The sequence below is a fragment of the Armigeres subalbatus genome, unplaced genomic scaffold (genome assembly GCF_024139115.2).
Source record: "Armigeres subalbatus isolate Guangzhou_Male unplaced genomic scaffold, GZ_Asu_2 Contig86, whole genome shotgun sequence".
Lineage (NCBI taxonomy): Eukaryota > Metazoa > Arthropoda > Insecta > Diptera > Culicidae > Armigeres > Armigeres subalbatus.
In genome coordinates, this window is record NW_026943656.1 from 66465 (window position 1) to 138553 (window position 72089).

The following is a 72089-nucleotide window of genomic DNA, read 5'->3' on the forward strand; positions in this document are numbered from 1 at the left end:
GGAACCCAGCGGGACATCGCAGCAGAGGCAGACCCAGAGGCTCATGGCGGCGAAGCCTCAATAAAGAAATAAAAGAAGTCGACCGAAATCTAACCTGGCAACAGGTTAAAGCGATAGCCGGGCATCGCTCAGGATGGAGATCTTTCAAGTCGGCCCTTTGCACCACCGGAGGTGTACAGGATCCATAAGTAAGTAAAATCGCTAGAACTGGAAATAGGCTTTCATACCGTTTTCCATCTTCTTTCCCTATACCTACAACTTGATTAGTTCTAGCAGGTAGCTGTAAGAATTCGAAATGAGTCAAAAAGCTCGGCATCCAATTAGAATATACACCACCCGTTCGTTACTATCACATTGGCAGCCCGTTAACCAAGTCGAACCTATGCCATAAAACCTAACCCCAGATTCCAATAAAATTCCGCAGGAACTGGTGGCGAGTGCAGAGGTGTTCTCGGCTTGCAGTGGGCGAGTGACTGCATCATCAATTCCTTCCCATCCCCAATGACCGTGAGGACGTGGCCAGCGCCGTTATCGGCCATCCAAAATACTAGAGCTCTCGGACTGTGCACAATGAGGTTGGAGAGCAAATCCCATGCTTCCATCCAATGGTTCCCTGTGCAATTGCGATTGTTCTGGTCGATCAAGGAGTTGCAACTACGAAATGCACGGTCATAATACTCATACTCAATGTACAGTAACATGATGACCCGCCTGTTGTCGCATCCAATCAGATCCCCTTTTTTGGGAAACTTCATTAAGATGCCTTGCCTCCAGTCGACCGGAAAAGCCGTGGTATCTCAGATATTTCAGAATGGTTGATACAGAATTTGCGCGGATGGCATGCGGACGATCTTCGTAATTCGTGCTTCGGATGGATTTGAAGCTGACGCGGGTAATGCGTCACACTCTTGGCCGCACATGACAATGTTTTGATGGTTGGTCGGGCGTCAAAACTTGAAGAAATGTTTTGAGCCAACGTTTTAGCTGAACAGTTGAATCAGTGAGAGACTGACATGTCGCGTCTTTCCAAGGATCTGTCCTTACTTTCTCACACATCCTGAAGTATCGTGGAAGAGGCGATTATCATTAGTCGTTCCGGTTTGTTCCCCGTCATCGGCTGGGTAATCCACCCGCACTCGCCTGTCCAATCGGTAGCATCGTAGGACTTATTCCTGTATTCAGTTGCCGGGACCAGTATTTCGTAGTTCTGGTTCTTACGCAGTATGTGGAGATGGACAAGGAGCCGAAGATAGGGACGGAGCCTCCTAGACGGCCGGAATAAACATCGCTTCTAATTGGCAAGACCCCACTATGCATTGATCAGATATAACGGCGAGAGGAGAGGCTTGGGCGATGAAGCAACACAGCCCGGCTGAAAGATCCAGTTTTGAATAGATCGTTCATTGAAATTGAAGATCTTGGAACAGTCGACGGTCATCAAGAATGCTTTTATCGAAACCAGCGAGAACAATTGCACACTCAGCGAAAAAAGTGGGTTACTGATGCAACCCGACGGAAGATTGGGGTGCGCGGAGTAGCAAAGGCTGCGATGAAGAACAAAAGCAGTAAAATACGAATCCCGTCAACGGTATGTATCTCTGTAAAGGGGAGTCAGACGCTTCTGCAGCGACACAGGCAGGCATAGGTGGACTAACTGGCCGATGAGGCCGCAATAACCGGAGAATATCACCTCCTCTGTGATGTCTCGCAACATCAGGGTGTAGTGGACATGTCAGTTACTCACCGACTTTGATAGATGAAATGTTGGTTCGAGTACTTAGAACAGCTTCTTCAAGTTAAAGTCAGTATTATTCAAGAAGCAGCGATCCGAAGCGCGAAGTTCCAGAGGGCCCCCGAGGTCGATCAGCTGTAGGTGGAGGTACTCAGGGCTGACGTATCTCTTTATGCACCATTCATTGACTACGGAAGGGTTTTCTGTTGTCTGAATCACGAGGATTTGTTCGGCGTCCTGGGATTCAAAGGATTTTTGGTCTCATAGAAGTGCGATACAAGTCTTCTACGCATGAAGTTTACATAGCGGAGCTTTGTTTAGAAGTAAATACGTAGTTATAAATCACCTGAGTTTTGTTCAAAAGCAACCGGGTGTTTACTTATACTGAAATAATGATATAAGCCCGCAGTACACTGTTTGTCATATTGATAAATACACTTTACAATTTATCCGGACTACTATCAGACTGATTAGAAATCGACATGGATTTCAGGCTCACTCATTTTGTCAAATTGTGTACTGAAGGCGAATATGAAGTAAAAGAAAAAGTATCCATAAAAAGAATAACTTTCGGCCAAATGTCTCTTTGACTAAATGTCCTTTCGACAACATGGCATTCAACAAAACGTCATTCGATTAAATATTATTTGATAAAGTGTCCCAAAGCCGTAAGCCATTGTAGAGTTGTGTTATTGCTTAAGCACAAATGTTGAACTTGAGTCGCAATATCTGGATCATGTATTTTAATTTTCGTCAAAGGAATGACTTCACGCAATTATCATTTTTGATCATAAAACTCCACCGAACATGTCTTTGATTCTATCCCCCGGTACTGTATCGGATAAAATTGCCCCATATCTGTGATTACTTTCTCGTATTTCACGCACTGTCTACGGGGAACCGCTTCCTTCCGGCTGCTGCTGGTAAAGGATTGCCGATCTATTAACAGATTGTTTTCCAATGTTCACCCTCGCACTTGAATGGTGAATTCTCGTTCCACGGTCTCGACAAATACAGAACCTCAGAACCGAGCCGGAGCGAATATACGTCGAATGTCGTCAGTTGGGAGGAGAAAAGGCTTCGACGCCGTTCACGTTTGGGCTGTCTCACCGTCGATTACTGTGAATTATTAATGTGACGTGGAATCGTACATGTAGAAGCTAACTGCCGTCGTCTGCGTAGTACAGATACACATGTGGGTCGGGCCGAGGAGATCAAAGGGAATCGGCGAGTTAGACGTTGCGATAGAGAGCCGGCCTCCGACGACGCCTACGGGGATTACCGTCGTCGCTGCCGGTTCGTTTTTCAAGTCGGAATCAATTTGCTAGATTCGTTTTTCGAATTGGATGCGAACTGTGCGCGGAAGGGGTGTGAAAAACTTAAAACTGCCGGAGGATGGGCTTTGAAATTGATTGAATGAGACAGTTGTCAAAGGGTTATTGTGCGAGAAAACGTGAGCAGCTTAATGGGATGGAATTTGCATTACAAATGATTTGTTTATCCCTGCTGGGTGATGATTATGTCTGTATTTTTGTAATCATTGCCATATGATATGTAGATAAATAGTAGAAGATTAGTGCTGTGGTAAAACACAGTACGTTGAATCGATCTTTCAATACATCCAAATAAACTGACATTGTTACAATTGGAAACAAATTGCAATAATTTTCACGGAATGGGACACTCGTAAACATCTATCTCTGAAAATGCTGAAAAGTTTTAATGGAATCGATAATCAAACAATTTTTCTTTAGACTATCAGAGAACTGTATTTCCTTCTTAAAAGTTCCCATTCCAAACACTAATGCTGCACCCTTTGACTGCAAAACTTCTATCACTATTTCTATACTACCAACGGGACAACCAACTCGCGCCATTCCACATCTACCAGCATCAACGACTCTTGGGCGACTTGGAGCGCAAAATTTCAATTTTCAACAAGTTGGCTGCTTTGGTGGGGCCGGTTCCTCCGAATTCCGGCACCATCGTCGTCGTCGTTGTCGCCGCCGCCAACCATCGACAGCTAGCGTCGACATCTACAAAAGAATTCTCCTCCGACTCCACTGACTAGCGTTCCGAGCCACTCGTGGCATTCGAGTGGGTGGCTGGCGGCCGTAGTCTGGTGCGGATTCCACCCCGAAGAGAAGCAACAGGAGAATTTGTTTTGTGTTGCCAAACGAAGCTGTGTATGTGTCCCATACGCGAAAAACCGGAAATCTAGTTTCATCGTTTCGGGCGAACCTTCAACTCTCACACCCTCTTCACCGGGAGCAGCATTGGTAGAAAAAAATCCAGGTGAGATGGGTAAATTGGACTCCGGAGAAAGAGGATGGGAACCGAGGACTCAGAAAGAAGTAAGAATAATTTGAATTTTTCACTCGTCTCGACGACGGCGAGAACCTGGAAGTGAAATTCCCATTTTTCCTAATGTCACACCGGATCTGGATCTAGTGCCAGGCGATGACGGTGGAATCGAGTGTCGGAGCTCGTGGGAATGTGTGATGGGGTTTTCGGGGGAAAGTTCAAGGTGGGGGTGGTAAATAGCAACCGTGCCCTGCGGGAATCTGCGGCGGATGCTTGCCGAGGAGGAGCCATGCGGTTCCGTTTAGAGAAAAAGAGCGCAACAGCTGTTGCCACTAGCTATGTGCCGACTCTGCGGAGCGATGAGGATGATGGCAACGATGGCAACTTGTGTGGCACATACGCACGCACGTCGTCGGTATGGGTTTGGTTTGGTTGAGTTTCGCAAATCGTTATACTGAAGGGTTGGAGTGGCACTTCAAGCAACGAGTCGTTTATGCATGCAGAATGCTGGAATTTTTAAAGTGGAAAAGTTTCAACAATTTATGGAATCGATTTAAATGGCAAAGAATTCTCGATATGGGAAGTTTCCAGCAGGGATGAGTGCGTGTTTGTTTGCTTCAGCACTTTGGAATTCTGGTTGCTCAAATGTTATTTTGCTAAAGTATGCAAACCACTTAGTGGAATAAATTTGTTGAGCAATCGACAGATGCATGAGGGAAAATTGAATTAAATTGATATCATAGAAAATGGTTAATAACATTTTGTCAAAAATAACGTAAAATTTCCAATAGGTACTTTGTTCCATTGCATTTTGCTCGGGTGTCTCACGACTTCGATGAAGCTTCTCTTAAAGAAACTTAAAGATTTAGATAAAAATTCAGATTATCTTGAGAGTCTCAAAAGAGAAGAATATCCGCAGATGTCGTTCGAATCTCATTCTTGAACTAAGTATTCGACATGGGTTGAATGTCAACACATTTTTGAAGAAGATGTAGAGGCTATGATAACATTTTTTTGTATCAGGAGGTTTCCAAAGCCACTGTTTGCGCCCCATGCCAAGATATTACTGAATTTTAATTGCCCTTACTGAAATCAATCAATTGCTATCACATAAGGAAAAGCTACAAATTTGAGTGAAGGCAGACCATTCTTATGCATGTTTCACTTCGTCTCAAAAAGATATATGTCAGAAATTTGACGCCACATTGGTGTCCCCCTTTTTAAATCCATGTACATATTTTATTGAGACATTTTCAAAGTTTCTTTCGAGCGTCTCACTTTATGGAAAATATAATTGGAAATATCTCTGCGCGTCATCATTCATTCCGAAATTTCTTCCATGAAGAAGTATCCCATCTGGTAGCAAATAAAACATTCATTAAGCGTGTTATCCTTTAATATTCGATAATTCAACCGGCATTGACTGTCCCATTTTAAACCAAATGCAAAACCACGAGGCCATTCCGGAAAACAAAAATGCTTCCAAAAGATGAGACGTAGCAAATTTATATTCATTGGAACCGTTCGTACAACTTCATCCCAATAACTTCTGCAGCAGATTGCTGTAAATCTTGAACCAATCGCCACAGCACCTTGAACAGTTTCGGAATCACTTGTTTTCGTCGTAAATAATACCGTCGATGCAGTAAAAAAATCCCCAGAAAACAAGCCGCCTCTCAAACATCCATTCATTCGATCCATTTGGCAGTCGGCCTCGGCCAAAATGTCCGCATGATTTCGCTTTTTTTCTTCATTTCATCTGCTCGCCTCAATGTATGCAACCGTGCTCAATTTCTCGTTATTGTCACCAATTTTTCAAACCATTCAAGCACATAAACAGACAGAAGCGATGCTCGGGAAAATAAATCCGGAGTCTTTTTTTCTCCTCGATGCCATAAACCGTGTTTGTGCGTTTGGGTGGCAAAGGGAACGTGCGACGAAGGGGGACGCAAAGAGCCGTGACATGCAGCCAGACAGCCACACAAACTGCGGCAAAATCCTTGTTAATCAAAATACAATTCAATAAAATTGAACCGGAGCCAAAAAACGAGCCACGTTGCACTACGGCGGAGAGTACCTTCGGTAAGCCGATCGGTTGGCGTGTTAGCCGATGAGGACGTCCTACCACGGAAAGCGGCTGGAGCAAAATTTGCTGCCACGTTTATCCGATCCGATCTCCGCCGCCTTCCACCGTCACCGGCCGGCCAACCTGAATCAATTTAGGGGAGAAGAAATTTGGCTGAAATATGAAGTGGAACACGGAACTGCTGCTGCTGCATCAACAAACATATTAAAAGCAAACAAACGGGCTCTGCAACAGCAGCATCCGTCTTGCTGGCTTCGTCCTTCCGGGGCGTCCCATTATAAGGTGTCTTCATCGGTTCGGGAGCTGTTCCGAATTCGGCGCGGAAGCTGTCCAGCACAGTTTTTGGCACAATCCGATGGTTTGTTTATAAACCATTAAAAATGAATCACATTTTTAATGGGACAATGATTGACGTTTCTGGTGTTTGTATAGGTGTGTATGAAAGTTTGCAAAGTATTAGTAGAAAATTAAAATTATTTATGGTTATGGTTATTTTGATTAACTTGATTAAAGAACTACTTCCTGAAGTAAAATAGTTTATGATGACTTCGTTCATCATTTGGCGGAGTGTCTTCCGTTGAAAATCTGAATGTCTCACCATTGACAAAAACCGTCTACTCGTATTCAATTTCTTTCGACGGGTGTCCCACTTATGATGAAATGTTCTTGAGAGTTTTCTTGCTGTGCCGTGTATTATAAATAATCCACCAAATCCAATCATACTCAGGTTGGCTCTGATAAAATTCTCATACACAGGATGAAAAACAATCGCTCGTACAACACATGTCCCACATTGACTTCGAGCGTCTCAACATTTCCCGCAATATTTCCTTCCACACCTTTGAAACCGGAACGCTCGGCATTCCTGCGTGGGTGACTGACTGTTTTTCTTGCAGGCCAGGATTTCGCCCGTAGTCAGCGTAAATTACCATTCATTAGCAATCAACAGCGCCAAACAGTGCGGTGGCGGCGGCGGTGGTAGTGGGACGGGAAGAGCAATAGCAACAGCTTACCACCGTCACCAGGTTTTCTGGGAATACCCAGCGGCGGAATTGTTGGTCGATCGAATCCGAAATAATAGAGCGAAAAGAGTGAGAGGAAAAAAAAATGGATACCGACCGAGCTCCAGTAATGGTGGTGGGTGAGTGAAAACGAACCGGCTGCGGTTGAATTAGTGGGAATTATGCCTTGGTGGCGTCGTTCGTTTACTTGGGGTTGATTTTTTTTTCTCGGTCTGTTGGGCCAAAATCCGGGATTGAAAGGTGGGCTCAAACTTGTTGCGGGGTGAACGAGCTTTTACACCATTTGGATTGTATTTTTTCCCTCTCTTTTTCGTTAATATGATTGCCAAGTAATTACGATTCTAATTAGATCTTTCTCATATTCTTTTCAGGTAAGAACCCGGCTTGATTGAACAAAGTCGTAAGTACTTTATAGAAATGTGATTCTTTTTCGGGTTTATCGGATGCAGATATTTGTCTGTCACAGTATTTTTTTTCCTGTTTCTGAATACTAAGATGCCAAGGGCTGCCAAGGCTGAAAGCTGCTTTAAGAGTTAATGAATATTTCTAAGCTACCATCTTCTTGATAGTCTAACTACTTATCTCAGCTAATTCAGCACGAAGTCACCTTGTTGTCATTTGAGGAAAATCGTCCTACCACAATCATCCAACAAATCCAAACCAAACCTCCCAATATTCACAATTTCCATATTTATCCTCCATTAAAAACTCCATCGATTCAGCAAGAACGGTTAAACAACCAAACGAACATCGAACGACCGCTCGGCAGACGACATCCCGCTGCTGTTTTGTTCAAATATGTGCAACCAAAGCAACCCCAACCGAGGAGGGACAACAACAATGACCGGAGGGCTTGGTACGTAGGTAGCGAGCTTCCAAGCCTGAAGCTCGTTGTCTTTTCCGAATTACGGAAAGGTGGTCCGTTCTCTGCATGCTGTGCTGCTGCTGCTGCAATTATTTCTGTGATCACTTTCAGCGCACTGGCCAGAAATTACACCGCAAGCACGTCCGGAAGCCCTTTCGACCGGAGACATCGGGTTGAACGGTCGTTTGGTCGGCGGAGAGCGGGAAGCTACTTGTTGTTCGTCCTTCGGTCCATCGGAATGAACATGAAAGAGTTTTTCTCGGTTAAGTGCAACTTTTTTGCGTTGTTTTCACGTTAGTCGTCGGCGGCGGCTGGCAGCAGAAGTTGTACAACTGCAGGACCCCCAGCCGAGCGAGCGCGCGCGCACCAGGATTGATGTGTCACGGTGGTAAAAATCGTGTTCACCAGACCGTAGCTAAAGGCGATCCCGGAATGTGGAGCAAGCGTTCCGAGGCCCGCCGGTGGGCGGACGAACAACGGTCGAACCCTCTGCATGTTTTATTTTAGTCGAATACACAGCTTTTTTGTCGCGTTTTTGTCTCCGACAACAACGCAACGGTGCGCGCGCGGTAGTGTCGCCGGACATGGATGGGCACCACCACGATGATGAAACCACAATTGCCTTTTTGAAGTGGGTCTTTTGCGCTCGATTCCCGACCGTGGTGCCGGTACTGACTGTGCAATGTTTGGCGCGCGCAAATGGACGCAATGGATGCAACGAGGCGAAGTTGTTCATGGCTTTGGTCGGCGAATATGTGTGTGACAATAGTAGTTTTTCATTCGATTGGAAGCATTGAATGCGGGAAAATATGGCGAGGAAATTGACCGCAAGCGAAACCGATTTGGAAGGGAAGATTAAATCGAACGGAGCGGGAACTGTTGAATTTTAGCTTCCCGGGATAAGGAGAGCAGATATTGTAACAAACGTACGACGAAGAGTTCGAAGAAGCTGGATTGTAAATACTTTAAAGTAGGGCATACTTCCCAATTATAAAGTTCAGATGACTATGAAGATCAAGACCAGTCCAGTTTCGAAAAATATCCAACTTTGGTCTGTTCAGTATTTGTATCGTGTAATTCTTTTAATATATTGATCTCCCTATTGCATATTGGCCTTCTTTTATGAATTGACGACGATTTTAAAGTTTGGAGAACATAAGTTTTAAAAGTCTAATCAACGCAATTCAAGTAGATAGCTAAAAACCGCAATAAATACCCAAACCTCTATGCATGAATGAAGCTTACTTTCAGAGACGAGTGTTTTGTGTAACAATTTAAAATTTTCCATAAAAAATATCTTGAAAAAAAATTCTAATAAAAGTGCGATAAAATTCACTTTTTGAAGGATTTCTAATGGAAATTTATGGAAAAATGCTAAGAATATGAAAATGAACATAAGGAACGTTAGCGGTATTGAATAATTGATCTTCTTGTTACTTCTTGTATTAAATTGCTTTTTGTAACTCCCAAAAGGATTCGTAGACATTCATACTATTGTAAATGTTATTGACCGAATAATAATGAATGTGAAAATGCAGGCGTCTCGCTTCTCACTCCTTATTTCTGACTTCTAACTGTAAATTTCGACCGAACTACTTTTGGCCAAACGACCATTCCCTTATTTACTACTGAAGAGCCATTAGAAAAGCGGGGAAGGGTCGTTTGGCCGAAACCTATCCGTCCAAATGACCTATTAGGCTTCCGGGCCTCTTGAAAGAGGGCTTCCGCTCCTCTAGGAAGGAGGCTTCCGATGCTCTTGAAAAGAGGCTTTCAAGCCTTGGAAAGGACTCCAGGAGACACTCCTAATGTCGTATTCGGCCAAATATCGTGTTTGGCCAAATGTCCTATTCGGCAAAATGTCCTTCTCGGTCAAATGTCCTATCGGCCAAATATCCAAATCAGCCAAATGGATTACTAGTCCAAATGACTTTCGGCCTAATGGTCTGTTCGAATAAACAACTTTCGCCTAGTTGCCTTCGCACGAACGGTATTCGGTCAAGCGACCCTTCTCCATTTGGCCGAATAGGTCATTTGAGCCGAATTGGTCATTTGAAAAGAGTGAAATGAGGTATGAAAAGTGAAACGTCTCACTTCTCACTATTTATTTTCCATTTCTCACTGTAAAAAGTGAGAAGCGCGAAGTGAATTTCGGCCAAACGGCCCTTCCCCACGGATGTTTACCGGATGTCTACCAATTTTAGATAATCGAAAAAATGAGTTTCTGGAGAGAAACCGTCAGATAAATCATTTGGAGGGGGTTTCATTGGCTGGAAACAACTGGAAGTGGTCAATTTCCCACTTCACCCAGTATTGACCCATTTTCTGCTCTACTTCAAAGCAATACAAGCTTGACGCTACATTTAAAAACTAATTCTGGGTGTGTACAGCCGGGATATGCATGACAAATAACACAGGCCATTTACATGTTGTGAAAATTATTAAACAAACCGTTTTGCCCCAATTGTCTCCAATAAAAATTATTATGTATTCATAAAGTCGTAAATATAAATCCTGTATTTTCTGCGCCAATTGACCTTGAATGTAATAAATATCGAAAATGTTCACCAACCTTCCGTCGCGCAGAAGCTTTGAATTTCTACTTCGCTTAAACAGGTAACAATAACATTTTTCTCCTGAAATTATTATAACTCGAGAATATCGAGTGTTTTATCGTCACGCTGGAATTCCTTATTTACATTACCTTATCGAGCAACATAATATTGACTTTGACAAATTAATCATTTAATTTAAAAATAACTCAACGAAAATCTCAAATTTCTTGCAGCTATACTACTTGAATTTTTTTTTCCATTTTCATGAGAGTTCTTCAATTTATTTATTTTTAGGAATTTTTATTCAGGATAATTTCAAAATTGTACATTGTGTGGTGTTGCTTTTTACGTGTTTTTATGCCACTATTCTAACGCGAGTTTGGGGATCAATGCAGGTTTTCACAAGGTTTTCATTTGCGGTACGTATCCCCGCGTAAAACAGACTTCAGTGTATTGTGATTAACTTTGAAGAAGAAATCTGAAGCTTTTGCCTAACGTTGTAAATTATTGAATGTTCTTGATGTTTGCTACATAAAGATCAATTGGGCAAAATGGGTCAGGACTTATTTGCTTGAAAGAGTACTGATTGAACATAGTTGGTTTTGATTCGAATTGTGCTAGCTGAATTGAACAATTGTGCTAGCACAATTGAACATTTCAACAATGTTTGTTCTCTCATATGGCCCTCTGCTAATCTTCAGTTTCTATTCATTTCACACTTGCCGCTCGCTTGCGGTGTCAATCGAATCTGTATCTTCATTACTTTCATCTACTCCCTTTCGCTTTGAGTAGTATAATTATCACCGAAAAAAGCCAATAAATTAATTTCGATAAGTTAAAACTTACCTAGATAAGCGTTATCTTTTGATAGAAACGAGATAGAGCAAAAATGTCTGCTTCAAAGTTATTTGTTTTGACATTTTGGACTTATGCTCCATAGATACCTATGCTCCAAAACCTTTGTAGATGGCGCTGTACGTTATTTCCTTGAAAACAGCTTCTTATTTTTTTTCGCGTAGCAAAAGTTTTTTGAGGTATGCTTTCAAAGGAGAATAATAATAACGCTGATCGTGAGGAGTAACCAAGATTTTTAAAAGCTTTATTAGTGGATTTATTAAAATTAAATAAAAAACACTGTTTATAAAAGTATGAATAACTTACGAATCGGTATATCACGGCAGCTGAAATTTTGTCTGATCATAATTCAAACTTTTATCTTTGATATCGGGAAGAAAAAAAAAAAGAGGAGACATCTGGAGCTTTTTGTCTGCGATTGTTCCAAATTTGGTATTAATATGCATTGAAAATCAACATATTACATTACAGAAATTCCGAATGAAACGTATGTACGATATCTCCTAATTCCTGCAATATATGGTAGAATCGTATCTTTCCGAAAATTATTAGACTTGCTTTTTTGTTCCGGCACTAGGGTGACTAATTTCGGATAGGGTGATTTAAAAAATCAGTGTTTCCAAAAATCAGTTATTTAGCCTAACTATCGAAATACTGGTCCGATTTTCAATCTATAGTCATGAAATTTAATCTCCTAACTTCACATATTGCCCGAATAAGCCATTCTGGAGATAGTATTTTCACCAAATAAAGTTATTGATTCGCCATACAAACAACTTGGTGGGCATCCATGCGTCTCCATATTCGTGTGATATATCGGGACTGATTTGCGATTTGGGCGTAACTTATTTTGTAAACAAACATTGCTGCATGAATTCCGGCAAGCGTTTTCATCCTAAACTAATTCCCTTATCTGGTAGAGGAAAGCTTAATCTATCGGATCCATACCGTGGTTTCCTCATGAAATGCTTGTTTTAGCAGGAATTCGCCTTCCAATGATTGTTTACAAAATAAGTTACGCCCAAATCGCAAAGCGGTCCCGATATGAATTGTGTACCGGTGTTTGTTATCAAAGACTGAAAAAAATGTATCTCTCAAAAAATGTATTTTCAAAACGTGCTTCAAAACGGATTGCTCAATATTTCTTTTTTTTTACAAAACAATGTGTAAAATTGAAAAAAATTGATTTGATTTCGAAAAATGCTAAAAGAAATGATTTTTCAAATTCATTGATGTTTAAGATCACTTTTCTAGTAACGGAACAAAAATACAAGTCTACCCAATATTGCAGAATTCGGAGATATCGTACATACGTTTCATTCGGAATTTCTGTAATATGTTGATTTTCAATGCATATTTATACCAAATTTGGAAAAATCACAGACAAAAAGCTCCACATGTCTCCACTTTTTTTCTTCCCGATATCAAACATATAAGTTTCAACTATGTTCAGACAAAATTTCAGCTGCCGCCATCTGCCCATTCGTAAGTTATTCATATTTTTTTAAACAGTGTTTTCTGACTTAATTTCAAAAAATCCACTACTATTTTTTTTAAATCCTTGGTAACATCACAAGCAGCTTTATTATCATTCTCCTTTGGAAGCATACTTCATAAAACTTTTAATAGAGGTTTAACGCGATAATTTCTCGTCGTCGATAGTTTCGTTTTATCAACGCAGCAAATTGTGAAAGTTTGGTAATGATTTAATGGTTCGGTGTGATAAAGGATGCTACATCTCGCAGTAACAATTACGATTGTAAATTTTGAACCAGTTGAATGAAAACGATAAAAAGAGATCGATATATGCTTTTTATTGATTTACTAGCAGACCCGACGAACCAACATTCGTCTAAAATTGATTTATTCTCTAATTAGTTTTCAAATTATGCAGAAATTTCTGTTTCATTTCTATGGGAGCCCCCTTTTCCAAAGGGGGGAGGGGTCTTGAACAATCTTAAGAACCTTGAGAAACTGCATATATTCATTTTACACTATTTCGAGAAAACAACAAAAAAACTGTTTTTGAACAAATTAGCACTAAATCTTTCGATTTCTTCGATAAAGATCAACAGTTTTTGGCAAAACTCAACGCCCTGGGTCACTTTCATTGCAAAACCAGATATTCTTCTTTATGCACTCTGCTTTCAAGTTGCTGGGATGCAGGAGAGAAAGTATCAAATAAGACTCCCATGCAGTACTCATAGCGGACTTAATTTTCCTAATGTCTGAAAGGATTTTTCTAACAGCGTGTGGTAACAACGCTCATTGTTAGGTTACCAAGTGATTTGCTTCGCTCAGTTGTCTCCCATGGGGAAGGATCGTTTGACCGAAACCCATTCGACCGAAAGCCATTTGGCTGAATGCCACTAGGTCGAACAAACCATTAGCCATCTGGCCGAAAGTTATTTGACCGGAAGGGTCATCCGGCCGAATAGGTCATTTGGCCGAAAAGCTCATCCGGCCGAATAGGTCATTTGGCCGAAAGGCTCATCCGGCCGAATACGTCATATGGCCGAATAGGTCATATCGCCGAAAAGGTCATTAGGCCGAATACGACATTCGGCCGAATACGACCTTTGCTCGAATAGGACGTTTGCTCGTACACACTTAAAATAAATCGCCGAATTCGGTAAATTTTTACCGAAATCTCAACAGCAGAACTGTTCGGTAAATAATTTTACTGATTTTCGGTGATTTTGACAGTTGAGCAATGGAAAAAATTACAAAAAATTTGTAAAAAAATTTACCGAACAGTTCTGCTGTTGAGATTTCGGTAAAATTTACCGAATACTGTAAAATGAGCTAAGTGTGTATAAAACATTTGGCACAATAGATCAGGTGAAAAGTGATAAATGAGGAGTGAGAAGTGAGACTTCTCACTCTTCATTTATCACTTCTCACTGTAAAAAAGAGGAGTGCGAAGTGAGTAGTGAGACGTCTCACTACTCACTTTGCGCTTTTCACTTTTTACAGTGAGAAGTGATAAATGAGTCTCTCTTCTTACTCCTAATTTCTCACTTTTCAAATGACTTATTCAATCAAATGTCTAATTTGAATATACTATCCGCCAAACGACCCTTTCGGTCAACTGATCCAATAGCCAAATGACTTTCGGCCTAATGGTCTGTTCGGCCAAATGGTATATTCGGCCAAACAACTTTCGACCTAGTGGTCTTCGGCCAAATAGCATTCCACCGAACGGTATTCGGCAAAACGGCACTTCCCCGTCTCCCAATGGTGAGCGATGAGGAACTTTAAACTTTGAATCAACGAACGCCAAATTTCAACGATCTAGAAAGCTTCATCGTTTAGGCCACAGTAGAGCATCAAGTTGGCGTGAACTTAGTTGATTTTTACTCATAATCTGTTTTTTTTTTCAATGCCTGGTTCAAACATAAAAGCGGCTAGGCATACTGTGCAGTGTTATTAAAAAACTTTGCGAAAATTGTAGGGTAAAGTTTAATAGTATAGAAACTAAAATTCTCTTATTGTCATTACATCCTCACACTGGGACAGAGCCGCCTCGCAGCTTAGTGTTCATTGGAGACAAGAGCCGAGGCTGGTTGAGAGGTAGGGAAAGGTTTTGTGATAGGACACGTAAAATTGCTTAACCCATCGGTCATAATGCATGTGTCTCATGTTTACTGGCAGCTCACTTCAAGAGTAATTTGCTTCATAACACATCTCTATGCAAATAAAAGAAGATGCCCATATAATTTGCATCCCATTTAAATATAATGGTTCAGAAAACATAACATATTCTTAATGAACTTAGTTTTGGACTATGCTTTATCATTACCCGCAGATCTTGACCACTGATTCTTATAAATCCGTGGCCATTAATCGATGCGCACAAGTTTTTCATAGCACAACATGACCTACGGAATCCGATCCTACCGATTTTATCAAATACGGAAGAACTATGGTTAATTTTTCTGGTGCCGTAGCCCGAACCAGCCGAAATGATTTTGAAGCGAGGGAAAAAATGCAAATGTAAATTTTGAAACTTCTGCATATGAGATCGGCATACTACTATCTACGAAGTTTTTCTGTAAGAATTTTCTGAGAATTTCTGTAAAGATTATCGGGTGTATTACTCGAAGAAAATTCAGAGATATCTTGGATTTGTCCAAAAGGAATGGGGAACAACTCCTACAGAAATGAGACTGCAAGAAGATGATTTCATGCAAGAAATGAGGAGCTTGATACTTGATTATTAGAAAAACATTTTAAAACTTCTGAAGGATTTTATATTTGTAACGTTCAATTGCATAATTGAGTTGTAACCTTAACTGGCGACATCACCAGCAAACGGACTGATAGTGCCATCTAAATGTGAAGGAGATTGTGACGCTCGCGTGACGTTTCTCAGCAAAGCTCCGTGACCTGCTCATTCGGCGAATAGTTACAAATTTGAGTGTTGGGAAAATTCATCCCAAACCTCCCATTACACGGGTTGCTTGGTATGGGTAAACGGTAGAAAGGAATCAAGAGTTCTATTGTTAGAAATATCGCGCGATAGGCCACAAAAGAGGTCCATTTTATATCAGTGGAGATCGTTGTTGCATGAGGTAGTGCGTTTCAAGTGCAAGTTAGAAGACGCCAAGTAAATTATAATCAATATTAGCAAAAAGGTTTCAAAACCCATTGTTAAAGTCGCTGTGATAAAAAGAAACTGAAACAGGAAAGCCAGGGAGCAAGATCTGGCTTAATTCAGAAGGGCTTAAGAAAATTGTTCTGCTTTTATCCACAGTATAAATCACGCGAAGAAAGTGGTGGAATCAAGTAGACCTGCGTCAACGTGGGTCTTTGGTTCGGGTTGGACAACAATACGGGAGCTACTCCTAGCTCGGAAAATTGAATTGCGCCCCTCGGAAAATCATTACGCTATTTCTGTAGATCTCCATGAGCGGGGACATCTTTACCCCGGTAAAATAGCGAGAACTTCCACTCGACTACGCTCCGTTATCAGCGTAACGGTAAGAGGCCGCGGGTCACACGAACCGTGTACTGTCACACTCAACTAGTCGTCGCGACGCCCGAAAATACGACAAGACTGTTAGCTCCTCAAAGTGAAAGACGCCACAAGAGTGCCATCGTATGTGAGTCCACCGTCGTTAGACCAGTCGTACCGCTGTATTCGTTAACATCGCCAGCTAACTCTCGGCGTCGTCGTTCACGAAGGTAGTAGCCTGACGACACCATCTAAAGGCTCCCCCAGACCTAAGCGATTTCACCGCCGCGACGGCGGCAGCTAGTCGCTGCGATTCTATCGTTGGGTCGCTGCAGGCCATGTTATATTGACGCTTCCATACCAACGGCGACAGAATCGCTGTCGCCAAGCGATAGAATCGCGTCGCAACTGTCGCGTCGCGTGTGTTTGGGGGAACCTTAACGTGACAAAGGTCGCAATACAAGCTTTCGTCGTCGAGTCACCGTCAAGCCGCTAGTAGAAAGTTTGTCGCCACGTTGTCTCGAGTGTCCGAGCGCCTCAACACTAGATCCATTGCTACATTGCCGATCGTGCTACACCACGGGATCGAGCTACGTTAAGGTCAGATCCACCCGTTATTATCTAAACCTAGAATAAGTAAAACTAATGTTAAAATAAGTAGCTTTAATGACATAAGATCGTCCCGGGACTTCGGCCAGAAAATTGCAATATAGTCTGTACAAAATGAAGTGGCCGGCATTATTTTCTTGTAATTACGATCTTTTTTGATTGAAATATGGTTTCTAGTTTTAACCTATTTGAATATTTTGAATTCGGAATTTTTGATTTTTTTGGTGCCGATAACCTGGGATTTCTTCTAGACTCCTGTTTGTGGACACCGCTGAATGAGCGTGAGCGTTTGAGCGAATTAAAACCCGCCCGTAGAAAAGAGTCTTGAGCTGGCAATCTTCCTTGCGGCCACAGCCTTCCTTAACGGAAGTGGCGCTTAAGCTGTGCGCTGATACTAAAGCCGACGTAAACCGTTACAGAATAATAATCCAGATAAAAAAACTCTTGCGAGCTGAACAGAATAGATACGTTTGCGTACGTTTTGACAGTTTTTCCATGGGAAAAACTTTATTTTTTTTACGAAATTCTCTTGGAAATAATTGAAAATAATCTGAAGATTCGGGAGGAGCTTACAATACAAATAAATAAATTTTAACAGAAACCTTGACAATTTGGATAATGCAAACCGGAGAAACTCTGTAGTTAATCATGCCTAGAACTTCTGCTTGAATACTAGATTTGTTACTAAAGGAGTTCTGTGATTTTCAGACGTAGTTCTGTATGGCAATCTTGAAACAACTCCTGCTTAATACGTATAGCGATGTCGATGTAGAGCGACTCATCATGGAATTTCTAGACGACTTTTGGATGGAATTTCTGGATGGTTTTTCAAAATGACCTGCTCAAAGCTAAAGATAATCACCCTGAGTGATGCAAAAGGCAGATTTGAAAATCTCCAATCTCCACTTTCAGCATTCGCCTCAACCTGTTGCCGGGCTAGATATCAGTTGACCGCTTCATGGAGCCTACGCCACCAAGTAAAAGGCAGAAAAATGATGGAGAAGATAAGGATGATTTTTTTTTAATTTTCACTTATAAAGTAAAAAAAATAGATGTCGGGGAAGTTCTATTATAAAAGTAGTAAGACATATACCTAAATGCTATATTGATTCTTGAAAGAGGTTTAGATCTTTCTTCTGAACGCTTGAAAGAATTCTCAGAAAAAAAAGTTAAATAATTCATACAGGAAGTCGAGGTACCTAGACCTTCAGGATGTACAAGTGCTTAGGTTAGGCAATCCCTAGATACGGGTGCTTTTTCTTCGGCGAACCACTTCTTCACGATAAAAATGATCAGCTTATTTATTCTGTCCAACACTGATCATTTGGAGGTGCGATGATATCCAAGCCACTCTTATCGTTATTACGTGCCAATAACGTACGCCTCCAAGCAATGTATTTTATTTGAACACAGAAAATCGTTGCTGGCAAGCATCATTACGGGGCCCTATCGACGTCGAGAATTTACTGGAACACATCGATAAGCCCACGCAGAACAACCGGCAAAACACATCTACACCTCCAAGGCCCAGCAGCTCCGGCAGAGTAGGTGTTTATGACCTGCTTAAATTGCATCTAATTCGATCATTACCACAAAGGCCCATCATCAACGGGCCTGGACGCCACGAACCGAACCAGAATAAAGAAGGGTAGCCACCTAAACGAGAGTGAAAACGAGCACTTTTCTTATTTCCTCCCACACAGCCTCGCCGCAGTGGGGTTTGGGCTTTCTTTCTTCCTGACCACCAACGTCGACGTCGCCGTCGTTTTCCCGCTACGGCAAGTGCGAAAAACCATAATCTCACTTAACGTCCTCCTTCCAGTCAGTAGGGAGGTCGGACGGTCGGTCGGTCGACCGAGAACCAATAAACCGTCTTTGGCAACCAGTAGCTCATCAATCGTTTAGCGTGCGGGAAAACGAGTCAGAAAAAAAGAAAAATCGACGATAACGAAATTTATCCCGCATGTTGTCTATGCGAAGCAGCGGCAGCACATTTACGATCGACGACTATCATCGCAGCAACAACGGGCCGTAGTCGTTTCGGTTTTTTTTCCTCCTGTTTGGAATCGATACCACCTACAGCGCGCGAGCGTGAGTGCGAGTTCGCGTGGGGGTGGGAAACTCAAGCCATCACACCACATAAGGGGACGATGCGTGTCCTTTGTCGGATCTCGTTAGCAGTCGGTCGTTCCGTTCGGGCGAGATGGAGCGGGGTCCAAATTCCTTTATCTTCTTGGGAATGCTTAAGCGACAAAAACATCATCATCAAGCTCATCACCAGAACAGAGCGAGCGGATTGGTGTGCGGCGGTTGAATACCCGGTAAAAGTGCGTTCGAGTGCCGTGCCGTTGCGGATTCCGACCAGCTGCATTATCTTGACGGTGCGGTGGTCCTATGCGGTATTGCGCGAAATGACGGTATAGGGAAAGCAACCGAACGAACGACCACCATCGGCGCGATGAGCGTTCTGAATTAATGGATATTTTCAATGACAATTTGATCCTCGCCGAGAGGAGCTCTCGGCTGGGTATGGAAGTGGCAGCGTTGGAGGGGGGGAGGGTCTAAATGGAGCGATGAGTGGTGACAGGAAAGATGATTCGATGACAAACAGGCTGTTTGTGAGGAGATTCACGCTCTGGGGATGGAGGGAGAAAAATCGAGATTGACTTACTGCGGCAGTTCAGTTTCCATTGGCAGGATCCCTGGGCGGTGTGGAATGTGGAATGCTGTTGTTGTTGATTCTTCAGAATTGCCAAGTTAACTTGGGGATTGAATTACAGAATTTGAGGCATACTCGAAGTCGAATTCCGAAGAAGAAGATTAGAAGCAAAAATACACGGAGGTATCATTGCCAGTTCGATTTCAATTCGGAAGGAAAATCACTTGTCAATAGAATCACATTTTTTCCCCGTCACACAGTTCTAATTGAACAGTCCACGCATTTACCCTATTTAATCCGTTTTGGAAATCTTTCTATGGGAGTTGAGTCTTCATTTTTAATACTTAAATATATTTGACATCTATCAATTTTATTTTGTATCACTCTTTCATAGATTGCACTCAGATTATTCCACGCGCTTTCAAATAATGAAACAATTTGCAGTACATCATTGCTTTTCAATTTGTTTTAGCTTTAATCACCGAGTGGTTTGCTTTCGAATCATTCACTTCAAAGACATTTCTCAGCCGGTAAACTTTACAATCCACAATCATGAAAGGCTACCCCCACCCTCAAACCATACAAAAGCCAGAAAACGCAACCCAAAGATTATTACATTCACAAATGATGGAATAGGTCATAAAACCTCAATGTTTATAATAATGTGGGATAATAAAGCAATTTAAATACGACTGAAAAGTTTCCTACCACCAGCAGCACCCGAATCGTAAATTCATCTGCCGGCTCGTAACTCCAAGGACCTGGTCGTCGTCGTTGTCGTCTTCGTCGCCGCATCGTCATAAGCCGCACCGAAAACAACAATATTTGGAATCCGAAGAAAGCTCCTCTCGCGGCCTCATTTGGGAAAAGTTTTCCCTGCCTGTCTCCTGCCGCGGCCGAGTCCGCCGCCGCTGTCCATTTTCCATATGGGTGCCGCTGGAGCAGCCCAGAAATTCATTCAAGCGGAAAAGGAAAACAACTCACCCCGCGCGCTGCTCGACCTGGCGCTTGCCGCTCGTAAACCCGTGCTATGTAGTGGCTTTGACAAATCCATAAATAAGAAAGCTCACCTGTGTTTTTTTTCTGTTTTTTTGCTGGTGTGCCTACCGTCCCAGCAGTGGTGAAAGCACGTGCTCTTGCTTCATAGTTTAGGGTCAACATTGAGCGGGAGGAGACGTTCGTTGCTGGGTGGGAAGGGGCCGAGTCAGTTTTGCAATTGAAATATAAAACCCGCTGATTCGGTGCCAACCGCAGCGAGGCGAAAGAATTACAATCCCTGATATTTTTTCCACCGGTTTCAAACTGCAAGCCCAAACGGTAGAAAGGGCGGCGATGGCGGTGGCAGTGAAAGGGGTGATGCAATTTAAATCCATAAAACGAAACCTGAGCCAAATGAAATGTTTTGGGATTCCGAAATGAATGGGCCATTGAAGGGAGCTCCGCGCTAACTTGGCTGTGCCCAACCCGGGGCATTCCTCAACGAGGTGCGAGCGAGGAAATCGAGCAGTCATGAAATAGTTTTGCGGTGAAATTTTGTCGTTAAAATATTTTCGCTTTCATAATTATTATTATTGTTATAACATAATCGTAAATGGCACTGCAGTCATCGTGCTTTTCGACGTCGTTGTCGTCCCTCTTTTTGGTGGCGCAGGGTGGTCGTTTGTACCTCGTTTTGTTCCATCACCTGGCCACTCTTTCGCGTAAGCAGGGTCGGATTTGCGCAACAGATTCTAGAACAGAGGTTTAGAAATATTTTATGGAAAGCGGGAATTTCCGAGGATTGCGTGGATTTAATTTGATCTTCCCCAACGATCGTTTGATGTGCACCTCCGCCTAAAATTCGGCTCTGCCCAGGCGAGTACACGAATCCTTCTCGTGGCCTGTAAAACAGAGAGGTTCGAATGCTAACAGGTTTCCCGATAGCCCTAAGGTATGGATCCACCCCACACACGTATGTATGGAAATGGAAGGTGTACGGAGAGTGGTCGTTGAAAAGGACTGTTGCTTTTTATTGCGGGGAAAACCCCCAGCAAGATGTGACCGATGATGGTTGTTTTGCCTTTTTCGGGCGTTATTATAACGATGATGGCAACCGACGACGATCACGGTGATATGTGCCTGAGGTCATTGCGGCAGGACGGCAGGGACGAACAGCGTTCTAATGACGTCGATGATTTCCGTCGGTGATGACTGTGTGTGCAAAGGACGATTCTCCCGAGAAGGGGGTTTTACGGGGTGGTAATATTTTATGGCACCCACTAAAGTTATAACCTACTGGATCGGGATTTATGGTTAGCCATACCGGTGTGACAGGCGATGTTTGTACTAGCAGTATGAGTGAATTGTACGCTGATTTGGAGGAGTTTTTCCAAGCTAGGAAAATCTGACGAAATCTGAGGATTCTAGAGTAATGACCAAAACTATTGGGTATGGAAAAAAATGAACAAAAATATTTCAGCTTATCAAATTAAACTATTCTAAAACTAAAAAAGTTTTATAGAGCGCAAGCAACTATTTTGAATTATTTTCAGTTTTAAAGATAGAGCCTGTTTTACTATCTATAATTACTAGGTACTGGAACGCTTACAGGCGTAAGCTGCAGAGAATTTAATTAACATTTATTGAGGAAACTACTCGATAATAAGGTAATTAGAGAAATGCTGCTTAAAAAACCATTAGGCTTTTTACAGATTATAAGCTAAACAATCTGATCCTGTCCATACTTTTTCGGGAAAATTGAAACTGGTTTTCAATTTCAGCAATTATGCACTCCACAAAGAGATATTTTCTTTTATCGTAGTTCAATCAATCCATAATCCAAGTGGAAGGTGCTTTCATTTATTAGTTCCCTTAAATCACCCAAAACTGAAAATCCATCACCATGATATAATCCCGCTTCAACTTAAACGTGAATAAGAGTCGATAAAATGCTCCTCCTTGTTATAAATCCCTAAGCAAAGCCATAAATATACCTCCGCTAAACACTCGGCGAAACCTCAAAAGTGCGCTGAATACCATCAGCTTTAAACCATAATCCAATAATCAGATCTAGCTGCTCAGTTTTATATATCGACAGTAGCATCTTCCCACCATCCAGCATCAGCATCATCGTCGTGTGCCGAGAAGGCACACAGGTTCGCATCTAACGGAGGAGAAGGAGGAGGACTTTCTTTTGCACAATGCAGCGCTCGTCGCCCGGCAAGGTGGATGGATGCTGCTTGCGGTCTGAGAACCCCTTCAATGGCGAACGGAGGAAGCTCCCCAACCTATACTACACGATGTGCTAAACCACATTTCTTCTCCGTCAGTGTGGTGTGTGGCGCGATTCTGGGTACCTAACAGGTAGTCCGCTTCGGTGCACGGTGGGATTGGGTGTAAAAATAAGTGGTTTTAAAAATAGTGTGCCACCACACCAAATTAAGTCATTTGGATCTTGCTCTTCCGCAGGTTAAACTGATTCCTGATCCATTCCTTGAAAAGCTTAAAAAAAAAAAATGTCGTTCCTTGGCTTTGAAAAGTTCAGCAAATGGCGCCATGAACTAAAAGATTTATTAGACACTTTAAGGGCCAATTAATTAGTTACGGCTAATTAAATTATGTTGTCATCAGTAGCAGACTGTGTTCGAGAAAATCTGTGTCTACGTAAAGATCACAACTTCTTTCGAACTCCCATAAGAAAGTACATTTTGTACATTTCCTTCAAATTTCCTCTAAGATTCCATGGAAAGTTCTTCAAAAATTTGCACGAGAAGTTCTTTAAATATCCACAACAAATTCTTTCGAAGCTCCCAGAATTTTCTTCCCATATTTTCATGGAAATGTTTTTGGATTTGCTCGGAAATTTTCTTCTGAATTGCATACAGATTTCCAAACTTCCACGTATTCATGACCACCACGGAAATCACCTAACCAAGAAACGGAAAACCAAATCGACCACGTTCTAGTCGACGGTAAATTCTTCTCCGGCATCACGAACGTCCGCACTTACTGCAGTGCGAATATTGAATCCGACCACTACCTCGTTGCAGTATGCCTGCGCTCAAAACTCTCGACGGTGTACAACACGCCGCGACTTACAAGACGGTAGGCTACAAGATGGACTAGCCCAAGAATACGCACAGCAGCTGGAAGTGGCACTCCCAACGGAAGAGCAACTAGGCGCAGCGTCTCTTGAAGATGGGTAGAGAGATATTCGATCCGCCATTGGTAGCACCGCAACCGCTGCACTTGGCACGGTGCCCCCGTACCAGAGAAACGACTGGTATGACGGCGAATGTGAGCAGTTAGTAGAAGAGAAGAATGCAGCATGGGAAAGATTGCTGCAACACCGTACGAGGGCAAACGAGGCATGTTATAAACGGGCGCGAAACAGACAAAACTCGACTTTCCGGAGGAAAAAGCGTCAGCAAGAAGATCGAGACCGTGAAGAGACGGAGCAACTGTACCGCGCTAATAACACACGAAAGTTCTATGAGAAATTAAACCGTTCACGTAAGGGGCACGTGCCACAGCCTGATATGAGTAAGGACAAGAACGGGAACCTTCTTACGAACGAACGTGAGGTGATCCAACGCTCCACCACGGACCAGGTGTTCGGAATTCGCCAAATACTGCACAAATGCCGCTAATACAACGCATATGATACAGTCGAACGGGACCAGCTATGGCAGCTAATGCACGAACACGGATTTCCGGGTAAACTGACACGATTGATCAAAGCGACGATGGATCGGGTGATGCGCGTAGTTCGAGTTTCAGGGGCATTCTCGAGTCCCTTCTAAAGCCTCAGAGGGCTACGGGAAGGTGATGGTCTATCGTGTCTGCTATTCAACATCGCTTTGGAAGGGGTAATACGAAGAGTAGGGATTAACACGAGTGGTACAATTTTCAATAAGTCCGTTCAGCTATTTGGCTTCGCCGACGACATGAATATTATGGCACGTAACTTTGAGAATATGGAGGAAGCCTACATCAGACTGAAGAGGGGAGCCAAGCGGATCGGATTAGTCACCAACACGTCGAGGACGAAGTACATGATAGGAAGAGGTTCAGGAGAAGACAATGTGAGCCACCCACTGCGAGTTTGCATCGGTGGTGACGAAATCGAGGTGGTAGAAGAATTTATGTACTTGGGCTCACTGGTGACTGCCGAAAATGATACAAGCAGAGAAATTCGGAGACGCATAGTGACTGGAAATCGTACGTACTTTGGACTCCGCAAGACGCTTCGATCGAATAGAGTTCGCCGCCGTACCAAACTGACAATCTACAAAACGCTCACTAGACCGGTAGTCCTCTAAGGCACGACACCTGGAAGATGCACTTGGAGTTTTCGAAAGGAAAGTTCTGCGTACCATCTATGGTGGGGTGCAGATGGCGGATGGTACGTGGAGAAGGCGAATGAACCACGAGCTGCATGAGCTGCTAGGAGAACCATCCAACGTTCACACCGCGAAAATCGGACGACTGCGGTGGGCCGGGCACGTAGCCAGAATGTCGGACAGTAACCCGGTGAAAATGGTTCTTGACAACGATCCAACGGGCACAAGAAGGCGAGGTGCGCAGCGGGCAAGGTGGAAGATGACTTGCGGACCCTCCGTAGACTGCGTGGTTGGCGACGTTTAGCCGTGGACCGAGCCGAATGGAGAAGACTCTTATATACTGAACAGGCCACTTCGGCCTTAGTCTAAATAAATAAATAATAACGTATTTATGATAGATCCAACCGATCCATTGGATCGATGTTGTAAATATTGCAACGAACGCGAGCAAACTTCCTGACTCGTAGTTTTACGTCTGTTCGAAGGATTCATTGGCTGAGAGTACTTACCAACATAAGGAGTTCGGAAGACACCACTTTCTGACCAAAGCACAGGATCGGAACGTCTGCTGATCGCTAGCAAGAATGTAACTACTGAGTAGGAAGGATAAGGGGCTGCATCAGAGCTTGCAGCATAAGTGCGTCCTGGTAGCGTACTGGAACTCTGGAAGACGTGGATTCAACAGGCAGTGCTGATGTGTATTGATATTTAGAGTAGCTGGATGCTCGCCGTATTCAAGCTATTGGCAGGCCTTCTTCCCGCCGCTTCCGACTGGCTGGACGACCCCCGACCTACAACTAGCTTGAAGACCACGACTAAAATAAACGCAGAGAGCAGAAGCCAGGACTGAGCTAGAGGAATCGGAGGCTTCCGTAATGCTTTCCACAATACGTCCTGGTCAAAGCGCGATATTACAGGTAATAGGTTGCGCTAGAGGCTGTGAGCGCTTAGCAAGTCAAATCTACTCCGGACGCAGGGGTCGAAAATGGCGATGTTCCAATTTCATCGGAGATCACGATAGTAGGAGTGTCCGGACGAGGTAGCCACAAGTGTTTTGAGGATCGGTTCTCGAGCTCCCGAAACAGAATTCCCCTTGGTTAGGTATCGGTATTTAATGATTTTGTAGTACGAGATAAAGGTCATACGAGTCGTGTCGGCTCCTAGTCTTACCAGCAGTATCTACATCCGGAAGTCATTCCTTTACCAAGGAGTAAAATGATTGATGATAATTGTGAAACTAGAAGTGCAAAGTGAGAAGTGAGAAGTTGTGGTGGCCTGAAATACAATTCTTGAGAGCGCGAAGGAAATCTTAAGAGCAGAGCTATGAGATGTGACACCTGGATTTGGTAGAGCAAATGAGAGCAGCCACTGGTTAGTTCGGACACCAAGTTTTAGATAGTAAATAAGTGCAACGCGATTATAACATGTAACTGTAACTTATCAGTGTTTATCAATTCTCATTTCATTCTCACTTTTCATTAAGAAGAGCAATGTGAGAAGTTAGAGATGAGAAGTGGGAGAAAAGCAGTTAGAATTGAGAAGTGATACGTCCCATTCTTCACTCATCATTTTTCTCTTCTCACTGTGAAAGGGGCGAAGTACGAAATAAGTGAGACGATTCACATTTTTTTACTTCTCACTTCTCATTTCTCACTCCTCAATTTTCATCAACCCCTTTACACTTCTCACATTTACTATTATTAGGCTGAAAAACATTTCTGGCCATATGATCCGTTTGGCAAATCACATTTACGGTCTTACAATTCGTTCGGTAAAATAAAATTCGGCTAAACGACCATTTCAGCCGAACTACATATTTGGTCAACTACCCTTTCTATCAACATTTCGGCGAAACGGCATTCTCGGCCATATGTCGCCTTCGGGCCAATGAAAGCAAGGCGGGCAGCTCAGGTTACTCAGATCCGTCTGAGAGTATCAGTACGAGATGGAGCATCCAAGTCATAGGAAGATAATCGGGAGCAACAAGCCAGACTGTTGGTGCAGTTTTAGCATCGTATGGAGGAAATGGAGTGTAGATTCGTGGAGCAGTAGCAAACATACAAGAGAATGCTGGAGGAGAAGAACCATGAGCTAAAAAATGCGGTAAATGATCTACAGAATCAGTTCGAGCGTCGTATGGAGAAAAGGGAACAGGAAATCCGGAGAGAGCTGGCAGCTCCACCAGTTGTACTTCCTCCATGCGCAAATTCTACTACGCTAGGAAATGACAACAATGCTTCTACGGACATGTGTAAAACTATGGAGAGGATTGAAAGGCAGCTTCAGAAGATGGCGAAGAAGCAGGATATCGAAACGAAGCGACTTGAAGATCGACTACGAGCAATGGAAATTGGCGCGAACGATTCAGTGCAAGCGAATAACAGTGATTTGAACGTCGACGCAGATCCATTTGACCCGAGTCATCATTTCGTCCATTCCCACGAGTTAAGCAGGAGTCAGCTTGCCGCTCGGCATGCAGTTGCCAAGCAGCTTTTTTTTTTCTTCAGCGGTAATCCAGAAGAGTGGCCCCTTTTTATCCCCTTATGATGTGCGGCTTCAGCGACGAAGAGAACGTTCTTCGGCTTCAGAGGAGTTTAAAAGGAAAAGTACTAGATGCGGTGAGAAGCCGGTTGTTGTATCCAGCTGGACTCAAGGCTGTACTTAGTACGCCTCGTAAATTGTTCGGTCGCCCAGAAACAAAAAATTGTGCATTCGCTGGTCTGTAAGATTCGGGAGATGCCAGAACCGAAGACTGAGAGGTTAGAAACCCTGATCGACTTCGGTGTCGCTGTGAAGAACATGTGCGCAACGATCGTAGCTTGTGGTTTGAACGAGCACCTCTGCAACGTAGCACTGCTGCAAGAGCTTGTTGAGAGACTATCGCCAACAATCATCTCGACTGGGCGAAACATCGGCAAACTCTGCAAGCTACTACCTTGTCAGACTTCGGTGCTTGGTTGGGAACACTGGTAGAGGCAGCGTGTGTAGTCACGGTCGATGAGTACATATGCCAGCAAACTAGACAAGCGTGCACGAAAGGATGAAGCTTACGTTCATTTCGAGTGAAGTTCTGGTCAGGCTTCCAGATCTACAATGTCTTCGAAGGGTACATTGAAACCTGCTGTCAAGCTGTGTGTCATTTGCCAAAGAAGGATGCAGCAATGTAGGTTTATGTGAGAAGTTCAAAGGAATGAGCGTCGGAGAACGGTGAGAAGAATTGAAGCAAAATAAATTGTGTCCGAAGTGTCTGGTGAATCATTTTGGCGCATAGTGGAAAAAGCTTGCGGAAGAAATGATTGTACATACATGCATCACGAGTTACTTTATGATGATTCCAAATACCAGCGAGTGGAGGATGCCCAAACATCGGATCCGCTGCAAAACAAGGAAACAATCGTTGAAATGTGCAATACCTACGTTAGCAAATTCAGTCAAGTTCCGATGTGTTCCAGTGCTTCTTCATGGACGAAGGCTCTTCGGCAACGCTGATTGAACATAGTTTACTGGAAGAACTAAAACTCGAAGGAGAATCATACCCATTGTGTCTGGAATGGACGGCAGAACATCCAGGGACGGATCTAGGAGGGGGGGGGGGTCCGGGAGGGCCGTGGCCCCAGGTCCCCACAAATCTTATGTACCAAAACCAACCTTTTTTGTGCATTTTAGGGCCCCCACAGGCTTTCGGCCCCGGGGCGCCCCTCCGGCTAAATCCGCCTCTGAGAACATCAAAGACAGGAATCAAACTCCGTAATGCTATCGTTAGCGATATCGGGATTGAAAGGCACAAGTACTTGTTGGGTTCCCAAAGTGCATACCGTAGCAAATTATGCTCTTCCACAACAACCTATTGTCATGGAAGAACTTGCGCAAAAGTACTCACATCTTATAAATCTACCGGTTGTATTTTACCAAGATATTCGTTCGAGGATGCTTATTGGAATGGATAATTGCCGTTTTGGTCATACGTTGAATAGCAGAGAAGGAGGAAATAATGAACCGATAGCCGATAAACTTGTCTTGACTGGATAGTGTTCGGACCTTGTGTCATAAAATCACAGCCGATGACAGACTTCACAGCGTACATTTATGTTCGTGTTGCCAGAGGAACGACACCGAACTGCATAGCATATAGTCAAGTCTTACTTTTTGCTGGACAATTTAGGAATATCACATCCTGCAATGCCCCTTCTTTCGAAAGACGACGACCCACTTGAAGGAAAGGCGTTACGAAACTTACTTACTGTGTTGCTTCGGAGGTATGATGGCGTGCGGTTACCGGATAGCCCGGATACCCGTATTGAACCCGAACAAGCCGGGGAAACTACTAATAGTATGGGATGTAGTGGCAAAAGTGACAGGAAGCTCTCCAAACTCCAAAAATTGATATAAGGGAGAGATTTCATCAGGTGCAGATGGACAAAATCGACCAGCTGTGCCAGAGGCTCCTTTGACGTAACGGTGAGCAAAATCGCAGTCCAGATATCTATGCGATGAAAGTGATGACTCACCAAGTTGCGCTTAATATGTGAAAAATCACAATGCGCTACGATTTCGGTTTCCGCAAACAGTAGAGGCGATAGTGGAAGAACAGTTGACGATATGCTATCTAGTGACTGGCGAAGGATGTTCGATTTGTACATGGAGAGGCTGGTTTTGAAATACGCAACTGGCTGTCGAATTCCAAATATGTACTGCGGGAGCTGGAATCGAGACCAGGTAAAAAAAGCTTGAACCTCTCAAGCGAAATGGGAACAGAAAAAGTCTTTGGCATGTGGTGGTGCACCGCTACCGATACGTTTACGTTCAAGGTATCCCCGAGGATTAGCAGTGATCTGATGCAGGGGAGAGTTGTACCAACGAAGAGGCAGATTTTAAGTACCCTGATGATGATCTACGACCCTCTGGGACTTTTGGCGAATTTTCTCATGTTCCTGAAAATATTTGTCCAGGAGATTTGGCCAAGTGGAGTAAGTTGGGATGACCAAGTGAAGTCCGAGCAGTACGAGAAATGGAATCTATGGTTACGCGTCCTTCCGCAGGTAGAGAATGTCAGTGTTTCAATATGTTACTGTTCAAGGACTGGAGTTGGAGAGCGAAATGTCATTTAACATCATGTGTTCGTTGACGCATCAGAAAATGGATTCGCAGCGTTTGCGTATCTGCGCTTCGAAGAGGACGGCGAAGTGTAATGCTATCTATACAAATTGCTTCGGCAGTCGAAAGGACAATGGCCTGATGTATCGTTAGAGTTTGAGCAAAGCATAGAAGAGAAACGTTCGCACGTGTTCAGGTATCAGGTATCAGAACGTCGGCTCCAGGGGCACGTTCACCTCAATTTGGGAGATTTGTGCCATCGCCTTCACAGCCTTTTTAATCACACACCTGACGGACAAGGAAGTGAACAAAAAGGAAAAGAATGTGGAATGTTTGGAATAGGGCCCTTGAAGAGGGCATACAACGCATAAGCGTACAAGAGCTTATAGCTCCTTACCACAACGGGTTATGAACAACAAAATACTCTGAAGGTTCAGGTTTCTGAAGTCAATTTCACTAAGTAAGTGTTTACCAAATATTTGGAAGCGCAATTGTGCATAGACTGGGCAGTTACATATTAGATGATAAGAAGTTCCATAATCGGATTCACAACTACCACAAACAGATGATTCAACGCGTTGAATATTGACCATGTGATAGTTCAGTCGGCAGTGACCTGTCAAGGCCTTGACTAAGACACTGCAATTCTGTTTAGACAGATTAGCTAAATAGCTTGCTACTACCGGAGATGGCTCCCGGATGTACCATTTTGTTTGATGACATGAATCCAGACTACTCCAATGCCATTTGTGCTGAGTGACAGCCCAATAATTGATCAAAAGCTTCACCCAACACTTGGATATTGGAATAGCTGGCTCAGGACCAATAAAGTCATGCAATGCTCCATTACGAGCTAACTCATCAGCCAATTCGTTTCCAGCTATGGAAGAATGGCCAGGTACCCATATAAGGTGTAAAGAATTTACTGAATTCAGTTCCTCAATTTGAGTTCGACATGCGATTACTAACTTCGACCTTGAGTTGGCCGAGGCGAGAGCTTTAATAGCTGCTTGGCTATCTGAACAGAAGTATATTACTTTGCCCATAATGCGTTGCTGCAGTGCAGATTGCACTCCACACATGATCGCAAATATTTCCGCTTGAAAGACAGTGCAGTGTGTACCCAGTGAGTGTGACTGTTCCAATCTCAGCTCACGCGAATAGACGCCTGCACCTGCTCTACCTTCGAGGAGGGAGCCGTCAGTGTAACAAACAATGGTGTCCGACATACTTCTCTCCAAATAGCCAGATGTCCACTCATCCCGCGAGGGGAATTGTGTTGAAAATGTCCTATAAGGAAAACTACTAACGTGTGTGAGATCACTTGGAGCAAGGAAAATTTTGTCCCAATCAACCATAAGCGGTAACAACGAAGTGTGTGTAGAACTGCGATTTACAGGATTCTCTTCCATAAAACCGAGTACCCATAGTCGGTAAGTACAAGAAAATGCTTCTTGTTTGAGATGTATGTGTAGTGGGGCCACGTCGAAGAGAACTTCGAGAGCAGCCGTGGGAGTTGAAGAGAACGCACAAGAGAATTGCCATTAGGCACATCCTTTGAAGATGGCCTAATTGAGACTGAATTGTCCTCACTTCCCCCTTTTGCCACCACACAAGACATCCATAAGCCAAAATTGGTCGTACAACTGTTGTGTAAATCCATTTGATATATTTGGGTTTAAGACCCCAAGTTTTACCAAAGGTTCGTCGGCATTGGCCGAAAGCCATACACGTTTTTTGATTCTGAACTCAATGTTAGGAGTCCAGGAAAGCTTTGAATCCAAAATAAGACCCACATACTTTACTTGATCAGTTACATTGATTTCAGAACCAAAGAGATGTAATGGACGAATACCATTACGATTACGATTTTCCGTGAAAAGAACAATAGATGTTTTATTCGGATTGACCGAAAGGCCATATTGGCGACACCAACTTTCAACTACCTGAAGAGCATTTTGCATCAGGTCGAATAAGGTAGTAATGCACAAACCCACTATCAATGTGAGATAGTCGTCGGCAAATCCATAGGTAGGAAAACCGCCATTATTGAGTAACCTCAATAGCGTATCTGCAACGAGATTCCACAAAAGTGGAGATAATACTCCCCCTTGAGGACATCTGCAGACACTTAATTTCCTAATCGCTGCTTGACGTAATGTCGAGTAGAGATGTCGGTTTTTAAGCATCTGGTGAATCCATTTGGTAATAATATTAGGTAGCCCATGACAACGTGCGGCTTCCAATATTGCATCGAAAGACACGTTGTCGAAAGCACCTTCAATATCTAAGTAAGCACCCAAGCACGATTGCTTTTGAGCGAATGCTTTCTCGATATCGTACACAACCTTGTGTAGAAGAGTCACGGTGGACTTTCCAGATTGGTAAGCATGTTGATTAACGTGAAGAGGCATGTTTGCCAAACAGTCATCACGAATGTGATGATCGATAATACGTTCTAAGCATTTTAGAAGAAATGAGGTCAGACTGATGGGTCTAAAACTCTTTGCTTCTTCATACGAAGCACGTCCTCCTTTTGGGATAAACTTTACAGTGACATCTCGCCATGATATAGGAATATACCCAGTGGCAAAACTGCAAACTAAAAGCTTTTTCAAAACATGTTTGATATGTTCGAAACCTCTCTGAAGTAGAACGGGATAAATCCCATCCTCCCCTGGAGATTTGTAGGGAGCAAAACTGTTAAGTGCCCATTGAATCGATTCAGTAGTTATGATTCTACGTGCTTGAGCCCAAGACCCATAGCTACATGAAAAGACATCAGGATCATCCGAAGATATTATATCGACACATCCAGGGAAGTGCGTATCAAATAAGTGCTCTAACGATTCTTCATCACAAGAAGTGTAGTTGCCATTTGGCTTGCGAATTTCGCCAACTTGGAAATCCTTGGATCTCGCAAGAATTTTATTCAATCGACTGGCTTCACTCAAATTGGAAACATTTGCACAGAGGTTTTTCCAGCCGGATCGTTCAGCAGATCGTAGCGCCTTCTTGTAAGCTTTGCGAGCCAACTTGAAAGAATCCGTCCCTGCTGAATGGCGTCTGCTCCAACTCCTTCTGCACTGCTTCCTTAGCTTAGCCAAATCAGAATTCCACCAAGGGGTTCCTCTTGAGGTTTTTACAGAACGTAAAGGGCAAGCTTCTTCGAAAGCTTCCACGATGTGCAACGTTGTAGTATCAACTGCATCATCCAAGTCGGTAGGAGTTTCTATAGAAGGTAGATATCCATGAAATTTGGTAGAGAGCAGCTCTGTGTAAAGATCCCAGTTGGCTGAACGGGGATTTCTAAAACGCAAGGTCTGCGAAGTAACATTCAAATGATCAAAGTAGATATAGCGATGGTCAGATATTGATTCCTCATCTGACACATGCCAATTCGTCAATTCGTGACTGATTCTATTGGAGCAAAGGGTTATGTCTAACACTTCTGCTCTATTAGATACCATAAAGGTTGGGCGATTGCCTATGTTAAGTAAACTAAGTTCGGTACTACTTAAGTATTCCATCAAGCTGGAGCCTCTCAGATTGATATCCGAGCTACCCCAGATGATGTGATGAGCATTAGCATCACTGCCGACAATTAGCGGAAGGCCTTTTGAAGTGCAATATATGACAACTCGTTTGAAAGCATTCGTAGGGGATGGTTCATCATGTGGTAAATAAACCGAACAATAAACGTATTTCCTGACGGGGGTTCCGCCAGTTGCATCAATTGTGACAGCACATACATCTCTGGTTGTTAGTTCAGAGATAAGTGTAGCAACAATAGCATTGTTAACAAGCACACATGCACGCGGCATTGATCGAGAGTTTGCCATTTCTTTACTGAAGGTAGCAAAAACCGGGTTCACTAGGTTACCTAGGTAGAAGCTACCCTTGCGAAAATAGGGTTCCTGCACCAAAGCCACTTGGGATTTGCCATTTTGCATGAGTCTACAAAGATTAATCGTTGCTGTAGAAGCATAGAAGAGAAACGTTCGCACGTGTTACACCACTTTTTACGACTATTACTGTTTCGGTTGGAAGACTACCCTTAAAAGAAAACCCTTCTGCGTAGGGTAGCATTTGTAAAACGGTATCCTGCCTACCTGCGTAGGAAGCTAGCTAAAAAGCGTATCGCTACCGGCCCACTAACGCAAGAAGAGCTTAAAGGTACTGAACTACTCACTCTAATGCTAGTACATGATACAGAGTTCGCTACAGAAATAAGTCAGCTCAAGAAACCAAAACCAGTACCATGGAAAAAATTGTTGCCGAAGAATAGTCCGCTTTATGGTCTTAGTCCTTTCTCTGACAAAGACGGATTACTTCGTATGATGGGTCGAATAGATACATCAATTTTCTGGAAGAAGATACGAAACGCCCGATATTGCTGGAAAGGTGCCACCCAGTAACAGATCTAATTATCGTCGATATTCATCAGCGGTACTGCCACATTAACCACCAGACTGTACTCGACGAAATCCGGCGAAGATTCTACATCCCTCAGATCCATTCAGCTTTAAACCGTGTATGGTCAAGAGTCAAGATGCCAGTATTGAAACCAGAGTCAAGCGATACTAGTTGCTCCTGAGATGTCCGCCCTTCCGTTTTCTCGTTTGAAGGCCTTTTGCCGTTCATTTCCGTATATTGGCATTGACAATTTCGGTCCATTATACGTTGTAATAGGTCGCAGAGCAGAGAAACGTTGGGGAGTACTGTTCACCTGTCTGACGGTGCGAGCAATACATCTTGATTTTGCCCAACTAGATCAATATAAAGAACATGGTGTAGATGGACGGAGGACAATGATGAAATAAAATTTCCATCACTGACGGAAGATATGCTTTATGTATGGATTCTTCAACAGCGGGAGATCCAAAAACGGAGACATTTCGTGGAGGAGAACTTCGCTTTTTCGGAAGGTTGGATGCATCGTTTAAGAAGTTAATTTGGGTTGCATGTGGAAGCATATTTGCGATTCAAGAGTATTTTGAAAACGCAAATGGGCAAATGGATAAATCCCAAGCTTATAACGCATATGAGTCTGTTATTTTTGTTAAGTTGCTTGCTCCGAAGTCCTTTCTGATGAAAAAAAAAACTTCGGACGAAAACTGAATAAGATGCGATATGCTTTCATGTCGTGCTGCAATGTAGATGGTTCCAACAAGCTAAAGCTGATGTTTATTGGAACCGCCGCCAAACGTTTGTTTCCGGCCAGTGAACAAGTCAATGTTTCTCGGGAAGGGTCGTTTGGCCGAAACCCATTCGACCGAAAGCCATTTGGCCGAATGCCACTAGGCCGAACAAACCATTAGGCCGAAACCCATCTGGCCGAAAGGGTCATTTGGCCGAATGGGTAATTTGGCCGAAAGGATCATTTGGCTGAAAAGGCCATTTGGCCGAAAGGGTCATTTGCCCGAATAGGTCATTTGGCCGAAACATTTATTTGACCGCATAGGTCTTTTGAAAAGTGAGAAATTAGGAATGAGAAGAGAGACGTATCGCTTCTCATTCTTCATTTTTCTTTTCTCGCTGTAAAAAGTGAGAAATGCAAAAGGAGTAGTGAGACGTTTCACTACCCACTTCGCAATACTCACTTTTCACAGTGAGAAGTGAGAAGTGAGATGTTCTCGCTGTGAAAAGTGAGTAGTGCGAAGTGAATATCGGGACGTCTCAAAGGCTTTCGGCCTAACGACCCTTCCCCATGTTTCTCATTATAGTTCTAAAAGGGCTTGGATGACTAGAGATCCATTACGTACATGGTACTATAATGAGTTCGTGCTGGACGTCAGAGAATTTTCTAAATAGTTTGACTTAGAACCAAAAGCGTTGCCGCTTCTTGATAACTGCACGGCGCACTATAACGGAGGAGATTTGGTATCAGATGTTTACCTGATTAAAGTGTAATAATTTTATACTTTTTCATAACGTTGTGCTTTGATATTTATAAGTTTCCTTGGGTAATATATCTACAACCAAATGTGACTTCGTAGTGTCGGTCGATGGACCGACCATTCAGTGATCAATGCTTTAAAACCAAGGTACAATCGGAAACTTATGCTAACATTACTACTTGATAAGCTGAAGCTCGAGGATCGAACCAAAAAAAATACGCTTTTACAAAACATTGATTGGCTTTCTTCTTCACGGGATGAGATCAGTGCGTCTATGAACGAAAAATCTTGGAAAAAATAATTTACCAGTTCCCAGAACGCGTTTGGGCTCCAGTTCAACCTGATGAGCCAAACATAATAGATGATATGAAAAATCTGGTTGAAGCGGTTGATACTCTGGCTGGCACTACTACTACAGAAGAGGAGGTCACAAAGAAAATCCTGCATGGCTAACAGGTGGGCTATTTTGGTTGTTTTTATTTTCTTCCAGTAGAATTTATCTACATATATATTTTTATTGAGTCATGTTTCTTAATTTCCTCCCTATAAAAAAGGTAAAACAATTATTTTTTTTATTCAAACAAGATTTTCCTTACACTTGCTTTTCGATCGTTTTGACAGGAAAGAGTCGGAATTCTATTGGCGTCTACTTTTGACAGTTATCTGCTTTTTAACTGTGCTGCAACCCAGTTATCGAGCGCCCAGTTAAAAAACAACCAAAAAAAGCGAATTGTTGCTGATCGGGTTCGATGAACGGTTCTCGGATTTTTTTTCTTCGAGAAAAGCTTTTTCTTCTACATTCACTATTCCAGACCATTCTTTCAGGATCGCCTTAATTTTAGGAACTTTATAAAAAAAACGGTCTAGAATTTCTTTTTACTTTTTTTCAATAAAGGAACTAATTATTAAAGGGGTCATCCAAAAATAAGGTCAAAAGGTTTAAAGGGGTGGGTCTAACATTTTGTGACTGTTCATATACTAGGTATATAAAAAAGCTTGACAGAGGAGAGGGGGGATCACAAAATCTCGAATAGTAGTGGAAACCATATTTGAATCGCCTTAAGAGTTAATCATGCAAGAGTGATTTTTGATTTTTTTACCATCCGCTCCACCACATTGCGGTAACCAAGCTAACGGTTATGATGCAAGACAGCATTCAAAAATCTCCTTTGTTGTTTGAGGAAGCAAGCTGATGGCTTGGGGATGAAGGCGACGCTGGCGAAGATATTGCGGTAAACAAGCACGTAAGAAATGGAGTGTATTCTCCTCCTCTGGGAACTGGTTGGATAACTAAGTGAAGGATGTGGGATACGTAAGAAGGTTACCAATCGCTGTCAACATGTCAGGAAATCATTTTTCAAGTTTTTGTAGCTTTTTATGAGAGAAAATAGCAATGCTTTGATTGAAGTAATTGAATGTAAAACTAAAATTCCTTGAACACCGCAGGACCATTGGAAACTTCAGTCATCTTGAAGTTTTGCTGATCCTAATGAGTTTCGCATCTCAGCAGCAGCACAGGGCCGAAAAAGCTCATTCCGTCTAGTTACGCTGCGTGCGTTCTGGATGCTGCTTCCTTTACACACGGCCTGTCTTTCTCCCCACTAATCGATGATGGCGTCAGCTGCAAACGCTATGAAAAGGTACTAAAACAAGCCAACACAGTTCCAAGTTGTTCGGAACTTCGGAATCACCGGCACCGGTTGGCGTCGGGTTATCATCCAAAGCTGGATTGCCCATCATCCGGTGCGGGGAGCGGCGGCATACGTCAGTGTGTCCGTCCATCGACCGAACAGGGCCTGTTATTGTTCACCGACGTCGTTTGGGAGAAGAAGGACTGTGCGGAGTTACTCGATTGCGTCAGAACTTTTCCCCATATTGAGCTACATCCATGTTTATACCAGGAAGCAAGCAACAACCAACTTGTTTTATTAGTGCCACACTCTACTGTGCTGCGTTGTCCTCGTCGTCGCCACTGGCGTCGGGATGTGTGTATAATCATAATTGGATACGAGCATCGAAGCGCTTGAAATAACACTGATACAACTTGTATAAACATATTATTTTAGTAGTCACTCTGGCGACGATGTCGGACCGATATGGTGCTCTGGATATTGGGAGGTACTGCTACTGCTGCTTGTTGCTCCGTCCGAGCGAGCTCGGAAGCTGGACACAAGTTTCTACCCCCATTTGGTGCAGCAACAGAGGCAACACATGCTATCGATAAAAGTTCTTCCTTCGAACAGGACGGAATAATTGTTCTAACCTCCTACGACTCCATGCCCGGTGCTTCCCTTTATTCTTGGAAATCTATTTTTAAAGATCTCATCTTCAATGAAACATCATCGTTTCAAGAATTTATTAAAGCTTTCAACCACAAACCATTATTGTATCATCGCCATTGGGGAGTAAATCTTTGTTCTCTTCACGCACAATGCATCAGCTTATCCCCCTCTGCTGGGAAAATAAATACACCCACCCCACCGAGCGCGGGCGCGCGCTTCATCGTTGAAAGACGTCAACTGAATGGATCCCTCTTAGTTCTTGAATCTACAGCGCCGGGCGCAACAATAAACCAATATACCGAAACGAGATTGATTGATTCGTTTTCTTAATGTTTTTTTTTTCTTCGGGTGCTGCTACACCATTGGCGCCCAACCGCTCGGTGAGGCGGCGGCTGCGACGACGACGACGACGTTCCATCCGATCGGAGGGAAATTTAGGCCGCTACCGGGTTTTCTTTGTTCGCGCGATTTTTTTTTTCGGCATCCTCATCCCCCTGCAAGATACGAATCTGTGAGTGAGACTCGCTCGGAAGTGATTGTGCTTTCGATATCTCCCCATGTTTTGCGTCACAGTTGGAAGCTGATATTGAGATAAATATCGTTCCCCGGATTCAGCCGATTGCCCCAACGAATAGCTGTGCCATCAAATCTAATGCGTTTGTGAGCGCAATAAAAAATTAACGTCAAAGGTGTCCTGAATGGTTTTGCAACTCAGGTCGTATCATATTAACATTCGCTAACATTGAAAATTTTCTGATTGAAGTGACAGATATAGATGATCTGCCTTTTGATTGCGAACTTCAATGTGATCGTGTCTAACTATCGTATTTATACGGCCTACGTTTTATACGGTTTATAAGACAAAAGCATGATGCAAAGCGAAGTAAAATTAGGTTAAAAGTACCATTCTTCCAGTAGCCCTATTAAGATCTTTTAGATACGTAGCTAATGTATTCATTCCCATTTTATTTTGCACTTCCCTCTTTGTAAGAAAAAAAAATCCACAATTGAAATAGCCAGAACGGCACAAAAACAAGGTCTTGTGACCAACCAACGTTAAATTGCAACAAAACATGTTGCAGATTTACCCAAACCGAGGAAAAACTCAACATTAAGCACTGCGTCACAATCAGACAAGAAAAAATCTGCTCCACTTCAGTTTTGTTTCTTCCAATCCCACCGTTTTTTTCCTCCTTATTCTCCCTAAAATGCTCGTTATTTCCAGCTTTAATTGATAATTCTTTCCGTCCGCCGTCTTTGCCGTCGCAATGAATGGCACTGGAAGCTGCTGCATTACGCTTCATTCGGCTTCAGAAAGACCGCACTTTTCAATGGAAATTCTTTCTCTCATTTCCTTAGGTTTTCCCTTTTTTGCCGCACGCTGCTGGCTCAAACTTGCTTGCTAACAACAATATTTCGAATCTGTTATTTTTCTTACTGATTTATCCGGACGACGACGACGACGACGCGTTTCCACGTTTTTCCCCCGCCGCGGTACCGCTTTGTGCAAAAGGCTTAATAACGATTTTCCGTGTGTATTCCGCTTTAGTTTTTCTTATTTTCGTTCGGTCCCAATCTTCGGAAAATACACAACTTTTTGCCGGGCGTAGACGGACGCAAAAGCTGCAAGCAAGGAAGGATCTCCACAGTCGGGGGATGGGAGCAAATGACGATGACGACGACGAGTGCAAATAAATGATAATTTTATGTGTTATTTTTTCGCCAGGTTCGGTACTGTTCATACAATTCCGAACTTCAGCTTCAACTGCTGTCGTCCCAATCCCAAGCAGCACGATTGGGATGTGGTGGAGAAGGGCAAAGGGGCGGGTAAGCACGTGCAGCTGGGGACCGGAAGGAAGAAAAAAAAACTACCGCATTGACAGAGACAAGTCACAGAGCCCCGGACAAGTCGAATGGGTTGACGTATTTCTTTGAGTTGAATGGTTTTGCTTCTGCTGCAGTCGGTCTCCGTACGGTTGGAGCATTCGGGTGGCGAAACATGCGAAAATTATTGTGGTTTTGCCGATTGAGTCTGTTAACAGTCGACGAAGTTTCGATGAATTGGGAAAGCCGAATGCTGCAGAAGACTGAAGTGAAAGAGGAAGCTTATACTACATCATGAAAATAAAACCATTTGAATAAAAAAAATTGAAATCGTGGAGGTTTCAGAGAAACAAATTAAACACTTCCGGCTACTTATGGATCAGCTCCGCGGATTTTAAGCCATTTAAATCACATAACGTTCAATCTACTTTTGAATTACTTCCAGTCGCATTACGAACAATTGGGGCCACTCCCGGTTACTGGAAAATTACTCGTAAGTGCCCGGAGGTCATGTATAAGGGGCCGGAAGTAACTCATTGCTGTCCAGAAACAGGCCAAAATGTGACCAAAATGGAGAACAATGAGTTACTTTAAGCCCCTTATGTGTGACCTCCGGGCACTTATGAGTAATTTTCCAGTCACTCGTGAATCACTTCCGGTCACTTGTGCGGTAGCTTATGAGTCACTTTCAAAGATTGGTGTACATTTAAATCACATTTTGGTAAATTTATGGAAAAATGAGAAACATTCAGTCACTTTTGAGTCACTTCCGGTCATTTATGAGTTACATTTGGTCACATGTGAGTCACTTCCGGTCACTTACAAGTCACATCCAATAACTTATGAGACACTTTCAGTAATTTTTGATCATTTTTGTCATATTTCGGCCAATTTCTGGATGGTAATGAGTCGAAGGTTCTTGGTCACCCACTTTTAGTCATTCACTTCTGGTCACTTAAGAGTCACTTCTGGTCACTTATGAGTCACTTTTGTTCACGTATGAGTCACTTTTGTTCACGTATGAGTCACTTGAGGTCACTTATGAACAAAATCCGGTCACTTATGATTCATTTCCGGTCACTTCTGAGCTACTTTTGGTCACTTATGAGTCAGTTCCGGCTACCTTTGAGTCACTGCAGGTCTCTTTTGAGTCACTTCCGTTCACTTATGAGATTATTTTGGTCACATATGAGTCCCTTCTGGTCACTTATAAGCCTCTTCCAGTCAATTTTCAGCTTTTGGTCATTTATAAGTCACTTCCGTTCACTTTTGAGTCACTTCCAGTCACTTCCGGCCACTTCTGAGTAACTTTTTGTCATTTATGAGTCACTTCCGGTCACATATGTGTCACTTTTGGTCACATATGAGTCCCTTCTCGACACTTATAAGCCCCTTCCGGTCGATTTTCAGCTTCCGGTCACTTATGAGTCACTTTCGTTCACTTATGAGCCACTTTTGGTCACTTATGAGTCACTTCCAGTCAACTCCGCTCGCTTACGGGTTACCTTCGTTCACTTTTGAGTCATTTCCGATTACTTTTGAGTAATTTCTAGTCACTTATGAGTCACTTCGGGTCACTTATGAGTTACTTCTGATCACTTATGAGTAAATTCCGGTCCCCTATAAGTAACTTCAGGTCACTTATTAGTCATTTTCGTAACTTATGAATCACTTTAAGGGATTTTCGCTTATTTCAATCACATTTCGGCCAATATCTGGATCATAATGAGTCACTTCCGGTAACTTTTAAGTCACTTTAGGTCACTTATGAAATACTTTTAATTAGAAATACTAGAATAAGAGATCGGCAAAGACACCATCTTGTTTCCAATCGAACCGTCAAAAGCGGTTCCATTTCGACTTGTTTACTTTTTGCATCCATAAGAAGCAAGCAAAAAGTTCAAGTGCTGCCTGTATTATTTTCACGATTTCATGCATTTTCATACATTGCCATTTCGACAGTTTTTCACTCCGCCGGTCTCTGGTTATAGGGTTGCTACTTTTAATCGAATCTGTGTCAAAAGGTCGAAGGTCAAAAGGTCGAAGGACAAAAGGTCGAAGGTCAAAAGGTCGAAGGTCAAAAGGTCGAAGGTCAAAAGGTCGAAAGGACAAAAGGTCGAAGGGTCGAAAGGTCGAATTTGTATCATAACGTCGAAGGTCAAAAGGTCGAAGAACAAAAGGTCGAAAGGACAAAAAGACAAGGAATGAGTAGTGAAAAGAGAGACGTAAGAAAAGAGTAATGAGCATAGGTAAATGAGAAGTGAGAACTGAAAAGTAAAATGGAAGAAATGAGAAGTAGAAAGTGACAAGTGAGGAATGTGATATAAGGAATGATAAAAATAAGAACTTGTCTTAAGACGAGTTAATACAATCCCATTGAATTCCACCACTTAATTGTATCTTGACAGATACGTATTTCGACCTCAACAGTAAGGCCGTCTTCAGTGTCTCGACATTCCACTAAAAAGCTCAATAATTTTCTTATATAAAAATAAGAAGTCAAAAGATAGAAAGATGGAGGGAGGAAAAATATACGATAAGAAAGGAAAAAGAAGAATGAAGTAGAACAAAGGAAGAAAAAAGAACAAAACAGAAAGAAAGAAGAAGGACGATGGAAGAAGGATAAAAAAGAAGGACGAAGGAAGAATGAAGAAGAAGAGGAGACACAAGGATGCAAAAAAAAGAAAGAAGCAAGTAACAGGAAATTGAAAAATAGAAAGAAAATAAGGAACAAAGAAGAAAGAAATAAGTAAGAAAGAAAAAAGGAAAAAAAAGGAAGAAAGGAAGAAAAGTAGAAGCTTTTGAATGAAGTTTGAAAAAAGAAACAAGGAAGAGAGAAATAAAAAAAAAATGAATGAAGAAGGGAAAAAGAAGGAAGAAATAAAAAAACAGGCAGAAAGAAAGGAAACAAGGGAAAAGAAAGAAAGAAGAGAGAAAGAATGAAAAAAGAGAGAAGAAAGAAAGAAGAAAGAAGGAAAAAAAGAGAAAAAAAAAGAAAAAAAAAGAAGCAAGAAAGGAGGAAGAAATAATGAAGAAAGACGGAAGAAAGAAATAAGTAAGAAAGAAGGTAGAAAGAAAAAAGAAACAAAAATAAAAAGGTGGAAGAATGGAAGAAGAAAAAAAAGAAGGAAAAAAGAAGTTTGAATGAAGGAGAAGTTAGAAGGAAAGTAAAAGAAGGAAGGAAGACACAAGGAAACAAAAAAATAAGGTAGACAGAAGAAGCAAGTAAAAGGGAAGGACAAAAGAAAAATGGGAGAAATGAAAAACAAAGAAGGGAGAAATAAGGAAGTAAAAAGGAAGAAAGAAGGAAAAAAATAAAGGAGAAAGAAGGAAGAAAAAAGGAAAAAAGAAGGAAGAAAGACGGAAGAAAGGAAGAAACCAAAAAGAGAGAAGAAAGAAAGAAGAAAGAAAAACTGGTTCCTGAAAAACTGAAAAAAAAGAAGGGAGGAAGAAGAAGAAAAAGTTAGAAATAAGGAAGATGAAATATGGAAGGAAGAAAGAAGTAAGAAAGAAGAAAGAAGGAAGAAGAATGGAAGGAAAGAAGCATATGAAGTAAGAAGTAAGAAGTAAGAAGGAAGAAGGAAAAAGAAAGAAGAAAGAAAATAGAGGTTAAAAGGGAGACACAATAATAAAGAAGAAAGAAAAAAGAAGGGTATTTTTTCATTTCGACCTTTTGTCCTTCGACCTTTTGACGCAGTTTTTTTGTTTCGACCTTTTGTCCCTTCGACCTTTTGTCTTTTCGACCTTTTGACCTTCGACCTTTTGTCCTACAACTCTTTTAATCACATATAATTTACTTTTGGTTACTTATGAGCCACTTATGAGTCACTTCTGGTCACCTATGATTCACTTCCAGTCACTTCTCAGCTACTTTTAGTCACCTATGAGTCACTTCCGGTCACCTATAAGTCACTTCCGGTCACTTTTGAGTCACTTTCGGTCACTTCTCAGCTACTTTTGGCCACCTATGAGTCACTTCCGGTCGCCTATGAGTCACTTTCGGTAACTTCTGAGCAGCTTTTGAGCACTTATGAGTCACTTCCGGGCACCTTTGAGTAACTTCCGGTCACTTATGGTTTACTTCCGGTCACTTCTGAGTCATTTTCGGTCACTTATGAAATTGTTTTATCCACATATGAGTCACTTTCGGTCACATATGAGTCCCTTCTGGTCACTTATAAGCCTCTTCCAGTCAATTTTCAGCTTCCAGTCATCTATAAGGCACTTCCGGTCACTTTTGAGTCACTTACAGTCATTTGCTGTTGATAACGAGTTACTTTTGATCACCTATGAATCCATTCCGATCTCTTATGAGTTATTTCTGGTCACTTATGAGTAAATTCTGATCATTTATGAGTTACTTCCGGTCATTTATGGATCGTGTTCGTTACTTATGAATCACTTTCCGCAATTTGTGTTTATTTTGGTAACATTTAGCCCAATTTATGGAAAGTCACTTCCGGTCACTTATCAGTATTTTTCGAGGATTCCTAGTTACACTCTTTCGGTCACTTATGAGTCACTTCCAGTCACCTTTGAATCACTTCCTGCCAATTATAAGTCACTTCCGGTCATTTAGGGTTCACTTCCGCTCACTTCTGTGTAATTTTTGGTCCCTTATGAGTTACTTCTGGTCACTTATAAGCCTCGTTCAGCCTCATTCAGCCATTTTCAACTTCCGGTCACTTATGAGTCACTTCCGGTCAATTATGTGTTACTTTTGGTTACTTATAAGTCACTTTCGATCACTTTTGAATAATGTATGGTCAATAATGAGTCAGTTCCAGTCACTGATGAGTAATTGAAATCAATAATGAGTCAGCTCCGGTTAATCATGAGTTACTTTTGAGTATCTTTCGGTCACTTATGAGTTACTTCTGGTCATTTGTGAGTAATTTTCATTATTTATGAATCACTTTCTGCGATTTGTGTTTACTTTGGTAACACTTTGGCCAATTTATGGAATGTCCCTTTCGGTCACTTATCAGAAATGTTCGAGGATTCGGTCATTTATGAGTAACTTTCATTTACACCTTTGTGTCACTTCCGGCCGCTTATGAGTCACTTTTTGTCATTTATGAGTCACTTCCGGTCACCTTTGAGTCACTTCCGGTCACATATGAGTTTATTTTGATCACATATGAGCCACTTCCAGTCAATTCCGCTCGCTTACGGGTTACTTTTGTTCACTTTGGAGTCACTTCCGATCCTTTTTTAGTAATTTCTGGTCACTTATGAGTCACTTCTGGTCACTTAAGAATCACTTCCGGTCCCGTATGAGTTATTTCTGATCATTTATGAGTAAATTCCCGTCCCTTACAAGAAACTTCCGGTCACTTAATAGTCATTTTCGTAAATTATGAATCACTTTCAGGGATTTTTGCTCATTTCGGTCACATTTCGGCCAATATATGGATCATAATGAGTCACTTCCGGTCACTTTGGGGCACTTAAGAATCACTTTGATTCGCATATAAATCACTTTTGGTCACTTATGAGTCACATTTGGTCACTTATGAGTCACTTCCGGTCGCCTATGAGTCACTTATGCTCACTTTTGATTCACTTCCGGTCCCTTCTCAGCTATTTTTAGTCACCTTTCAGTCACTTCCGGTCACTTTTGGGTCCCTTCTGGTCACTTTTAAACTTCTTCCAGTCAATTTTCAGCATCCGGTCACTTATGAGTCACTTCTGGTCACTTTTTATTTATTTCCGGTCAACTATGAGTTACTTTTGGTTACATATAAGTCACTTTTGAGTAATTTACGGTCAATTATGAGTCACTTCTGATCGCTTATGATTCACTTCTAGTGCTCTATGATAACTTCCGGTCACTCATCACATCATTTTCGTAACTGGTGAATCACCTTCAGGGATTTTTTTCTCATTTCGGTCCCATTTCGGACAATACCCGGATCAAAATTAGTCACTTCAGGTCACTTATGAAACCCTTTTAAACATTAATGAGTCACTTTTGATCACTTACGAGTCACTTTCGGTCATTTATGAGTAATTTCTTGTCACTTTTGAGTCACTTCCGGTCACTTATGAATCACTTCCGACAACATATAGATCATTTTTGGATGTTTCTGTTTATTTTGATCACATCACGACTGATTTTCGGCAAATGATGAGTAACTCCTGGTAACTGAGTTCAGTGCGTGTTGGCTCTTGTTTCGGACGGCCGAACGATCGCGCGATTTGTCGAAATTTTGTGTTTTGCATTGCGCGGCCGGTAATAAAGTTAATTAGTTCAGTGCGTGTTGGCTCTTGTTTCGGACGGCTGAACTATCGCGCGATTTGCCGAAATTTTGAGATTTGCATTCCGCGGCCGGTAGTAAAGTTAATTAGTTCAGTGCGTGTTGGCTCTTGTTTCGGACGGCCGAACGATCGCGCGATTTGCCGAAATTTTGTGATTTGCATTCCGCGGCCGGTAGTAAAGTTAATTAGTTCAGTGCGTGTTGGCTCTTGTTTCGAGTCAGCGGATCGACCGGTCGTCGAAGTTTAGTTTTGCTTTGTGTGGGTGAGTTAATAAATCAGAAAGTGAAAGTTTGTTTCTTGTCCGGTCGTGTTTCTCCAGTCAGCGGATCGACCGGTCGTCAAAGTTTAGTTTTGCTTTGTGCGGGTGAGTAAATAAATCAGAAAGTGAAAGTTTGTTTCTTATCCGGTCGTGTTTCTCCAGTAAGCGGATCGGCCGGTCGTCGAAGTTTAGTTTTGCTTTGTGCGGAAGGCAAAACGATCGGCCGGTCGTCGTAATTTTGTTCTGCTTTGCGCGGGTGAGTGAATAAATCAGAAAGTGAAAGTTTCAGACAGCGAGAGTGTTATTTCCCATCCCATAGATCGCATCACTTACCGAAGTGAATCCAGATAAATTATCCTTTGTAACTAAAACGATATCCTATCCCAAGACAATCGTGGAGATGCAGAGGTGTTCTCGGTCTCTAGTAGCAACGAGAGTCGGACTAACAACTTCCTATATGACCGTAAGGACGTGGCCGGCGCCGTTATTGACTTTAGATATTTGAGCTCCCGAAACGTGTACATTGAGAATGGGTAGCTAGTCCCAAGCCCCATTTATTGTGTTCTCTGTACAATTTCGCAAGTTCTAGTCAATCACGGAGTAGCAACTACGAATTGTGCGGTCATAATGCTCATGCTCATGCTCATGCTCAATGATGAGTAACTCCTGGTAACTTATGAGTCATTTTCGGTAATTTATGAGCTTTCAGTCACATTTTGGCCAATTTCTGGAAAGTAAAGAGTCGCTGCTGCTCAATTGTAAGTCCCTTCCAGGGATTTTTCATCATTTTAGTCACATGTTGATAAATTTCCACAAAGTAAGTTGTCACTTATGTTCGCTTAAGAATTACTTTCACACATTTCAAATTAATATCAGCAATATAATACAAACCAGCGAAAGATATCTACCAAAAATAATTTACATGTAATTCTATTCTAATAAATATCAGACGTCATACAGGTATCAAAAAATTCTCAAAATGGTCAGATATTTATTTAAAACTCAGCTAGACTGAAATAAAAAATCAAACAATACGAGAATGCCGTCGCCATTCGATTTTTATACCTTTCAGGTGTCCCACTGCACGAGACACTATTTTTAAGCATGTATCAGAAAAGAGTAACATATTGTTTACACACCAAACGACTTAAAAGCAAAGGACACATTTTAAATTCAAAAGAGTTCGTTCAACTTGCATATGGTGGTCACTTCCTACAAATAATCATGAGTGTCACTTGCCGATTAACATACAAATGGACTCATTATATGTATTCAAAGTGGAGTCCAAACTCCACATATAGAGAAGTCACGTTCAGTATTTGATCACGAGCATTTTTTGGAGATTTAACTTTCAAAGCTCGATACTCTATTTCAATAATAAAATCGACATCTGTCACACAAAGAGTAAGAACTTTATAAATTTAATCACGGTCTTCTTTTGGTGATCATTCAACTAAATCGGGCAACAACTTGTCAATACTAAGAAGGGCGTTCTTAATATACACAGAGAAGTCGCTTTCAGCATTTATTCGCAAGCATCTTTTGACCGTCAACCTATTAAAGCAAGGGACACACTTTTAATTTTATAAATCTGTCCTTCACATATACAGTGGTGTAATTAATCATTAAAAAAAAACTTATTTTTGAAAGTCAACAAAATATAAGAGTCCTATTTTGATTGTTTTATTGAATTCAAAGCATTCGAACGGACATTTCACTATCAAAAAAGTAACGAGAACGATCTAGACATACTTTCCAGTTACATTGTGAACTTCCTCATCAAAAGACAAAAAATGACAACAATAGTAAAAACACAAAGACTATTGTCAACACTGGATCTCATCAAAGCTGCACAGGACTTCTCAACGTGATTTGAAAACATTAGATGATATTGGCGAATGTTTAGATATCTTATAGTGATAGCATTGGATGTCTCACAAAGCGAAACTATGACTCACCGAAGCAAACCAATAAGAGCGAAAAAAACAATCCTGCTACACTAAATCTTATGAACGTCCCACATTATTCAAATATCATTTAAAAACTGTTTGAACATCCGCGAAATGAAAACTACAAATCAAAAAGTTCCACAGCCCAGAATTAAAAATCGATCACCGTTGTGTTCGACTTAATTAAGAAATCAACATTGAAATCAAATTATCGACCATTACAATGGAGCCCTAATGATAATTCAAATGATTGATGCTTGCCTTGTAGTTTTCCCCTAGCACTATTCGCCAGCGATGATGTTATGTCTTTCAGTCGTATTTGCAAGTCAGGCGCGAACCATTTCACGTTATCATTGCCTCGGTTCCGCCATTCGCCGATTCCCATTGCCCTTCCAAGGTAATTTATATTTACATTTATCCACCCGGCAACAACAACAACGGCGGCGAAACTACACCTCACAGCTGTGTCAGAATAGTAATGGTTATTTTGTTGCCGCCTTTGTATTCTCGCTCGAAATATTATGGAGGTTAACAGCTTGTGCGAAAAAGAAGAAAAAAAACTCACACTCCCATTTCCTATCCAACTTCTTCCGTTCGCCAAGAAAGCAAACGTATCTTGTTACCCACTTTCGTATACTATTTATACCGACGAAAACCCATTTGCCGTTCTGTTCCAAACTCGTCCGATGCGAACAATAAAACATCATCGCCGTATGCCCCCCACCAAACGATGACCTCTTTCAACAGATGTTTTCCCTTTGTCTCTCCGTCCCGTTTCAGGTTACTCCCAGGACATCTCGCACCACTTCACCGCCTACCTTCCCAAGCTGGAACACGACGGAGGCTATCCGCAGCAGCAAACGACGCATTACATCCTGCCGCCCACGCCGACGTCTCCGCCTCGGTCGCCAGAAGATCCACACCGAAGTCCCACTCACATCAGCGCCTCGTCGGTGAAGAAGCATCTCTTCAGCAGCTCCGGAACGGCGCTGTCTCTACCCCCCAAGAAAAAAGACATCTACCGGCCGTACTCACTGGACGACAGGCCCCGAAACTACGAGATCCGAATTCCGGCCGAAGAGGACCTGCACGCGGCACATGCCATTCTGGACCTCAGCGCGTCCACCGCATTTCTTCCACCTCCGGCACCACATCAACTCTTGCAGCATCACGCGCAGCAGTTGATTCACCAAGAGGAACGACTTCAGACCGTACCCAGCTCGCTGGGGTCGCCGGAACAAAACGAAAACAAAAACAGCACAAACACCCTCGACGATGAAAAACCCTGCAAAACCGTTGCCTACACGTACGAAGCATTCTTCGTGAGTGACGGCCGATCGAAGAAGAAGATCAGTGACCCCAAAATAGTGCTGGAAACCAAGGCCAAATACACCTGCACCGAGTGTGGAAAGCAGTACGCTACCTCGAGTAATCTCTCACGACACAAGCAAACGCACCGAAGTCTTGACTCGCAATCGGCGAAGAAGTGCATGACCTGCGGCAAGGCGTACGTTTCCATGCCGGCCCTGGCGATGCACGTCCTAACGCACAAACTATCCCACAGCTGCGGAGTCTGTGGCAAACTCTTCTCGAGACCTTGGTTGCTCCAAGGTCACCTGAGGTCACACACTGGCGAGAAACCGTACGGCTGCGCACACTGCGGAAAGGCCTTCGCCGATCGGTCCAACTTGAGGGCGCACATGCAGACACACTCCATCGACAAGAACTACCAGTGCCAACGGTGTCTCAAGACGTTCGCGCTGAAGTCGTACCTCAACAAGCACTTGGAGTCGGCCTGCTTCAAGGAAGATCCCAGCTTGGGCCCGCCCCCAGTGCTCTGCTCGAACAACAATCTGGACAACATCGACAACAACAACAGCCACAAACTGATGGGCGGAGTGTCCCTGGTGGACAAACTCGCGGCGCATGTGCAGGTCAAGAAGGAGAACAACAACGATGAAGCTTTAAATCAAAACTTTGCCACCCTGGCGGCGGCAGCAGCGGCCAGCAGCGGAGTCGCCACCAGCAATATACTTGTGATGAAGAACGTGGCCGGCAGTTTGCTGGCGAGTAGCAATAGCCTAAGCAATAGTGGTTCGGCTCCGGCCCGGACCGCCACCATCCTAACAACGAACCCGACGGCTGCAGCGGCCGCTGTCCTCGGCGCCGTCAACGGAACCACGGCCATCCTGACGACGGGCAGCCATCCGACGGCGACGGCTGTCCACATAAACGTCAACTTCAGCGGGTAACCGATAGTGGATGCGGCCACCCTGGCCGCCACCAAGGCCTACCGCATCATTTTGAACTAGGTCGGACGGGTGGCCCGACACCGACAGCAGCCGCCACTTTCTAGCAGTTAGTGCAATCGCTTTGCGAAGTGTAGAAATAGTTTTTTTCGAAGAGGGTTTGATTTTTGAACAGGAGTGTGCGGAAGCAGTTTGTAAGTAGCGTTTCCATTTTTAAAACAAGCAACTTTTACAACCTTTTTTTTCTGTTTCGATTATAATCCCATAGTTTTTAGTGCAACAAACAACACTTGTATACACGAACAAACAAACAAACAGAAACACACTTAGACAACATGCAAAACAAGATTTAACGAAAAGAAACGTCAAACGAACAAGTATTTACGGATGAAATCCAAATAGGAAATAGAAGCATTATCCCGCAGTAAAAGCAATCCCAAGAGCAATTAATCGATTCAATTAACCTAGTGGTACTACCGTTTTCAATTATGCGTTGACCTTTTAACACAAACCCTGTAGAAACTGCTTTCAACCTTTAAATCACATGTACTTATTATGCAACCAAAGCTAAGAGCATCGAATGCAAGTGTAGGAAAACAGTTAGTGAAACAAAAAAAAAGTGAGGTTATGTTTAAACAGAATTGAAACAAGTTAATTACAGCATTTCAAAATTGTAAGTGAAGGCAAAGGTATCGCTCGCTCGTTTGACACCCGTTCCCCGAGGGGTTCGCCAGCCCGTTTGAGTTGACGTGGCGCCGCCGGAGGAGCCAAGCAACGGAAACACAACTCAGCTTTCTTATCGCCGCGCTATACTGCCGTTCCCGAAAATGAAAAGCACAAAAAGCGAAACCAACCGCAGCAAGACGGGAAGTAAGAAAAAATCACAAGAATTTTGAGGTTATCAGCAGCGAACCGAGGGGCCAGCAGTGTCAACTGATGAAGGTAGGCTTGTTAGGTTCCGTTATCGGAGTCACCCCCCACTCCGGTCCCCCATTCGTCAACGTTCTCCGGGAGATAGATCGGAAACTCCGACAGAAAACATGGCAAGGCAAGGGTGACACATCTGCGGGCATGGGAGGGAGGGAGAAATAAATGGTGAACCCGAAGAGGTGTGCAGGCAATTTAGGTGATGGGGGGGTGAGGGATGGAACTGATAAGTCAGTCAGAGTGTAATCGGCGCGGAGACGAATGTTGGTGGTTGTCGAAGTGACAATGGGAGGAGATGCAGGTGCGAAAGAAGTTGTGTACCACGTGGCAGGTCTCCAATTTGGTTGGCGGTGAACGCGTGACCACAGGGACTGCTGTTGCAGTGTGACAATTGATTGCTGATCATAAAAGTGACCTTTGTGTCAATCTTAAAAAAGGTTTTATATTGAAAGTGGACGAATATTGTTTAGAGTCGATATTCCATCGGAAGAAGTCATCGCCACGCAACATTAATCGTTTTTGCGATTGGATCGGCTTACCACCTTCCAGAACTACTTGTGCAAAAACACAGAAAAAATTCTCCACAAGCAATTTTCCCATTAATCATTCACTTTCGATCCTTCTTCTGGTTTACCTCACCGTGGTCGTCTTTAGCGTCGCTTCCCTCGTTCTCGTAATCATCGTCATCATCATCATCACCGTTGTCGCTTCCGGCGCCCAATCCTCCTTATTCGTGTGCAACATCGTCTCCGGCGCGACCTGACTCCCAGCTCTAAGTGGCGAGCTCTACATGGAACGTGCGCCCCCCCGTCCCAGGAACTATTTATTAGATTTTATTCAATTATTTATTCATCGTTCGTGTTGGGTACACTCCCTGCTGCTGTTGCTGTCCCTCGGCTGGACAAGTTCGGTTTGTTTTTTTTATTCTGCCACCGGCACACTACTGGCTACTTAGTACCTTCCACGCTAGTTAGGGCTCGTTATCGTTGTCACGATCAGTGCTCCCAGTTGGCTACCAGTGCGTCGAATGGTAACTCATTTAACGACAGACGGATGGAGAAAGGAAGTGCTTGCCTGCTGATAAAAAATGCATTTGCTAATTCGCAGGATTATGTGATAAATCAACATGTTTCGCCTGAAAATCGGTTCAAATCCATGTGAGTTGCTGAAAACCGATCAATCGATGGTAACTCATGCCATGTACGACAACAAGCGATGGAACTCGTCACTTGCATGTCAATTTGTTTAAAATGCATGACTTTTTCAAAAGTTTGCTGAAACATTGAGATTCTGAGAGAATGCCGACTGAGCAAATACAGATCGAATTCAAATTGGGATTCTGAGCGAATTTCTAAATGAGATTCTGAGCGAAATTGGGATTCAAAGCGAACTTCTTCTGGAATTTTGAGCAAACTCCGATTGGGTTTCAGAACGAACTCCGACAGATATTTGGAAAGAATCCCAACTGGGACGCAGAGCAAATCTTGATTGAGATTCTGAGCAAATCAAACTGGAATATGGACTGAACTACTGGGATTAAGTACGAATCCCGGCTGAGATTAGAACCGAATCCAGATTGGGATTCAGAGCAAATCGCGTATGGAATTCTGAGTGAACTCCGACAGGTATTCAGAGTGAATCCCGACTGTGATTCTGAACAAATTCCGACTGGGATTCCGAGTAAGTTCCATCAGGGATTCAGAGTGAACTCTGACAGATATTTAGAAAGAATCCCGACAGGGATTCAAACAAATCTGGATTGATAATCTGAGTTTATTCAAACTTGGATTTGGAAAGAAGCACGGCAGTGATTCAGAGCAAATTCCGACTGGAATTAAAATCAAATTCCTCTGCGAGTCAATGCGAATTCCGACTGGGATTCAGCGCAAACTCCGACAGGGATTTAGAGTGAATCCCGACTGGAATCCGAAGCGTATCCGGATTGAGATTCGGAGAGAACTTCACACTAGATTAAAAGCGCTTTCTGACAGGGATTCAGAGCGAACTCCGACAATGATTCCGAGTGAACTACGACAGGGATTTTGAATGGATCTGAATTGGGATTCAGAGTGAACTTCAACTGGGATTCAGAGCGAATGCTTTCCGGGTTTCAGAGCAAACTCCGACAGTTATTCAGAAAGAATCCCAAATTCAGAGTTAATCCCGGCTGGATTTCGGAACGTATCCGGATTGAGATTCCGAGTGAACTTCAAATTAGCTTAAGAGCGCACTCCGACGGGGATTCAGAGAGAACTCCGACAGTGATTCCGAGTGAACACCGACAGGGATTTTGAACGGATCCGGATTGGGATTCAGAGTAAACTTCAACTGGGATTCAGGGCGAATTCCATCTGGTATTCAGAGAGAACTCCGACAGGGATTCAAAGTGTATCCTGACTGGGATTCAAAGCGAGCTCCGACACAGATTCAGAGATAACTCCGACAGATATTCAAAAAGAATCCAAACTGGCATTCAGAGCGAATTCTTTCCGAGTTTCAGAGCAAACTCCGACAGTTATTCAGAAAGAATCCCAAATTCAAAGTCAATTCCGGCTGGATTTCGGAGCGTATCCGGATTGAGATTCCGAGTGAGCTTCAAATTAGCTTAAGAGCGCACTCCGACAGGGATTCAGAGAGAACTCCGAAAATGATTCCGAGTGAACACCGACAGGGATTTTGAACGGATCTGGATTGGGATTCAGAGTGAACTTCAACTGGGATTCAGGGCGAATTCCATCTGGTATTCAGAGCGAACTCCGACATGGATTCAAAGTGTATCCTGACTCGGATTCGAAGCGAACTCCGACAGAGATTCAAAGAGAACTCCGACAGATATTCAAAAAGAATCCAAACTGGGATTCATATCGAATTCTATCCGGGTTTCAGAGCAAACTCCGACAGTTATTCAGAAAGAATCCCAAATTCAGAGTCAATCCCGGCTGGATTTTGGAGCGTATCCAGATTGAGATTCCGAGTGAACTTCAAATTAGCTTAAGAGCGCACTCCAACAGGGATTCAGAGAGAACTCCGACAATGATTCCGAGTGAACACCGACAGGGATTTTGAACGGGATTCAGAGTGAACTTCAACTGGGATTCAGGGCGAATTCCATCTGGTATTCAGAGCGAACTCCGACAGGGATTCAAAGTGTATCCTGACTGGGATTCGAAGCGAACTCCGACAGATATTCAAAAATAATCTAAACTGGGATACAGATCGAATCCGGGTTTCAGAGCAAACTCCGACAGTTATTCAGAAAGAATCCCAAATTCAGAGTCAATCCCGGCTGGATTTCGGAGCGTATCCAGATTGAGATTCCGAGTGAACTTCAAATTAGCTTGAGAGCGCACTCCGACAGGGATTTAGAGAGAACTCCGACAATGATTCCATATGAACACCGACAGGGATTTTGAACGAATCCGGGATTCAGAGTGAACTTCTACTAGGATTCAGAGCGAACTCCGACAGATATTCAAAAAGAATCCAAACTGGGATTCAGAGCGAATCTAGATTGAGATTCTGAGCAAATTCAAACTGGGATTTGGAGCGAGCTCTGACAGGGATTCAGACTGAATCCCATCTGGGATTCTGAGCGAATTTCGACTGGGATTCTTAGAGAATTCTGACTGGGATTCGCAACAAATATTGACTGGATTTCAGAGTGAATTCCGACTGGATATCAGAGTGAGTTCCGACTGGGATTCAAATCGAATCCAGATTGGAATTCTGAGCGAATTCCGATAGCAATTCAAAGCGAATTCTGAGTAAACTTCGACTATAGGATTATGATTAAATTATGACTGGGATTCGGAGCGGGTTCTGACTGAGATTCAGAGCAATTTCAGCCAGTTCTGACTGAGATTCAGAGCGATTTCGTTATGGGATTCGGAGCGAATTCTATGTGGGATTCAAAGTGAACTCCGACAAATATTCGGAAAGAATCCTAACTGGGACTCAGAGCGAATCTGGAGCAAACTGCGACAGGGATTCCGAGGGTATCAAAAATGAAATTCTGAATAATTTTCATCTTGGTTTCAGAGATTTGGATTTTCATTGAAGTCCGACTGGGATTAACATCAAATCCCGACTGAAGTTTAGAGCGAATTCCTACTGGGATTCAGCGCGAACTCCAACAGGGAATCAGAGTGAGTACCGACTGAGATTCTGAGCGTATCCAAAATAGAATTCTGAGTGAATTTCATTCTGGATTCAGAGCGACCTCCAAATTTCAAATTGAATACCAACAGGGATTTTTAACGGATTCGAATAGAGATTCTCAGTGGAATTGCGACTGTGGATAACAGCGAATTTCTAATAGGATTCGGCTTGAACTCCGACAGAGCGAACTCCGACTGGGATTCAGAGTGAATCGCATGCAAAATGGGATTATGAGTGAATTTCATCTTGGATTCAGAGCGATCTCTGACAGGATTTGAAAGCGAACTCCGACAATAATTCAGAGTAAACATCGGCAGGAATTTTGAACGGATCTGTATTGGGATTCTCACTGAATTCCGACTGGGGTTAACTTCGAACTCCGACTGAGATTCCGAACGAACTCCTATAGGGATTAAGAGTGAATCTCGTCCGGGATTTGGAATGGAATTCTGAGTGAATTCCGACTGGCTGTCAGATTAAACTCCGAATCAATATTCAGAGTGAATTTTGACTAGGGTTCTGAACGGATCGGGAATGGGATTTTGATTGAACTTTGACTGGGTTCTGAGCGACCTTCAATCGAGATTCTGCGTGAACTCCGACAGGAATTCAGAGCGATTTCCAATTGTAATTCAGAGCACATCCCGACTAGAATTCAGATTGAATCACGACTGGGATTCTGAGCGAATTCTGACTGGGTTTCAAAGCGAATTCCATCAGACCGATCTTCGACAGATATCAAGAAAGATTCAGAGCGAATCTGGGTTGAGATTCTTTGTGAAGTCAAACTTGGATTTGGAGCGAACTACAACTGGAATTCAGAGTGAACTCCGAAAGCGATGGGGTTCAGAGTGAATACCGACAGGGATTAAGAAAGAATCCGGATTGGGAATTTGAGTAAATTCCGACTGGGATTCAAAAAGAACTCCAACCCGACAGGGATTCAGGGTGAATTGCATCTCGGATTCTGAGCGGATGATTTCTTACTGTGATTCAAAGCGACCTCCAACAGGGATTCAGAGTGAACTCCGGCAGGGATTCAAAGTGAATTCTGTCTAGGATTCTGAGCGGATCTGGAATGGGATTCTGAGCGGATCCAAAATGGGATTCTGACTGATTTCTTACTGTGATTCAAAACGGTCTCTTAAAGGGTTTCTAAGCGAACTCCGACAGGGATTCAGCTAAAATCCCGACATGGGTTCGGAACAAATCACGATTTGGATTCAGATCAAACTCCATCTAGGCTTCAGACTGAATCTGGATTAGGTCTGACCTATATTTGACTGGGATTCAGAGCGAACTCCGACCCGGATTCAGGGTGAATTCCGTCTAAGATTCTGATCTGATGGGATTCTGATTCAATTCCTACTGAAATTCAAAGCGACCTCCAACTGGGATTCAGAGTGCGCTCTGACAGGGATTCGAAGTGAATTCCGTCTAGGATTCTGAACGGATCCAAAATGGGATTCTTAACGGATCCGTAATGGGATTCTGACTGATTTCTTACTGTGATTCAAAGCGACCTCTTACAGGATTTCTAAGCGAACTCCGACAGGGATTCAGGGTGAAATCCGATTGAGATTCAGAGCAAATCCTGACTTGAATTCAGAGTGAATTCCGACTGGGATTTAAAGCGAACTCCGACGTGGATTTGGCTAAAATCCTGACATGGGTTCGGAACAAATCCATATTTGGATTCAGATCCAGCTCCATCTAGGCTGGATATCTGGTAAATCTGGATTAGGCCTTACCTTATTTTGACTGGGATTTGGAGCGAACTCCGACTGGGATTTAGGGTAAATACCGTCTAAGATTCTGAGCGGATCTGGAATGGGATTCTGATTGAATTCCTATTGGAATTCAAAGCGACCTCCAACAGGGATTCTAAATGAACTTTGACAGGGATTCTAAATAAACTCCGACAGGGATTAAGGATGAAATCCGATTGGGATTCAGAGCAAATTCCGACTTGAATTCAGAGTGAATTCCTATTAGGATTTGAAGCGAACTCCGACAGGGATTCAGCTAAAATCCCGATATGGGTTACGGACAAATCCCGATATGGATTCAGATCAAACTCCATCTAGGCTTCAGAGTGAATCTGGATGAGGCTTGACTCAATTTTGACTGGAATTCAGAGCAAACTTCGACAGAGACTCAGAGCGAGCTTCGACAGGGATTCAAAGTGAATTCCGTCTAGGATTCTGAGCGGATCTGGAACGGGATTCTGAGCGGATCCGGAATGGGATTCTGATGGAATTCTTACTGTAATTTAAAGCAACCTCCAACAGAGATTCACAGCGACCTTCAACAGGAATTCTGAGCGAACTCAGCTAAAATCCCGACATGGGTTCGGAACAAACCCCGATTTGGATTCAGATCAAGCTCCATCTAGGCTTCGAATCTGGATTAGGTCTGATTTAATTTTGACTGGAATTCAGAGCGAACTCCGACAAAGATTCAAAGTGGAATCCTTTTAGGATTCTGAGCGGATCTGGAATGGAATTCTGAGCCGATCCGGAATGGGATTCTGAATGATTTTTTACTGTGATTCAAAGCGACCTCCAACAGGGATTCAGAGTAAAATCAAGAGCAAATCCCGACTTGAATTCAGAATGATTTCCGTCTGGAATTTATGGCGAACTCCGACAGGGATTTGGCTAAAATCCCGACAGGGGCTCGAATCAAACTCCAGCTAGGCTTCAGAGTGAATTTGGATTAGGTCTGACCTGATTTTGACTGGGATTCAGAGCGAACTCCGACATGGACTCAAAGCGATTTCCGACTGGATTTCAGAGCGAACTATGACAGTGATTTGAATTGAACTCCGACGGGGATTCATTCCTGTCAAAAATGATCTGCCATGAGAAGCACTTTTATCAATCGAATGTCAACTTTGATCAATGAATCGATAAAAACGATATTTTTAGTGACAATAAGGGCCATCTAAACTCCAACTCTTTTTCTTCAAAATCTTAAGTAAGAATTTTCTGTCAACTTTTATATTCTGCAAAAGGCACTCGTTCTCTCCAAAGAGTTTAGTTCAAACGCAAAGTAAAAACCAGTAATTCGTCCAATCATTGTAAATAGTGTGGATTTTAAGTCTCAGCGCAAATAAAATTTGCCCAACCCTTGGTCCGTTCCCATGTAAAACAAACGACAAGAAGTGTAAACGATAAGAACTGTTTGAATCGAAACTGAATCGAAAAGTTTATTTTGTTAGTCAAAAAGTTATTGATCCCGTTCTGTTTTCTGTACGAGTGGTGTCGAATTGTGTAGAACTGAAAGAATGAATGTGGAGCAGCATTAGGTCATAGGTCATTACTCGTTAAGGAGGGAGGGCTACAACTAATTAAAATTGAAAAAGGGCAACTACACTAGTCGATAAGAGTGCGGGCGGTCAATATGGAACAAAATGGTTAAAATAGTTGACGCCGCTGCGGTTTTAGAGTTAGTAAAAAAAGATAATAATCGCTAGAGTTGTAAGCAATGCAAATTTATTTGAATTAAACTCGAGAAAAGAAAATCTAGTCTTCGCCTAGTCTTTAACAGGAAAGGTATCATTGAGTTCGATTGATAAATTCATTCACTATTTTGCGAACGGTTTCTTTTAACTATACGAACAGATGAAAGATCAAATTAGTTCGAGCTTAGATAATTAATACTAAGGATAATTATTAAGATAATTATTAATCTAAGGTTCGAGGCAGTCGTGAATAAAAGTAGGATGAAAACGACATCCGCCTAATAAGACTCATTTGATCGTTTTTCTGTCAAATTATTTAACTCGATATTGTGCCGTTCGTAAAACATTGGCTTGGAATGCGTATTGTCATTTTCTTTAATTCATCCTTTACCATCAGAAAAGTATTCCGAAAAAGCTGGTTTTTGAGTATTCAACTCTACAGAATCTTCATTAGAAGTGATTTTGTAGATTTGTGTTTTGTGATGGATTATGATCGTTTTAATGTCAAAGGGCTAAAAATTAAAGGAGTTTAAATCGAAACAAGCAATAGTTCTTTAGATACAGTAGAGCGATTTTTGTTGATTATCTTCTCATCTGTCCAACAGAAGTGCATTTTGAAACAAGCAACGAAAAAATCAACGAATTTAACTTTTTTTTTAATTCGACGAATATTTTTGTTTGGAAAACTTTCCTCGAAGACGAAGCGAATTTCTCTCGTCCAAGCGAGAGCAGAAGCAATTATAAAGTAAACAACAAAACCTTGTTCATAAATGCAACGAAAGTTCTGAACGAAAAGCAACGTTTCTCGAACAACGAATTAGAATGTAAGTAAAGCAAATTGTTTTTGTTTACTCGACTTTTGAGAGTTTTGCCGCGGAGGAGAAACTGTCCCCGTCGGATTTTACTTTCTGTAAATAGGTCTCTGAAGAATGGTTCTGAAATAGGAGTAGTTTTCGGTAGGGAAAACCAATAACAAGCATATGAATGATGGTTGAGTTTTGATTGCAGAATTTGAGAAAACAGTAAAGCCACTCCAAGCATTTCCAGCGCCATCTTTTGGCGATGTGCGTTCTGATGCTGGAGAGACGCCAAGCTGCAAACTTTGACAAGCGCTTCTTTAGATGTTGATTGATTATGGGAAAACCAAGCATTGTAAAGCAGAAAAAAGCCGCTGTTATTGAACAAAGCCATTTTTAATCACAGACACACTCACACATATACAGCACTTAGACACAGGAGATGGTAGATCTCATAGCCTTAGATTTTATATGAGACGCTTTTTAACCGAAGAATAGACGGAGAGATTGTAAATAGCTGTCACTCAACCTTTGCAACGGGAAATTAATTTGTCAAATCAATCATCTTCATTTAGTGTCCCAAAATCCCATGGGATCTGGACTGGGTACGGCAGCAAAAGGGGATTTGCCAAAGAGCGGAAGGGTCACCCTCGGCACCGAAGAAAACTTATTACCTCGAAGATGAGTACAGGCCCGGCGAAAAAAAAGGGTAATGAATTATCTTGCATCGGTCCCGACTGACAGGTGTCAAAGCACTTACCACTGGGCCTTCGAAGGTTTGTAACACTTGCAAAAAATCGACAAAAAAAGGATGCTGGGCAGGGCAATGCTTCACCGGTGCGAATCTCCCACAGCGAAGTAGGCATTGGATACGTGGAAAGATAAAGAAAAAACTGTTGAAGAGCTGTTTAGAGGTTAGGATTTTCCGTTTGTTTACCTTCTTTTGTGAATTTCCTTTCTCCTGAAAACAATCGGACTGGAACGTGCTGATGTGGACGGATGTGGGTAACACGTGCAATAGGATTTGAACGGGTGGAACGGGGGTCATCGTCCATCGGACAACTCCAGTCACCCAAAAATAGAGTGCTGAGTGTGTGCGTTTTAGGAGTTAGGTTAGGTCCGCTACACTGAGATAAAACCTCACTTGCGTATTGTACATTGTAGAGTCAAATTAAACTTCGTTTTCACAACTTCGGATACGGGAAATCCCTAGCGACGTCTGCCTTCCGAGCTTCTCGGAAGCGGACAGCGATTGTCAATTCTGATTTCTACTCTCACGTGGCATACACAATTAGTTGTCCATCCAGAAAACGGAAATCGAGCTTTAGTCCAAATAATCGAGCAATTAGTATTTTATCTAGATAACTTTTAATCGCAATCACCTACACACAAACATATTTACTCAACTATATATTTCAGTAAACCACCCTTGTTGATTATTACCCTTCTCAGCAGTAGAGTTAACTATCGGAAATCTCCCGAACAGAGTGTCTCCTTTAACGGAGGCTCAACTCTGGGAGATAACCCCTTCAACTTATTCAACTTCGGTAAGCAATTTACATACAGTTGTAAAAAATGGAGTGTAATCTAGTCAAAATATAATCGAGAAGAGTTCAGAAGACAGGCGAGAGGCTTTCAAATGATCTCATTACGTTTTAAGAAACCCCTTATTCTCAGGATCGTTAGGGTTCAAATCAAAACTACAAACCAAACAAAAATCTGTAAATATCAAACTGAGACAAGCAGTCCCATACAGTAGAATGAAACCAAAAATTAACCCAAATTTAGAATTAGTCTGAACTGGAAGCAGTTACAATAACAAGACGACGTATGTAATCAATGATCTAGTTGATAGAATCCATTATTTATTTCGATCCTATTAAATGAAATTTTAGTCACTCAGACCCATGTGAATAGTTTACGAACTTTTAAAAAGCATAGCAAATTATTACAAAGCGAAGTTCGATCAGCGGCAAAACCACTTATAAAGTCATATTTTGCGGCTGGATCCCAATTTCTTCGAGCTATTCAATCTCCGTAGATTCGTTTGACAGTTACTATTTATTTATTTATTTAACTTATTCGTACGCTAAGTAATCCCAGAGGAACATTTCTAGCCAGTACTGAAGCATATACTCATCCAGAAAAATGAACTGGAAACAAACGTAGCAATTATAAACCAAACGCCGAGCAACTGGGAGATATGAAGAAAAAAGCAATTGTACATACGAAAGCAATATATTGAAGCAAGTTTTATGAATTACTTTTAAAAACCCCAACTACTCAAACAAAAGACAAGTAACAAACAGAAAAGATAAAGCGATATTAAACAGTCAGTAGTGAGCAATATATTTAAACCAGTGCATAAAGACGATAAACAAACAAAAAAGTATTTTTATAAATCAACACTCTCCACTCCCCCGCAAAACAAAAAGTGGGGGGATGGTGTGGTGAATTTGAAATATTTCGGTTGACGCTGCGTGAAATGTTTCCCCGCGGCGAGTCATCCAGTGGAGATCGAAAATTGCAAAATGAAGTCGTTTGAAAAAATAAAAACAAAAATTGTATTCGCAATGCAAACAATGAGAAAAATGAGAAGAAAAAAACTATTATTATATTATTATTGATTAAGATGAGAAAAACTGATAAACGAATGAAAATATAGAGCAGCAAATGAAAACAAAAAAAAAACATTTGAAAAGTTTATAAAGCAAAACAATCGTTTGTTTTCATTTATTTGATTTCACCTTCCTATGGTTTTGTTACGATCTGTCGTCCTCTCTGTCTTTCTCGTTTCGGTCCGATCTGTCGTTCCTGGTCCTTCTTTCTGCTCCCCATCAACCCACTTTCTATCACGGAAGAAATTCACCTCGTTTGCAATCCAACAATGGTGGGTAAGTACCAGATCAAAATTTGTGCGAGAGTTTTAGGATGTTTGAAAGCTTAAATTTGAAATTGAATGCTTTGCCGTAGATTGAAGTTGAAACTACAATAACAATGATTCTATGTCAGAACGGGTTGAATTTCTAGCTTTCTGCTTTTATTTTTAAGTTTCAATTATATTCTGTTTAAATTTGATTTAGTAGAAATCTTGACCGAAGACGTAGTTTTGCAAACAAATCTAAATCAACCGGTAGAACGTTCCTAATGGACTACGGTTGTACGAAGTCCGCTCTAGTTATTCGAAATTTAAACTAACAGGATTTATTGTAGATAACTGAATGTAAAAAGCAATTTAAAGCATATTTAACTGTAGAATTGTAACGAATACACGAACTACATACAATACATAATACGCTTATGAACACGAATTAATTTTCTCTTTGTTTTCCGTTCTTTCGTCTTCAACAAATCTAGTTTTATATTGCCTACTACATTTTAATCACAGCATAGGTTGGTCATGTTGTTTTTCGAACCGTACTGTGAGATCTGAGAAAATTTTGATAAAATTTCTGTAGCTTTCGTTAGAAAAAGAGAATAACAAACGATTATTTTAAAAATAAATTTCCGTTTACGTTTATTACGTTTTGCACGTAGCTAATATTTTGTATATGAACAGTTATTGCATGAAGTTTATTTAATTTCTATAAAGTGCATGTTCTGTGTACCATTTAACTAACATATTGCCAAGCAATGCACTGCCATCATATGCATATTTGTCTCATGTTTGCTGGGATTTCCTATGTGCATGGGACAATCATGCGTAGAACGGCAGTGCAGATATCTATTCTTAATGTACACGTTTCGGAAGCTCATATGCAGGGATTCGACTTTTCGTTTCAATGAGACCAAAGCAAGCGTTTTTCGCGCCAAGGGAAAATCTTTTTTCGTTGTTTATGTTGAGGATCATCTTTCACCCATCAATCTTTTCTCTAAAATTAGCCTTAGGAAATAAATGAAAATCTTGCCTATTAGATGAAAATAATTTTTCGTTTCATCACCTTTACCACTCACTAACTTTTCGCGAGAATTATTGCAGAATAATTACAAAGTTGCATGGCTGCGCCGGGATTCGAACCCAGAATAGTAACAATAACAGCTGTGGGGATGCGCTTACTCTAGCCACACCACCATGATATCAGCATGAAAACGTTAAGTTATTTGTTCCACATAAGCTACTACCATTTGCATTTATGATGCCATGAAAAGACAGAAATATGAAAGAAAAAGAGCAAACCAATGATTGGCGGCAATCGAAGTGAGCGAAAAATGGTTATCACTCTCCAGGCTGTTTTTCTTTCCCAAAAAGCGATTTCTCCCCAAAAATTTTCGTGATGGAGCATCCTGTGCTCCTGAGATTTAGTGAGCATTGCGAACCCTACTCATATGTTTTCAACCGCCGGCCAAGTCCTTACGGTCATATAGGTAGGGAAGGCTTGTTAGCCCGTCTCTCGTTACCACTAAAGACCGATTATACCTCTGTATCTCCACGATTGTCTTGGCAAAGAGTATTGTGTTTATTACGAAGGATATTAGAGGATTTAAAATTCATTTTCGACTAACTGTCCATTCGACCAAACGTCATTCGACGAAATGGTATAGATTCGATCGCAGCAAGCTATTGTAGATTGCATGTGGTCAGAAAAGATGACGATGCGAATCCGTATGTAATTGTCTGCAGCTTATATGTACCCATCGGCTCATTTTAATTGAAACGCCATAGAATTCGTTGTAGGATAGTGTCGTCATGATTTTACTAATACGATAGGATACTTCCCGAATCTAAGGACAAGGGTCATAAATAGAGTTTCCATATCCCGTCCATTTTCGCTGTCCCGGGATTCGGGATCAAATGTTTCGTACACTCCGGGAAATCACGGGATCCCGGGATTTTTCAATACTCAACAATTTGGTTTTGTTTTGAAAACGACTTTATCAAATTTACAGGGCTAGTGTTCAAATTTGAAAAAGCCATAAAATACAGAGACATCATCCAGTCTCATACACACAGCATTAATGCTCTAGACGGAGATTCACCTGGACTCGATCTGATTGTAAAATAATCGCCAGAAAACCATTCGCCAGGAAACCAACCGCCAGAATGATAATCACAATCGGTAATCTATATATAAAAGAGAGTTGGTATTTGTACGACCGCACATCATTCAAGAATAGACAGCCCAATTTCTGCTTATCTATATTCTTTGTCTCTTTTCTATTTTCGATGAAACTGTAGAACAATTTAAATCAAAATATATTGTCTTTGATGAAATGGGTTTTCGTAGGGGAAGGGGGGGGGGCAATATGCTCTAGCTGAGCAAACACTGCTTTATTTTCTTATTTGTAACGCTATTCATGAGTATTTTTACATTATGCATCAGTTGAACAAGATAGCTAGTTGATGCCATCTAAAAATTGTCAAAAATCTTAATCATATTGATAACATTCACATTTCAAAAAAGTGGTGATATTCTGTTGCCGGAAAACTCATGAGGCAAAACGGCTTTTAGCAGGCAGCTCCTAGGGAACAAAGTACCACGCGTCGGCGAAGCAGCATTCTGGTATGGATAGTCCGTGGAGACGCAAGTACTTTGTAGGTTAGTGCCACTAAGGCGTTTTGCCTCGCCAAATTGTTAGATGTTTCTTTAAAATGTGGAAATTTTCGGTTTTTCCGACCTTCCCATACACTATTTTGAAACTTTTTTCGCCTAACCTACATAATTTTAGATCTAGTTTTGTTACGGACATCTTAATGACGGTAAATATGAGGGAAACCACAAAAGGCGTTTTGCCTCGGGGGGGGGGGGGGGGGTTTTGGGGCCTCTTCCCCTATATTTTGTATACGAATTTCAAATTTTGATCATCTGTATATAACACAAAGAACAATTGTGGTATGATAACAGTAAATAAAAGGAAAAATCACTCTTATGAACCGAATTGTTTTTGGATAAGTTGTGCACGCAAGAATAGCATCAGAAAACTGATCAGCGAGACAAAGTTCACAATTTCACCCTTTCCATCATTATCGTCATTAAAAATTAAACAATGCAAATTCTTTTGACTTGTCACATAGTTTTGTGAATTTTTGATAGACTAGTAACATACATTGATACATATTTATTTATTTATTCATTTAATGTTTAGCCTCTATCTTTATTTTCTTAATGCTATAAATACGGTATTATAGTGTATAAAAACAAAAATAGTTTGGTTAAGTAGTGTTTAATTTTGGGATTTAATGTAAATTTAGATGTGTAGGTTTCGAATTGTGACAAAATATTTTTTTAGGTTCTTTCGAGACATTTCGACAGACAGTTTCGCAGTGTTGATTATAGATGGCCATCATCTGATTGAGAGGTCCGAATTTTGCATAATTTGTACGGCAGTGATTAATTAAAAATGTATGTCGATGACGCAGTTGTCGAGATGGTATGTAGAAATTTAATTTCGATAAAATGTTTGTTGAATCAATACGCTGCGAAACTATATCGTTAATAAATGAAGCCATTGCAGTTTCACGACGCTCTTTCAAAGATTGAATGTCTATAAGCTTGCAGCGTGCCTCATATGATGGAAGTGGGAATGTTGTCCAACCTTATTTACGAAGAGCAAATAATAGGAATTGTTTTTGTACTGATTCTAATCTTTCTTCGTGTGTTATTGAAAATGAAGACCATACAATGCTGCAATATTCCAGTAACGACCTTACATAAGCAATATATAATGTTTTAATTGTGTATGGGTCATGAAAGTTGTAGCAGAAACGTTTTATAAAACCCATCATATTATTTGCTTTATGAATAATGGTGTTGTAATGGTCGATGAACGTTAGTTTGGAGTCTAAGATAGTTCCTAAATCCCTAACTCTATCGCATTTCTCTACAACCTGGTTTCCTAATGTAATTGAGAGATTTGATGCTGTTCTTTTTCTGCTAAATGTTATAAGGTTACATTTTTTTACATTCAGTTGCAATAGGCTTTTATTGCACCATTAGTAGAATGTGCATATTTCGTTCTGGAATATGTTGAGGTCATTTTTATTCCCTATTTCCAAAAAGAGCTTCATGTCATCTGCATAGATTAACACTTTAAGTTTGTCAAAAATGAAGGAAATGTCGTTTACATATATTATGAATAATAGAGGCCCCAAATGAGAGCCCTGGGGGACACCGGAAGTGGCTTGAATGGGTTTTGATCTATTGTTGTTAAATTTTATAATCAATTGGCGATCAGTTAAGTAGGATTCAAGCCATTTGAGTAGTCCCGGCTCAATTCCAGTTTTTTTTTCAATTTGAATAGAAGCATGGGTATATCTATGCGATCAAATGCTTTACTGAAGTCAGTATAAAGAGCTTCTACATGGTTTCCTTTATCCATTGCATTCAGGGTATAGTCAACAAATTCAAGAAGATTAGTTGAACTTGAACGCCCTTTAAAGAAGCCATGCTGTGCGTCTGTTATTCGGTTTTTTACTTGTTTGAATAATTTTTCGTTTACTATGGCCTCAAAAAGTTTTGGAATGCAAGAGATAATGGCTATTCCACGATAATTACGTATGTCTGATTTCTTTCCAGATTTGAAAATGGGTATCAAAAATGAGTTTTTCCATATATTTGGGAATTTTCCTGATTCTAGTGACATATTAAATAGCCAAAATAATGGAGTGGTTAGTTCCACTGCTAGGGTTTTCATAAATATAGGAGGCATTCCATCAGGACCAGGACCTTTCGAAGCATCTAAACTTTGTAGGGCCTGCAAAATGTCCGGAACATGAAGTTGATTCACTTCAATAGCATTTGAAAAGTCTGGGAAAATGCAAAATAGTCGCGGTGACGAACATTTTCAAAAAATGTAGAATTGATTTACCGGAAAAAAAATCTGCGAACAGGTTACAGTTTTTTTTCCGAGCTATCCCCAGCATTTTCGTCAAGATGCATAATTGATGGAAAGTTATTAGATTTCAGTTTAGTTTTTACGTAATTAAAGAAGTTCTTTGGACAGGACTTTATTTCGCTCTCAGTTTTTGAATTGTAATCTTCCAATGCGTTACTGATAGCGTAATTCAATTGATCGCATACGTCCAAGTAATATATTAAATTTTCATTACTGTTATGACTTTTGTAAATTTTGTGTGCCTTTTGCTTGCGATTTCTTAAATTCTTGATTTGTCGGTTATACTAAATTGGGTCTTTATTATTGTTATGACGTCGTTTTCGTTTTAATGGAGTTTCTTGTGAGATTATGTCAGATAATAATCTGTAAAAAGTGTTGATGCATCGATATTTTCTTCATTTCTTAAAACTATTTGCCAGTTTACACTACTTAACCTACCTCGAATATTTTCATAGTTCGCTAAATTATATTCAAAGACATCCTCATACTCACAATCGTTGGGTCTTTGTTGTTCATGAATGAATAACGAGTATTCGATTGCAGTGTGGAACGCTTCATTTTTCCACAATGGATTGATAGATTCTGTTACACAGAAATCTTCATAGATATTTGTCAGCAAGAGGTCCAAAAAGCAATTTTGATTGTTTTTTATATGATTAATTTGGTTCAATCCTAAACTTGCCGACTTGTCAAAAATTAATTGCAAAGTTTCGTTATCCCCAACGACTGGCAGTAGGATACATTCGTTTTCTGAGTCTAGAATAAAGTCAGCATTGCGTTGGTTAAAGTCCCCATAGATGTGAACTTTAACCTCCGGTGGATGTTCTGATAGTATTTGTTCAGCGCACTCAAAGAAAGATTCATAGTTGTGCTTACAAGCATAATTAGGTGGGAAATATACCGATGCGAATATATGCATTTCTCCAGCTATATGGGTTTTTACCCAGACATGCTCAAATTCATTGAATTTATTTGATGTGATAATTTCTGAATTAAAGTTTGCTGAAATAGCTATTAGAACACCACCACCGGACTTTTTCTGAGACGTTAGAAAACTCCTGTCATCTCTAAATACATTATAGTTACTTCCAAAAATTTCTTCACTCCTAACGCTTTCATCCCAGCTTGTTTTAGTTGCCAGAATAATCGAAAAGGATGAGCTTAATAAATTTTTAAATATATCCTTCATTTTGGCTGGGCTTTTCATTCGATTGAAATTCTGACAATAAATTAGAGCTTCAGTCGAATTCTGTTTCTGCGAAGAAGTTTTTGGAAGTATGACGGTCGACGAAATATTTACCTCTTCTGGTGTTTCATGTAGCGTGTTATCTTCACTTGTTAATGTTACTTCCGGAGAGTGCGTCATTGCCGATGAAAATTTGATGTGCTGTAGAATTTATATGCTAGTGCGTTGAAGTTGTTGAGTGCGTTCACTGGAAATGAACGAACGGTGTGATTGAAGGTCTGCCAAGGCGTCGTTGCGAGATATTCCTAGATCCTCGTGACGTATGTTTTAATAAAGATGGTGGGGTATTACATACGTCCCGAAATAAAAATGTTGGTTTTTATCGTTACTTTCCTTTCTTCAATTTGTGACTGTTCTTTAGCTAAGGGGCCTTTTACAAATTACTTAACGCTGAAGGGGGAGGGAACGGGTCAGGCCGAGCGTTACGATAAAACATATTTTAGTTACCAGATAAAGATTGTCGCTTCGGTTCCCTTTGTTCTGCTGTCCGAAACATGTGTGGTAGCTAACTGTCAAATCGTATGTATTTTTCCTTCATCCATTCATACAAAAAGTGTTACGAGGGGGAGGGCGGGGGTCCAAAATCACCAAATTTAGTGTTGTGTAATTTTAGAAAGGACCCTAAACAGCAAAGCCCTGTCTGCAGTAGGAAGCTGATAGACTAACGCAAAATGAACTCCCCCAAGAAATTATGACGTTTGAGCGGGTCGCATAATGAACGCAAAATGAACTTTTGTTCGAGAAGACGACCCGCTCAAATGTCAAAATCCATCGGGTGAGTGAATTTGATGAACCGCTGCACAGGTCTATTTCTTAAAGCTCAAACTACTGTGAGATCCAAGGTGGTTATAGAATGAAGCCCGTGGTGAATTTCAAATTCACCTCACGTTTATCTACATACATTTCCAAAAGCCCAAATCTGAGATGAGAAAAAACTATTGTTATTGCTGATTATAGAATTTGCTGACTGTAAGATGCAAGGACAATCTAAATAAGGGAACATCCATAAAGAACGTCACGCAAAAGTTGGTAATTTTTGGCCCCCCCTCCCCCCTTCGTCACACTTTTTGTATTAAACCTCTAAAATATTTGTATGAGTCGTCACGCTGCTTGGAACCCCCCCTCCCCCCTATGAGCGTGACGTACTTTGTGGACGGACCCTAAGGTATTCCAAATTAAATATTGTATGGACAAATTAGATAGCCTTTATGTGCAGTAACCTTGACACACTGCGAAATCGTGTGCGAGATTCGACTGTGATAATCATTTATTCAGGGTAAGTCTAAATAGGAGTAAATGTCGCAATAGAACTGAGGCACCTTTAAATGCGTGTAGGGGAGAATGGTCCAAAATGCACCCCTGGGGCAAAATGGCCTCACTCATAAAATCACTCATGTAATCTGTTGTAGTGCATTTATGAACGAATATTACCATTACAATTCATGATTAGTTATCCATCATTGAGCTCCGTTGGAAAAATTAAACAAAATCCCTTCATATTCACTCAAATTTAACGATTTGCTATTCTTCCACCACATACGTAAGATTGTAGTTCAATCCATTAAGAAATAACAAACAACCATGCGTTCACCATCATTTTACATGCAATTGAGTCATTTTAGACCACCATTCGGGCGTTTTGCCCCAGGCCTATTTTTGAAACATTTTTTAAATGCATTAGAAAGTCATGAAAACCTTATTGTTTTGAATAGGAGATCATTGTGAAATGTAGCATGGTTTGTAAATTTTGCACCTATACGTTGAAATGGTTGGATATTTTTGTTTATATGAGCGATAACATCGAAAAAGCTTAAGGGGTGCATTTTGGACCGTTCTCCCCTATATTTTTTAACATTTTATTTGATCGAAAAAAAATTCTAAGAATGGAACAAAAGTTATATTATGTATTTTATTTTATACAAGTCGAGCCTGTCCGATCTGGCTCAGGTTGTTTTTTCTTTGTCCTAAGGCCGATACAAATATTAAATTTATTTTATGTCACCCTTCAATTTTTCCAAAATATTGAGGGGGTAGAAAAAAATGTTTGGATGTTTATATTTTTTTTAATTTTGAACTTTTTACATCACTGTTGTTATCTTGATACGAAATATATCATTTATAGATAATAAATGTGTCCCCAAGAGTATTTTAAATGATAATACGAACATATATCTCTATTGACATAAATATTCTATATCCTGTCCTTACAGATTTCGTCTAAGCACCTTGCAATATATGGCCGACCCATTTTCATCCACGTTATTCGAACACCTATTCTGCCTGTAACCGCATAGTTGTCCCATCTTTGCTGGGATTCCTATTCATATGGGACAGTTATGCGATTACAGGCAGTATTGTTATCGGTATTTGATGGCTTTTATGTTGCTCGGCACTGTAAGGCCGTTCGAATCATAAATTTTAGACATCATCTGCGTTGTCTTCACGATAGAGTAGTACATTCGAATTTTGGTGCGTGGATCAGTCCGGTTGGGTCTCCAAATATTTCGAAAACTCGCGAAGGTGGCTCCAGCCTTTCTGACTCATGGTTCCATATCAATCTCAATTTCGTCATCTGATGATATTAGACTGTCAAGATATTGAAGTTCTTCGATCGCCGGCTACTGCAAAGTTTGAGGGGCTTTTCCCGTTGACACTCAACCACCTGGTCCTGCGGGCGTTGATGGTGGACCCGCCGCAAAGAAGCATACCGTCAGCTCGTTAAGCACACACAAAAAAGCATCGCAATACTAATTTAGCGTTTCGTGTTAATTAGCCAAATCAGACCAAGATCTTTTCGATTACGCTGAGAAGCAACAGTGCAGATGAAATGCATCCTTGCCTCACATAAACGACTACCCGAATGAGGTCAGACAAAGCTCTGA

General features: G+C 41.7%; 1 protein-coding gene across 1 annotated transcript; it reads left to right on the plus strand.

The window, feature by feature from the left end:
* Positions 1-4226: 4226 nt before the first annotated feature.
* On the plus strand, positions 4227-55914 carry LOC134204760 (zinc finger protein 700-like). The gene is made up of 4 exons (XM_062679571.1): positions 4227-4451; positions 27657-27931; positions 39965-40065; positions 49279-55914. Exons 1-4 carry the CDS (start codon positions 4227-4229, stop codon positions 50781-50783), a joined length of 2106 nt encoding a protein of 701 aa, XP_062535555.1. The 3' UTR covers positions 50784-55914.
* The last annotated feature ends 16175 nt before the right edge of the window (positions 55915-72089 follow it).

Bases quoted from the DNA above. Each gene is read 5' to 3' on its own strand.
- LOC134204760 (XM_062679571.1), top strand. From the start codon at position 4,227: ATGTGTGATGGGGTTTTCGGGGGAAAGTTCAAGGTGGGGGTGGTAAAT. The intron at 4,452-27,656 runs GTATGGGTTTGG...TCGGTCGCCCAG, and splicing joins CATACGCACGCACGTCGTCG to AAACAAAAAATTGTGCATTC. The intron at 27,932-39,964 runs GTAGAGGCAGCG...TTTTTTCGCCAG, and splicing joins GTGCTTGGTTGGGAACACTG to GTTCGGTACTGTTCATACAA.